At 38.0% G+C, this 72089-nt stretch overlaps 2 protein-coding genes, 1 long non-coding RNA gene, 1 other non-coding gene and 1 pseudogene across 5 annotated transcripts; 3 read left to right on the forward strand and 2 right to left on the reverse strand.

The window, feature by feature from the left end:
• Positions 1-1486: 1486 nt before the first annotated feature.
• Positions 1487-1647, reverse strand: LOC113314711. Its single transcript, XR_003342589.1, has one exon. It is a non-coding gene; the product is annotated as a U1 spliceosomal RNA (small nuclear RNA).
• Positions 1648-24646: 22999 nt separating this feature from the next.
• On the forward strand, positions 24647-27603 carry LOC113309258. Of its 2 annotated transcripts, none has more exons than XR_003340468.1 (4): positions 24647-24821; positions 24926-24984; positions 26213-26621; positions 27046-27603. It is a non-coding gene; the product is annotated as an uncharacterized LOC113309258 (long non-coding RNA). The 2 variants fall into 2 exon arrangements; XR_003340467.1 differs by having other exon boundaries at positions 24647-24801.
• Positions 27604-29675: 2072 nt separating this feature from the next.
• LOC113310388 (arogenate dehydratase/prephenate dehydratase 2, chloroplastic-like) lies at positions 29676-33780 on the forward strand. Its single transcript, XM_026559051.1, has 12 exons — positions 29676-30025; positions 30119-30183; positions 30262-30354; positions 31822-32022; positions 32107-32187; positions 32305-32400; positions 32479-32556; positions 32724-32813; positions 32927-32994; positions 33140-33221; positions 33299-33369; positions 33496-33780. The coding sequence occupies exons 1-11, from the start codon at positions 29752-29754 to the stop codon at positions 33356-33358; spliced, it is 1188 nt and encodes a 395-aa protein (XP_026414836.1). The 5' UTR covers positions 29676-29751; the 3' UTR covers positions 33359-33369; positions 33496-33780.
• Positions 33781-33981: 201 nt separating this feature from the next.
• LOC113311662 lies at positions 33982-38771 on the reverse strand. The gene is made up of 4 exons (XM_026560469.1): positions 38657-38771; positions 37246-38550; positions 34678-37157; positions 33982-34368 (listed from the first exon to the last, which is right to left on the reverse strand). The coding sequence occupies exons 1-3, from the start codon at positions 38769-38771 to the stop codon at positions 34714-34716; spliced, it is 3864 nt and encodes a 1287-aa protein (XP_026416254.1). The 3' UTR covers positions 33982-34368; positions 34678-34713.
• A 24633-nt stretch (positions 38772-63404) lies between these two features.
• On the forward strand, positions 63405-65084 carry LOC113311663 (annotated as a pseudogene).
• Positions 65085-72089: the final 7005 nt, after the last annotated feature.

Genomic DNA, 72089 nt, shown 5'->3' on the forward strand with positions numbered 1-72089 from the left:
AAGTATAAATGTAAAGCACATGAAGTTCAACGCTGAATGCAAAGTGCTGAAATGAAAATAAGACAAAGACTTGTGTGGTTCGGCACTAAGGCCTACATCCACGGGGCTGATGTTTCACTATGTATTGAATGATTACAAAGATAGTCGAATGACTTTAGAGTATACATAGGTCTGCGGAAGTAGGGGGATTACTTACTCTTCCTATTTCTCTCTCCTATATTCTCCTATAATTGCTCTGGATTGGTCGACCCCTTCTCTCTTAGTGGAGAGGGGTATTTATAGGGTTGAAACGTGGGTCCTACTTCTGAGATGCCGTTGCAACCTTATCTTCTTGTGCTTTGTGCCCATTACGCAGAGGTCTTTGGCATATGCTGCGGTCTAAGCTTGAATACGAAGAGCTATCCTCGCTTATCCCACGAGCTGATTGACACGTGTATATCTCTTGGTATTTAATGCGGGCAGTTGGACGTCTGCTCGTGTCAGACAAGTGTCTCTTAGTCTGGTCACATCCGCGTCAGTCAAACTCTCTCTCAGCCGTTGATCTTGGATCTTCCTCGGGATAGGATGTACTAACACCCAAGGGGTATTATTTGGTGCTCCTCTTTGCCATCATACCTCTGTGATCCTCAGTCCCTGACCGTCAGATCTGCTGACCGGTGATATTTTCTGATGAGATGCTTTCCTAGGTTATGACTGCTTGTTATCATGTTTTGATGTCTCGCTTTGCATGCTTTTCACGTGTCTCTTCCTGTACACGTGGTGGATGGTGAAACGTGTACATACATAACTGGAACTGGATACAGGCTCCAGACAATAGTGGAGAGTCAATTCTATTACAGTATTCACCCCTTACAGACAATAGTGTTAACATAACTGAAATTCGTGTTCTTTGGTTTGTCGTCGTTATACTCTTGCCATCTCTAGCTGTACTTTTCCACATAATCCGGCGCAAGAATGATCAGGATTTTAAGCAGCACCGCAAGGATGCTGCAACTATAAGAAGTCTAAAATGTAGTCACTGTATTTGCCAAGGCAAGAAACTTTTAGTTTTGCATAACCTTACACTCGTTAACTTACCATGTTTGTAGTAATTATTCTTTTGTTATCTATCTATTTTTCTTCATTTTCAGATGGAGCTATTTCTTTAAAAGGCTACGGATGATGCATCGATGGAAGGAGACTGAAATGAATCAACGCAGGGAAGATACTTCTACAAGTCCATCATACGCAAAGTATACACAGTTTAGTTTATATTCCTCGTATGCTTCTGTAGAAACTGCAGAAAGCAAAGCCAGCGAGTGGGTATCTTCTTTTCTTAAATGTTAAATTTCTGATGGAGAATTGCGTGAGCACTGAGCGATCGTTCCTATGCAGCTCATAACAATCCCCTTAAGAAATGTGTTGCCAGTCACACAAATGCACCCACATTCACTTGATAAACAAGCAAAGTACTGCACCATCGCAAAATTTTGGTTTAATAAATTTGGCAGGGACAGCGCGGACGCACACCCCCTAGGAAACAAATTATGACGTAGACTCTACCATGAGAATAGATCTTAGGCGAGCGCCCTTCCAAAGTGCAATGGAAGTCGCAAACCTAGGCCATGACCCTTCATGATCAGCCATAGATCCAATCTAGGTAAGTATACTTGCTAGATTCAGTTCAAGGTTATCTTATAGGCTTGTTTTCTATATCTTTTCTTCAGTCCAACCGGTGTGGTACTATTAGTTCATTACCTTTCATTTTGTAACTTGAAGTTCTTTCTTTCATTGGGAGAGGTTGGGCTACGTCGGCCTATAATCTTATAGCCAACACTGAACCCAAAGGCATTGTTTTTGCCTTTTTGGCCATATCTGTGGGCAAAAAATCAGAATCTGTGATTGAGATGATTTCTCTATTAACTAGTCAAATTGAATAAGTTGTTGTATGAATGGCGCAACGTTAACAATCGCACAGTACAGTATTTTGGTGTTTGATGTCAAGCCTGGAATGACATGGTCTAACATTGTTTGCTGATATATGTAGAAGAAAAGTTGAATTTCAGAGGTCATCAAGTGCAGGTGGATTCCTCCATCTATTAAACAATTGCTATCAAAATACTAATTAAACAAGTCTGTTGTCGAAGCAAAAACCAAGTTAGTGCAACCATACACACTCGTTAGATTTCATGAGATCTTTTGAAAGTTGTGGATGTTGCGAGTACTGAGGCAATGGTTAATGCCACGGAGAAATATATCGAGGGCTACTTATGAATTTGAGTTAACCTACTGGATGGATCACTTTGTGCCGTGTATCAACAATCCGGTTTTCTATAATGGGGCATTCTGCTGCTTAGATTACAATGGAATTTTAGGAATTCTCGATATGAAAGATGGTTTCAGTTGGAAAGTACTTCCGAAGTCCTTGCAACAATTTAATGGTATCTATCCAAGTTTTTTGGTGGAATGCGATGAACAGCTTTTATTAGTGCATTTGGAACACAGTGGCAAATTGATTGAGATTTATAGATTGGATGATTCGGAGATGGTGTGGACCAAACATCAAAGTTTGGGGAAGCACGCGTTGTTTATCAGTTATACATCCAGTTTCTCAGCAGTCGCTCCACGTAGTTGCATGGAGAACAAAATCTACTTCTCCAGATTATATGGTGAAAGCATTTTATACTATTCTCTTGATACATGTAGGTATCATTCAGTTGGGAGTAATCAACATTCTTCGCTAGATTTCTATGATACAAAGGAAAGATTAAGCTGCAGTTGGATCGAACCTAACTGGTCTCTGACAAGTCCTAGTCAAGAGCCTAATGGTATAAGCGTATAAGCGCCAGTACAACTTGTCTCTCCTGAACTTGTTGTCGAGCAATCTCGAGCTATGTACTTTTTTTAGTTAGAGCCTAATGGTATTAGCGTAGTGTCTGGAGTTGGTCGAGCAATCTCGAGCTATGTACTTTTTTGAGTTAGAATTCCATCTCCAGCTTCCACCACCTTTATTTTTGCAATCTCTCTTTCTCTTTGTTGGTATTAACTTACATTTTTCTCTGATGCAGTTTTAGATTATAAAAATCAACACCTGTTTTGATTGAATTGGAGTTACTTCAAAAATGGAGAGTATATATACATGTAATACCCGGACGATACGAATTGCGTATATGATCTTGTGAAATGAGTCAAATGACCAAGCAAAGGCGGTCAGTAGACATTGACTTCAATGAAAGAACGGAAAAATATCTTGTCGTCTGAAAATGCTGCTCAAGGTATTAATGGATACATCTACACTTTCTAATGATAATGATGATCGCTTCATTTTCACAAAAGCTAATTTTGGAGAAGTGAAAAATATATTACTCCCAAATTACATGAAGGTTTTCATAATTCACAAAATTGGTTAAAAAGATCAAAATCAATAATTCTTGGGTGAAAAAGACTTGTACATTTTGATACTGTTTAAATGGACAAAAATTAAAAAGATACTGTTCAAATGGACAAAAATATAAAAATAGCCAGGATGTAACCAGTTTCATCCTACCCATTTTCAAATATTTTTTCTTATTTTTAATTTATATCAGGATGCATCCAATTCCATCCTTGCTATTTTTTAAGTTTAAGCCGCGATGAATCCAGTTTCATCATTGTTATTTTTTTTTGTCCTTTTCACCCATACTAATTTTTACTCGTCCATTTGAACCATGTTTTAAATTTTTTGGACAAATGACCCATTTTCCGTTCATATTTCTCCCCAAACCTTCCTGATTTGTCCATGCTTTGGAATCATATATAAACATAAAATATATTTAAGCTCAATTTCCCAAATGAAATTTTTAAATAATCCACTAGATTCCAAATCCACACTAAAATCTAGGAATTAAAATCTAAAAATTTAAATATTTTAGGAGATATTAATAAGGGTAGATTTGGAAAATATATAATCTCTTTCTTTTTTCTTAATATGTGTCAAAACACCTTCCCCTTCATCTAAAATAGGACGGAGGAAGTATATATCTTATCTAAGTTTTGAGAAATAACATGAAAAATGGTTAACCTTCAAAAACCAGCAGTTTACTTTGGTTCTAAGATGCATCCAAAACATGAAAAAATCATGGCAAAATTTTTAAAGATTCATTTGATGACAAAAAAGGATAAATATCTAGGGACTCCGCTCTTCTTTGACAAGAACATGAAGAAATTTTTTGAGTCACTGCTTCAAAAATATTATTCGACTCTCCAAGGATGGAAGTCAAAACTCATATCTCAAGCAGGTAGAACAGTCCTCAATCTATTCTGCAATCGTTTCCAACATATCAGATGCAGGTTCTATCCCTACCTGAAAAAACGCTTGATCGAATTCAACGTGATTTTTGGTGGAAAAAAGATGGTCCCAAACGAAAAGGAGGATACAAAAGAGCGTGGAGAATAATGTGAAAACCAAAGTCTCAAGGAGGTTTAGGAATAAAAAGAAAAAAAAAACCTTATCAATTTAACATAGCTCTATTAACAAAGCTAACCAGTAGATTAATCTCGGAACATGATCAATTATGGGCCAGACTCCTTAAATGCAAATACTTTCCCAATATCCACCCATTGGAATACTCGAGATCATATGAACTCTCTTGGATTTGGACAAGCATAAAAAAAGATCTAGACCTAATCAAGTGTAATTTTATTTGGCAAGTAAAAGATAGAGCTAAGGCAGAAATTTGAGAAGGCAATTGGGTTCCCAATTCTAATATAATTCCTAAAACCTCTGGGATATAGAAGAACCCCTCCCTCAGAGGGTGCAAGAGTTGATAAACAATGATGGAGATTGGGATAAATCAAAGCTTGATGTTCTCTTTTTAGTGGAAACGAAACAAAAATTCCTAGCTTTACCTCCTAATCGTAATGCTTCAGATAAAATCGGATGGAAATACCATCCATCACGATTATTTTCAGCAAAAAACATTTACAATTTTTTGATAAGCCAAAATCCCGAAGATGAAGACAACAAGGATTTCCCATGGAAAAAATTATGGAAGTTGCAAGTAATTCCAAGGATTAAACTATTCATATGGAAATTAACCCAAAAAGCTCTTCCTACTACAAGCAGATTAGCGGCTCACAATCCATAAATATCGCCAGATTGCCCAATGTGCAACTCTCAATCCCAAGAAACAAAACATCACCTCTTCATACAATATCCCTTTGCAAGATCCATTTGGTTCGGGTTATCTTTAGATGGGGTTAGCTCACAGATCTTAATGGACTCGATAAGCACATGGATTGAAAATTTGATTTCCGACCCAAAGCTTACGCATTTCTTGGAGAAAATTGCTACTATACTTTGGTTCATCTGGAAATAGATGCTCAGTTACTTTTGAAAAAATAGAACCAGATCCAACAAACCTGATTGAGCAGATAAAGAGATGTTTACAATTGAGTTACTCAGTACACAACTCGTCAGGTAAACAGTATCAAGGAAGAATAAATCAACGTTCATGGGCTTCCATTCACTCAGATTGGATAATCTTTATAGATGCCTCCTTCAAAAAAGAAGATTATTCAGTTGGATATGTGTTTATTCTTTATTCTGTGGATCAAGAGGAATTTATGCACATTTTGGTAGGATCAGATTGAGCTTGTTCGGCTCTTCATGCGGAAGCTAAAACATTGCTAAAAGCAGGAAAATGGTTAGAAGAAAACATTCCATCTAGCGTCTTTATTGTCACAAATTGCAAAACGTTAGAAGAAACAATTAAAAATAAAGGAGCAAACATATCTTGGACAACGGAAAACACTATCAAAAAAGTTATTTCAGTTTTGGAGAAATTACCCCAATCTCATGTAGATATATTAGCATAAATCACAACACAACAGCAGATGCATTGGCAAAAGAAACCAGGATCAGAAAATCTCCAGCATATGTCAAAAAATTTGAACCAACGAGTTCAAAAATCAAGCATTTTAACTAATATTTTTGACAAAAATGAAATTGTAAATCTATTGTACTACATTGATTAGTTAATATACGTCACATTTTACATCAGAAAAAAAAAACCCCTTTTTATGATCAAACTAAATCAAAATTACCTCTGATTTAAGAAATGGATACTATCATTTTTTTTTCTTCAGTTTAGCCTATTTTTAAACTGAAATGAAAAAGTGAAAGTATTTTTTTCCCAAAAACAAGGAGGGAGCAGTTTTTAGCTATCTTGACACGTGACTGTTGATGCTTGACGTCTTAGTACAATTATTTTGTAGCAATTTGAATCTGTCATTTATTTTTTTTTACCTGAAAATCTAGTTGACTGGTGTCTTTCTGGCATGAATCTGACAGAAAAAATCTATCACTACTAAATTGATTAAACCTCAACATTTTATTTAGTTTTCAATTGATGTGTCGTCAACAAGGGAAATGTGAAAAATTGAGTCTTTTAATGTTTGATAAATATTGGTCTTGTCTGAAACATTTTCTGTGAGCAAAAGAAATGGCACCTTTGGTCTCACATTGGGTAAAACTAAAGAGAAACTTCGGTGTATGTATATAGCTAAACTCTTATTGATATGCTATATCGGTGGGCAAATGACACATGCCTTTGACCATGGGCTTATGGGCTTGTGTGCATATGTGCGTATAGACCAATATCTATTTTTGATAAAATTGTTTGGAATATTTTAAAAAATACTTTCTCTTAGTATTTTATTTATGGGAGAATCGCTTTTCCGATTTAACTTAATTTGTTTTCCAAGAAACTAAAAACTTGTTTTTCAAGAAATCGAAACCCTAGTGATCTGTTTTCTCCCATAAATAAGAACTCAAGCTTTAGTGAATAATTGCGTCCAGAAGCGTCTACTATCCTGTCTTCTTTTCGCATCTTCTTGCTTTGGTTTGCGCTTTTCTAGTGGGTAGCTTGTGTCATGCTAACACGAGCAATATTGGATATCTTATCCTGGACACATCTTTGATATCAGGGGTTTAGCATTCCTCATTCTTGACTATACCCGCACACTAATGTTTTAAGGATAACTTGTTAAGCATGTGATTCTTCCATCGTCAAGTTGTTTGTGTTAGAGTTATTTTTCATTCACTCTTTTACATGTTATCTCATACATCTAACGTGTTGTTAATTATTACAAGAATCCAACGGGAAAAAGCATCATCCGGTAGGCGAAGACAATCTGTAATCCAGAAGGTAGGCTCTTCAACTGAAGGGTCAGGAGCTTCTGAGAGAATTGATCTCACTGCTTGTCTTCGTAAGGTGATTCTCACTGTCTTTTCCTCCTTAAACATGTAAGTTTGACAAGTGGTGACATACGACTCATATAATACTTATATCTCTTCAGAGAGATAAATTGGAGAAACTTATCTTCTGTGGAGGCGAAGGCTCAACACTTGTTTTGTATCTTTGAAGGCCTTGTCATTCACTAGTGGAAAAAAGCCGTTTTAAGATAGTTGGAAAGTGTCTTATTAGAGCGATATACGACACTATAAAGTTGCCGCTGAAAGTGATGTAGATTTAATTTTTTTTTGTGGAACGACACTTTCAAGTTGACTCAGATTTACGATGCTTTCAGATTGTCGCTAGGTACGATACCTGAACTACGTCGTAGATTTAATTTTATAATATTAAAAAAAATAAAAATTCAGCTGAATTCCGAAGTTGGTTCAGCTGAATGATCTGGCTAACAGACTGGGATGCAATAAACTCAAATTACCCTGAGATAAATAAAACTTGGAGTTTGTAAATTCAAAAGGCCATTTAAATAAAAATCATTGTATTGGCTGCACAATTCATAACTGAATTCAGTTTACACTTGGGATCAAAATCACAAAAGAAATTAAATAATCAAGTTATGACTAAATAATCAAGTCTAGAATTCATACAAGTCATATATCTAAGTCGTAACGTTCATAAATACAACTCAAACCAGCAAAATGATATCTTGTCGGATGATGATGAACCGAGCCAACAATTACTGAACAACACATACCTACAACAATCAAAAGGTGTCAACATCACTGAAGTATAAAATAAATATGAAAAAATCTCTGAAAAGTGAATATACTTTTCCACGGACCTGTATGGATGTACAACAATCAGAAAAACAGCATCATACAAGCACCATTTACTACAAGCTATAGATGAATAATTGACGTATCAAGAATCAAGGATGATATCATAAAAAGATATGGATCACCGGTATTTAGGCCCTTCACATAATTTCAAATTTTAATATTCATTTCTAACATTTACCACTAGTAAAAGAAAGCCCTAGCACTTGTTCTTGTTCAAAAATCCAGATGTATGCAATTCTAACTTTGAAATTACAAACCCTAACTTTACCTGTAGAAAAATTAAGATCAAAACTGAAATGGTTGCACAACAAAAGAAACTGGGTGTCTTTCAAACAGGAAATTGGTTGAACAAAATCATATTTCTCTTCAAGGTTTAATAGAGGTGGGTTTTAGAGATTGTTTTTTTTTTTTTTAAATTTCAGATAAAATGGTTTGATGGTGGTGGATTTTCCGTGAAAAAGGTTTTGATGATGGCGGATTTCAGAGAAAATAGTTCATGGTGTGATTTTTTTTTCTGCTGTGGTGTTTGTGAGAGCTGCAGTGAGAGGGTAAGATGAGTGAAGTGAGAGATGAATGAAGATAAAGATGAAGGAAATAGAAAAAAAATATATTACTCAATAATAACGAAGTAACTCTCGTTTCATCTCAACCATTCCAACAAACAAGTTGATCCTAACCCCAAAAATCTGCCAGCGAAATGATGTTACCCTATGTGTCGTTGTAGAAGTCAATTAAAGTCCAACTACTACGACAATTTGACTTTAGTCAGCAACAAACATTAACGTGTCATTGTATAAGTCAACCAAAGTCCAACCACAATGACAACTTGACCTTAGTCAACGACACACTTGATATGAGGCGGTTTTTGGACATCCAGTTTGTGTCGTTTCATTATGTCTCAGATAGCCTTTTTTCCACTAGTGATTGCTTCATGTGGTGCTTTGAAGATGATATACCAGCAAGTATGCAACGACTGATTATTCCCATTTGAAACAACCATTTTTCATAATAAGGGAGATGCAAATTTGGTTCATTCGCAACAATGCTAGAAGAGCCTTCTCCAAAGGAATTAGAATCCATTTATAGATGGTGAAATTTGGACAATGGACAAAAGTGTCATTTTAAGATCATAAGACAAAGTTCAACTCTCACGGGAGGGACTAAGCCCTTGGTCCTCAAAGCACACATAGCCACGATTTCTAGTATACGTCCCGCGAGACACTGGTGGTCATGATGCCGCGATTCCTAGTATATATCCTCGACGAGATACTGCTGGTCATGTAAGCTCTGTAGATGCGTAAAACGTCCCCGGAAGACTTATGACCCAGAGCGGAGACATAGATGTCTCCTGTAAGCACGACTCATCCTACTGATTCCTAGTACATCATCGTGAGATGCACTGGTTATGTCTACTAGTAGGATCTGACTCGACTTAATGAGGTTTTTGAATAATTCCTAGAATATCCCCGCAAGATACGCTGGTTATTCTGCCTCTGGGACCTTTCAACAGACTCTTAAAACATCCTTCCGAGATACATTGGTCACGTTGTCCCCATAAATACAGACACAATTGATTCCTAGCAAATTCTCTTCCAGATACGCTGGTCATATACAAGTGAGCCAAAGTCTCGAAGAGATATTATTAGGTGTGCAAGCCTTCTTTTCTCTCCCAAACATGTCCCAGCTGACTTCGGAGAGATTTCATCGTGTTGGCCAAGTCTTGAACAGACTCAAACCCGTCAACTAAATATATCATACGGTCTCAAACCCGTAAGCTAAATATCATTCGGTCTCAAACCCGTCAGCCAAATATCATACGGCTCCAGACGCGTGAGCCAAATCTCAGATAGATCCAGACGCGTCTGCCAAATCTCAGACAGCCGCAGTTGCGTCGTCTAAATCTCAGGTGGCCTCATCCAAGCTGAGTTATCTCATCTAAAGAGTCTTATGCAAGTACAAGACTTAGGCACAAGCCTCATCTAGGTCTTAGGCCTCTTTCTCAACGTCTCAAAAACACTCACAACTAGTAAATTGGGCATGAACTGTACACAATTATCCAAAAACGTGGATAAATTCTCTTGAGATCCACATGCTCAATAAAGGGACCCACAAGCAATTATACGGTCTCTACGTGACATATGTGACCGGCCATGGAGAGAGGGAGCTCAACCTCAGCTCCTTTGACACTCTACACACGATTTCTGAGGCATTTCATGCCTTTTCACGTGACTCATCCTAGTCATTCTCACAAATCGAAGAATATCTCTCTATCTTGGCCAACTCGGATAAAAGAGCATATTTATGTCTCTCAACACATCATTACAAAGGCTGACTCAGCTTCACACAAATGGGGGGATATCAATTAGGGTATGGGTCTGGCGTTCAACATCACGTGTGAGAAATACCCGACCTATTTCTCACCACAAAAGAGATTAAAGGCGGTAAAATAATGAGATAAACTCAACCTAGTTTATCTCTATTTATTCCTGAAGAGACGGGAGAATTGCTCCACACGGCACGGAAAGCAATTCTTATCTTTATCAACCTGAGATTAGAGAATTCAACTATAAATAGGTCCTCTATTTCTCCAAGCTATCATCATCTTTCTCATAACCTCTCAGAGAAATTCTTCTTCAAACTCTAGAATTCTATGATCTCTCTCTTCATCTGCTTCCCTCCCTAAGACTAGCCCTAACCTCTCATGTGACCGAAGTAACCTTTGAACGGCCATTGTGCGTGGTTTAAGCGAAGACTGTTCGTGCCCAACCTCTCGTAACTCATTTTCAGAAACACTAGAATCCCACTTTAGTCTCTCACCGCCGACGAAGTCGTGCTTTTCTCCCAAACCCTAGTTTGACCAGCTCCACCAAGCGATGTTTATGCGGTAAATATGTATTTACTCTAGCTTGGTCATTTTAGTATACAAATTTGTCAGCATCTCGTTCCTACCCACAATAGTGTAACCATTATGTGCTATGCAGGGGACTTAATGTTGATGGTGGATTTTCATTTAAGGCTAAAATTGTAAAAAGCCAAAAAATTATGCGATGAAATCCTGTAAAGGATAGAGCCACTGATAAGTGATGAATACTTCTCCATTTTACTAATTCATCCAGGTTGGAGCATGTAGCAACAATCTCTTATACCCTGTGAATTTATAGCGTTATCAATTAATACATGACTAGCCTTGTATTTCCTGTTCCGCTGAACTCTCATTATTAGTGCGGCATGGCGACTGAGTGTTGCTCTCAGCAGAGTAACATGAATTTCAAAACGTTGATAATGAGGTATGCACGAAATACTCAAACAGGCTACATTTCTCGGTGTGTTATACTAGCCCGATTAAACATATTTGAATCTGGACTGTCCATATCAGTATCAGAAACAATCACGGCCATACAAGTCGGCCGCATGATTTAACCAGCCTAAACGATCCTCAGCAGGAGCAGGCTACCACCTTAATGACCACCAGCGGGCCCACTTACGCCCTGGTCGGTCGAATATCTACCATGCCACCCAAACTACCACCGAATACCAGCCTGAAGTTGGATGTCCACGCTGGTATGGAGCGGCTTGGAGGAGACGTGCGAACAAGGCCGCCTATGACAGTCTCAAAATCATCACTTCCGTCCAACATCACCAGCATGGTTGGACGGCATAGATCGTCCCATGACCGGATGGACAAGCGTATCCTTCACGCCGGCGGGCCCCCTTCACGCCTGCATAATCGATCCTCCCCTGACCTAGCCACAGAACCATGTACGGTTGCCTGAAGTTGGGCCGGCGTGAAAACTTAAAGGGTCGCAGGAAATTCCACTAAAGGTCCCAAATTGATCACGACCATCCAACTTCACCGACATGATTGGATGGCTTAGATTGGACCCATAGCCACCAGGCAGGTATTGGCGTGTTCACCACCGGCCCAACGTGGGCCCCACATGGTCGGCCTCCCTAAAAGAGAAGCGTGGCTTGCCAATTCGTCCATCCAAAGCAGCGTGGACGTGAAACCCTAATTAGGGTTTCCGGCACATCACATGTGTCGCAAATCAGTCTCAACCATCCATCTTCGCAGGCATAGATGAAGGATGTATATGTAGATTCAAAGAGCCCAGAACATGTCAACACAATCACCGTGGGCCCGCTTACATACATGAGTGATCGTACAACCCGACCATGGTTGGTCGTCTCGAAACGCGCGCCCGAAGTAGGCACGACGTGCGGTCTTCAATTCCTTTGCGACATGGGATTTCTATCGCAAATCAATCTCAGTCGCTCCTCTTTGCCAGACAAATTGAGTGGCTTAGATCGCATCTCCATGGGACAGTGAGGTACAGACACCTACACCAGCATGCCGTCTACACGCATGCCCAATCGTCCTTGCCAAAAACGTGTCCCATGCCTGGATTCGACCAAGCTAAAGGTTGGTGTTCGAGCACCTCCTAAACCCTAATCCGACGGTCACAGATATGGGTCGCAAGCCATCTCATCGTCCAACTTCACCAGCCTGGACGGGCAGCCTAAGACAGGAGTTAGGCGACCCGTGAGGTATCACCACAATCACCGTCCACCACTCTTCCACACAAAGTGATCGGTCAAGTGAGGGCTTACCTATACAGCCTCCAAACGATCACTCGAAGATGGTTGGACGTGATGCTATGCTTAATCCGCGACTTACTCCGTTAAGCCTTAAAACAGCGATGCTTCATACACGCTGAATATATTCGATGCGTTACATGCATAGAATGCACACGATATTTCATAAATATCGACTTCCTAAATAACTTAGTTATTTAACCTAGCATCACATGCTTTTTGTGGGTCCCACGATCCACACACTCGAGACATTAATCATGTCACAAAATGGGGGATACATAATGGGGTATTGGTCTGGCGGTTTACAGCGTGCAGCGCACCGCCATCACAAGAACGTGTCAGGAAGACATGGACGGTTAGTGATGATGGGAGAAGTGGGCAAGACTGATCGTGTGACACTAACACACCCAACTCCACTACTCCATCACTCCACTTTCTTCACTTCCCACGAGAGACGTGGGTAAGGCTCAATGACTTGTATAAATAGGTTCTCCTCCCTATTTCCATAATAAGACAACAAAAACCAAATGTTGATACAATCGTATCCAAACACCAGAAATGATAGCTTACATTCTGCAAGCCAGTTCATCTTTCTGATACAAGTCATACACAGCCAACACCTTCACAATCTCAACACCTTCTTCGCTTTCCTCCCTAAGATCAACCCCATCTCCTTCACTTTGTGACCGAAGCAAGTCTGGAACGACCATTTCTTGGTTTAGGCCAGAATTGTACAGATTGATTTCTCGAATCACAAGCACTCCTGTGGAGTGCATATGTTTAGGGTTTAGATTCATTTCTCATTCACACACCCTAAATTACCAAAACCGGCAGAAATAGTTTTCATCCATAAACAATTGGCGACCACAGTGGGAGGTTAATCTCTCGGTTGTAAAGTCAATTTCTTCAATACCATTCGATCGGTTTCAAGATGGTTGGTCTTAGGACCGTCTCAACGGCCTCAAATCCTGGCGATTCCTCCAACGGAGATACCCCTACTTCCAATGTTGAGTGAACTAGCGCGGGTACAAGAGATTCATATGAAAAACATGGATCTAATCAAGGAAGAGTAAAATTACATACTTGATATCCTCGTCAAGATCACATCAGAGATGAGCGTTCCAGAGACTCTACACCGGGAACTGGTCCCTCTAAAATCAACAACTTTACTACGAACTAGAGACCAGTGGATCAGGAAGCGGCATCTCTAGTGGAAAGTTTGTGTGAACTTTTACACCTCTCGAAAAATCAGCGGGCGGAGACGTTTGCTGCAATTAACCAGATAGCCCCGGATGTACACCTGGCTCCTTCACGTCCAGAAGTACTAAACGCATCAGAAACATCTGTAAATAATGTCACATTTACAGAGGACGACATGATGGCGGAGGAAGGTCACAATCGGGCCCTGCATGTTACCGCACGCATCAAGGGTTCAGAGTTCAGGAGGGCCCTCATCGACACAGGAGCATCTTCGAATGTGATTACTCTCAAGACTCTCAGGGCAGCCAAGGTTCACCCATGCAAGATCGTACGGCAGCCTACCACAATGACATACTTTGAAGGAAACCAGACCAGCACATACGGGTATGTCAATCTGAATTTATCAGTAGGGCCCGTTCAGTCAAAAGTGAAATTTGAAGTCATAGAGAAGGAGTCGGACTATCATATGATACTAGGGAGACCGTGGCTTCATGACAATAAGGTCTTCCCTTCAACGTATCACCAGTGCCTGAAGACCATGTTGAATAAGGAAGTCATTTGTATTCCTGCATCATTGTCTCCTTACGCACCAATATGCGGAGTGGAACTGTTCGAGCCAAGGGAAAATCCGCGTAAAGGATCATACAAAGTCATGTGCACCCCACTCTCCACGTGGGCGTCAATCCAGGAGGAGGACCGACTTGCATCATTGAGGGCTATCCACCACGACGCACCCTTGATGACCAGGAACTCTTCTTTATCCGGTGAAACCGCAACCCACGTCCACACCAAGAGGGAACGAGCTTTCGAGGCAAGCCTGATCAGAAGGGGAAAACGATACACCGACGCCGCTGTTAGCAATTAGCAGGGGAGACTGGTACCCAGTCTCTCCGCCCAGTTGAGTGCTTCAAGAACAACGAGCCACAAGAGGAGGTATTGGACGCTCCGCGACAGCTACAAGATGGCATCAACTCCACAACTGAAGAGCTCGAGATTGTTAACATCGGGTATGAAGAATCTCCCAGACCTGACTCTATCAGTTCGACTTTGTCCACGGACGAACGCGCGAATCTTGTCCAACTTCTCAAGGAGTATCAAGATGTATTTGCCTGGACATATGAGGAAATGCCTGGTCTGGATGAAAAATTGGTCACCCATCATCTACATGTCGTACCTGGATCCAAGACGATCAAACAGCCTCAGAGTCAATTTAGACACGAAGTGGAAGAGCAAATCAAAACCGAAATTCAGAAGTTGCTAGCTGCCAGCTTCATCAAACCTATTCATCATCCGACCTGGTTAGCTAATGTGGTTCCGGTAAAGAAGAAAAACGGACAGATCCGGTGCTGCGTAGATTTCAGAGACTTGAACAAGTGCTGCCCCAAGGACGATTTTTCTCTGCCCAACATCGACATGTTAGTGGACGCCACCAGTGGACACGGCATGTTCTCCTTCATGGATGGTTATAGTGGCTACAATCAGATAAGGATGTATGCGCACGATGCAAGTAAGACATCCTTTCGAACCCCTCTTGGAAATTTCTACTATACCGTTATGCCATTCGGTTTAAAGAACGCTGGTGCAACGTATCAACGCGCTATGACGGCAATCTTCCACGACATGATGCATAAACAAGTAGAAGACTACGTGGATGATATTGTGGTCAAGTCAAGAGCTCGAGCAGACCACATAGGAGTCTTACGACAAGTGTTCGAGAGGTGCCGTGAATACAAATTGAAGATGAATCCTCTGAAATGCGCTTTCGTTGTCTCTTCAGGCAAATTTTTGGGATTCCAAGTGACTGCAGAAGGGATCAAGGTGGACCCGTCCAAGATTCAAGACATCCTCACGATGCCGCCACCACGAACTGTGAAGGAACTCCAAATCTTAATGGTAAAGGTGAACTACATTCGACGTTTTATACCTGGTCTGGCCCAGCTTGTTGCCTCATTCACCCCCTTGCTGAAGAAGGGAGCAAGCTTCGTTCGGACCGCAACTCAACTGGAAGCGTTCCGAAAGATTCAATGAATATTGTCATATCCAGCAATCATGAAGTCTCCCGTCCAAGGGAAGCCTCTTTGTCTCTACACCGCCTTCAGTGACACCACCGTCGGGGCCTTGCTTTCTCAAGAAGACGATGAGGGAATCGAACGTCCCATATACTACTTCAGTCGAATATTAAAAGATGTTGAACTCAGATATCCCAAGGCGGAGAAAGCATATTTAGCTCTAATCCATTCCATTCAGAAGTTCATACATTACCTGTTGTCCAACAAGGTGGTACTCATATCTAAATCTGACCCTGCGAAGTTCTTACTTTCAAAACCGGTCCTGATGGGAAGGACGGCCAAGTGGCTTCTCCAAATGTCAGAGTTAGACATAACGTGTGCATCACCGAGAGCTATCAAGGGGCAAGCAGTCACAGACTTACTAGCAGCATTCCCCGGGGAAGGCACTACGGGACTACACGAGGATCTTCCTGGAGAATTTCCAGACATCTCCGTTGTCGAGGAAGAAGTGTGGCTATTGTATTTTGACGGCTCCGCCACTCCTAGCAGTAACACCGGAGGGTCAGGAGTAGTCTTAGTATCTCCAACTGGGGACGTATTCTCGCACTCCTTCAAGGTGAACTTCCAATGTACCAACAATTCAGCAGAGTATGAAGCCTTCCTCATAGGGTTGTCAATAGCCAAGCAAGCAGGAGTCACGCGCCTGGAGATAAGAGGTGACTCCAAGCTACTGGTAAATCAGATAAATGGAGTATATGCATTGAAGGAAGTGACACTAGCTCCATACCGATCGGAAGAACAAAGGTTACTAAACTACTTTGCTGATGCAACCATAACCGATGTTGGTCGCAGCAACAACAAACACGCCGATTGTCTAGAAACGCTGGCGTCTAAATTGAAGTTCGAAGGATTAGAAGAAACCCTGACAGTAAAGAGGAGAACCGTAGAATCAACATGACTGTCACAATAGAAAGACACCGAGATTTGCGATTGGTGAACTCCGATCATTCAGGAGCTCAGCAGCTCACTTTCCCAAGGAAAGGTCAGTCTCAAAACCCTACAAAACTTCTTCATGCTTCATGGTATGATATATCATCGAAACCTGGACGGTTCCCTATGAAGATGTCTGGGGGATGATGAAGCACAGCTGCAGCTTAACCGCGTTCACAATGAAATTTGTGGAAAATCACTGGTGGTAACACTTTATCGACGACTTCAGCGCCTGGGCTATTACTGGCCAGAGATGGAGACTCAATCCCGACTAATTCAGAAGTCCTGCTCGAATTGTCAAGCGCCACCACACCAATTGGAGGTTTTTAGTATGAGCCACACAGGGGACTGGAGAGAGCCGTACGTTAGTTATCTCCGCGACGGGGCAACTCCTGCTAGCCAAAAGGATGCCGTCAAGATGAAGAAAAAGGACAAACGGTTCGTGTTTCACGAAGGGATCCTGTATCGCAAGATCTTCGGAGGTGATCTGTTGCGGTGCCTGGCTGGGGTAGAAATCCCGGTTATGCTGAAGGAAATGCACGAAGGGGAACATCAAAGGAAGAGGAAATTGTTTCTCCAAATACACGAGAAATACTATTGGCCGACCATGGAGGATGACGCAACCACTTTTGTTCAAAGCTTCCACAGATGTCAAATCCATGGGAACCTTGTTCACGCGCCTTCCACCCCTTTACACTCGATAAGCAGTCCATGGCCATTTTACAGTTGGGGACTGGACATTATTGGGAAAATCAATCCTCCATCATCGAAGCAGCACGAATATATCATAACCGCAACATAATACTTTACTAAATGGGTGGAGGCCATTCCTCCGCGAGGAACTACAAGAGCAACAATTGCGGCTTTCATTAAAGAGTATATCATTTGCCGTTTTAGTGTGCCTAAGCATATTATCACTGATAATGGCACTCCCTTCGTCAACAAATAGGTACGAGAGTTACTTGAAGAATATGAAATTAAGCAGGTCTTCTCCACTGTCTACTACCCTCAAGGAAATGGACAAGCTGAGAGTACCAACAAGACATTGATCCGGATTATCAGTCGAACAGTACATGACAATCCTAGAGAATGGCACGACCAGTTACCAATGGCGCTATGGGCATACCGGACGTCACCCAGAAGCTCCATTGGAGTTTCTCCATACTCACTTGTTTACGGTGCGGACGCAATTCTCCCAGCAGAGATCAAAATCCCATCAGCCAGGATTGCAGCAGCAACCGGGGTCCATTGGAATGAGGCTGAAACATCTAAATCCAGAGTAGCTTAGTTAGACACTCTGGATTTCAGAAGAAGCAAAGCAGAGGAACACATTCAGGTGTACAAGAATAGAATTTCTCGGGCGTATAACAAAACTATGAAACCACGTGTTTTCAAATTGAGAGATTTGGTCTTGAAGACGGCCAAGCACATCCAGCAAGACATGTCTGCACCAAAATTCTCACCGAAATGGGAAGGTCCTTATACAATCACTAAGGCTTACAGTACCGGCTACTACAAGATCATCAAGGTGGACGGGGACAAGTTAGAAGCAGTCACCAACGGAAAATGGCTCAAGGCATATCATGCTTGATCATTGTCCGCTTCTGTCTCATGACACAACAATACAAGCATTTATTTTCATTACACGTTCGAATTATCAATTTTGCATTAATGAAAAAACCCATTTTCACTAATCAAAAACCAATGCAATTTATTCCACAAAGATGTTCAGAAATCTTCTTGACATCAATGTCATTAACAATAAGAGAATACAGCTGAATGCGGCTTAGAAGAAGCCATCCAGCAGGTTATAGTTCTTTGAGAGCATCATCTTCAACCTAGCTTGATATCTCTCTGTCCTATTCTTCAAGTTCTGTACTGCCTGCTCCACCTTCTCAGATTCAGCGGCCAGAGCCTTTTCTTCTTCCAAGATAGCCTTCGCAGCAGGAACTACGTTCGCAAGGATGCCGGCTTGATCAACCTTGATGATGTCAAGACGTTTCCGTAGCTAACCCACATTGAATCCCATCGATTCACAGGTAGACACCATGTTCTCCCACTATTCAAATTTTGATTCGGCAACGTTACGGATGGAGATACCTTCCATCTCGACAATCATGAGAAGAAGGCAGTTTACCGTAGTAACCAAAGCAGATGCACAGTGTTGAACTACATTCCTGGTTGCAATATGACCATACCTCTTCCATACTTTTGTGTATAAAGGCACAAACTCCTTCCGCACCAAGAATCCGCCGATGGTTCGATAGCTGGAAGACAGACATGTCATGTGAATATCGAATGGAATACATGCGTTGGGATATTCGTAAGACGAGATACCTAAATCTGCATCATCGAGGTCAGCAGGGGTGGTTGTGTTTGAATTTGAAGGAAGATGACTAGTCAAATCATCATCATCGACCATTGTCACACATGGGCGTCTCTGCAAAAAGGGGGGAGAACGAACTGGTACAACCTTCCGGCGAGCACGAACAGGAGAGTCATCGCAAAGCTTTTCATCTTGAACCTCAGATGGGCGTGCGCGTTTAACAGAAGATCCTGGGTGATACGAAGAAGATGATCTGTTGTTGTTCGACATGTTGAAGAGATAGAGTTTCTGCAAGAAAAGCCTATCAATGAATGGCGGTTTTAAACCCTGCATACATGTTAAAGAAAACCCTAAGAAAGACCGAATCAGCTACACCAGAGCTTATCCTGAGGTCTCAACGCCGACTAAGTCGTGATTTTCTCCCAAACCCTAGTTTGACCAGCTCCACCTGACGATGTTTATGCGGTAAATATGTAATTACTCTAGCTTGGTCATTTTAGTATACAAATTTGTCACCATCTCGTGCCTACCCCACAATAGTGTAACCATTATGTGCTATGCAGGGGACTTAATGTTGATGGTGGATTTTCATTTAAGGCTAAAATTGTAAAAAGCCAAAAAATTATGCGCTGACATCCTGCAAAGGATAGAGCCACTGATAAGTGATGAATACTTCTACACTTTACTAATTCATCCAGGTTGGAGCATGTAGCAACAATCTTTTATACCCTGTGAATTTATAGCGTTATCAATTAATACATGACTATCCTTGTATTTCCTGTTCCGATGAACTCTCATTATTAGTGCGGCATGACGACTGAGTGTTGCTCTCAGCAGAGTAACATGAATCTCAAAACGTTGATAATGAGGTATGCACGAAATACTCGTACAGGCTACATCTCTTGGTGTGTTATACTAGCCCGATCAAACATATTTGAATCTGGACTGTCCATATCAGTATCAGAAACAATCACGGCCACACAAGTCGGCCGCATGATTTAACCAGCCTAAACGATCCTCAGCAGGAGCAGGCTACCACCTTAATGACCACCAGCGGGCCCACTTACGCCCTGGTCGGTCGAATATCTACCATGCCACCCAAACAACCACCGAACACCAGCATAATCGATCCTGGAGGAGACGTGCGAACAAGGCCGCCTATGGCAGTCTCAAAATCATCACTTCCGTCCAACATCACCAGCATGGTTGGACGGCATAGATCGTCCCATGACCGGATGGACAAGCGTGTCCTGCACACCGGCGGGCCCCCTTCACGCCTGCATAATCGATCCTCCCCTGACCTAGCCACAGAACCATGTACGGTTGCCTGAAGTTGGGCCGACGTGAAAGCTTAAAGGGTCGCAGGAAATTCCACTAAAGGTTCCAAATTGATCACGACCATCCAACTTCACCGGCATGATTGGATGGCTTAGATCGGACCCATAACCACCAGGCAGGTATTGGCGTGTTCACCACCGGCCCAACGTGGGCCCCACAAGGTCGGCCTCCCCAAAACAGAGCGTGGCTTGCCAATTCGTCTAGCCAAAGCAGCGTGGACGTGAAACCCTAATTAGGGTTTGCGAATCAGTCTCAACCATCCATCTTCGCAGACATAGATGGAGGGTGTAGATGTAGATTCAAAGGGCCCAGAGCATGTCAACACAATCACCGTGGGCACGCTTACATACATGACTGATCGGCCAAGACCGACCATGGTTGGTCGTCTCGAAACGCGCGCCCAAAGTAGGCACGACGTGCGGTCTTCAATTCCTTTGCGGCATGGGATTTCTGTCGCAAATCAATCTCAGCCGCTCCTCTTTGCCAGACAAATTGAGTGGCTTAGATCGCATCTCCATGGGACAGTGAGGTACAGACACCTACACCAGCATGCTGTCTACACGCATGCCCAATCGGTCTTGCCAAAAACGTGTCCCATGCCTGGATTCGACCAAGCTAAAGGTTGGTGTTCGAGCACCTCCTAAACCCTAATCCGACGGTCGCAGATATGGGTCGCAAGCCATCTCGTCCGTCCAACTTCACCAGCCTGGACAGACAACCTAAGATAGGAGTTAGGCGACCCGTGAGGTATCGCCACAATCACCATCCACCACTCATCCACACAGAGTGATCGGTCAAGTGAGGGCTTACTTATACAGCCTCCAAACGATCACTCGAAGATGGTTGGACGTGATGTTATGCTTAATCCGCGACTTACTCCGTTAATCCTTAAAACAGCGATGCTTCATAAACGCTGAATATATTCGATGTGTTACATGCATAGAACGCACACAATATTTCATAAATGTTGACTTCCTAAATAACTTAGTTATTTAACCAAGCATCACATGCTTTCTGTGGGTCCCACGATCCACACACTCGAGACATTAATCATGTCACAAACTTGGGGATACATAATGGGGTATTGGTCTGACGGTTTACAGCGTGCAGCGCACAACGCGCCATCATAAGAACGTGTCAGGAAGACATGGACAGTTAGTGATGATGGGAGAAGTGGGCAAGACTGATCGTGTGACACTAACACACGCAACTCCACTACTCCATCACTCCACTTTCTCCACTTCCCACGAGAGACGTGGGTAAGGCTCAATGACTTGTATAAATAGGTTCTCCTCCCTATTTCCATAACAAGACAACAGAAACCAAGTGTTGATACAATCGTACCCAAACACCAGAACTGATAGCTTACATTCTGCAAGCTAGTTCAGCTTTCTGATACAACTCATACACAACCAACACCTTCACAATCTCAACACCTTCTTCGCTTCCCTCCCTAAGATAAACCCTATCTCCTTCACTTTGTGACCGAAGCAAGTCTGGAACGACCATTTCTTGGTTTAGGCCAGAATTGTACAGATTGGTTTCTCGAATCACAAGCACTCCCGTGCAGTGCATTTGTTTAGGGTATAGATTCATTTCTCATTCACACACCCCAAATTACCAAAACCGGCAGAAATAGTTTTCACCCATAAACAGGTAGATATGCCAAACTTGATTAAAAACATATATTTAATTGTGTTGGATGGGACCCTAATGAATAAAAAATATATTTGTGTTTGTGATTTGTGGTATTTATAAAAGTTTTAGTATTATAATATATTCAGTGGGACACTTTAAATATAAAAGTATATTAGAATAATGAAAAAGTAGGAGAGAATGAGAATATATATATATATATATATAATTACTCGGAGATAAAGAGAAGCTGGAGATAAAGAGAATATTGCCAGCGATAAAATCTCTATCGCTTAGCAAAGCGATAGAATCTCTATCGCTCGCTGGAAACTCTGTCGTGTATGCCTATATGTTATTCCTGACATATAGGCATATGAGTTTGGCAGCTTGGCATACCCATAGTGGGTGCATATATGACAAAACTTGATGTTTTCCATATGCATAGGAATAGGCCTAATGATGCCTTAAATAGGGATATCATAATGGTCCAGTGATGTCTTTTATAAAGACAATTTCTGTTAACATTCATCCATTCACATAAGTGTATATTAAATCTGGATGCAGAAATAAATTCAGAAGTGCATTATTAAGAGCTCAATCAATGTTAAAAATTAAGCACATAAATTAGCTGAATTCAAAAATCAATCACTCGCACAAATCTAAGTTTTTAATTTTTTTCTTAAGAGATCTTAAAATTTAATTGTTCATAAAGTGCAACTATGGACATAATTTTGCTTAAGCGACAAATGAACAACTATTGTTTCTGAATTTCGTAATTCACGTGTGGATACTCAAGGTTCATGTGTTTTGTACTTTTGTTCCTTTTGTATTCATATTGTGCTTTAATGCTGCGAAGTTAAGACGATGAATTTCAGCAGTATAGAGACAAAACTAAATCTCTAGAACTCTCAGTCATAAATATTCAAACTCAATTATGGAACTAATGTTAAGGGATTCTTTCTTTATAAAATCCGCATATCCAACAATATTGAAGTCTGAAAACCCAGTCAACTCTAATTGGGTTGAGTAACTAATTGTAAGACATAAATCAAGATAAGTATTCTTGATAGCTTTCGCATAATTTGTTCTTCGATTCCATTGGTATATGCTAACATATCAACAACTCGTTATATGTTCCGTTTCAGAGACGTATTGAAGATAAAATTTATATCTTCATTCTGATATGAACATTTTTGTGTATGTTATTATCTCAAAAATTCTTCGAATATTCGATATATATTTTATATGAGAGCTTTCGTAATCCACATGATATGTGACTATCACATGGTAAGCTTCATTTATATCCTTTATTTCGAAAAATTTAGAGATAGCTAGGCATAAACTCAAGATCACCACTCGTAGGTAGTAATTCTGATACAATGAGTATGAACTTCTCCCACTGATCTTAAGGTATATGCACATGGATCTACAATAATTTGACTCAAAACCAAATAATATTAGTGGTCTTGTTGAATTTTAGATATGCAATATTCAGGAAGCTTGCTTAATTTCATACATTGATTTCTTAAGTTTGCAGGCTACGTGTTTTTGTTTTTATAAGGAAAAACCTTCTTACTAACACGCGTAAGTTTTCTTTATAATTTATCATTAATAAAGGTTATTTTCACATTTTGTTAATGCAACTTTTAGGTACTGAGCTACAAATAACACAATGATAATTCTGAATAAGTTTATCTTTGATGCGAGAGAAAAAATTATTTATAATTAATGCATCATTTCAGAATGAAATCTTTGGATAAATGTCTAGCTTTATATCGTTTAACATTGCATTATAGTCGTGCTAGCCCTGAAAGACCCACTTACACACAACTGATTTATGTCTTTCGAGCAATTAAACAATATCCCAGACTTGATCTCGAACCATTGATTTTAGCTCTCATAGCATCAATCCATTAATCAAAATTATTACATATAATATCTTTTTAACCGAAAACCGAATCTTTACCATCCCATATCAAAATCAAATTCTTGTAAGCAAATTACTGAAACAACATGAACAACCCACTTTCAATTTCTTTGAGACCTTCTTAATGATGATTCATGTGGTTATCAATAATTTATTTATTGGTAGCAGTTTTATTATGGAATATATGATCAATAATTTGTGGTCTTTCATTATCTAACAGTTCGACAATGAGAAGATTCACAATATCTGTAAAAGTCTTAGATAAAGGGATAATTATCCTTACTTCTCAAACATATATATCCATGTACTCCCACATATTAATGCCATCACTAATGAATTTACATTTTCGGTTTCAATAAATCTCATTGGGCCGACCGAGCGAAGCGAGCGAGGACCTTATATGGTCACTTTTTTATAAAATCTAAGTCATCAATTGACACAAAAGATTGAAAATGGTTAGCGCTGAAAAACCAATAATACCCTTTTGAAAAAAAGAAAACATGTGAAAGTGACATAAAGGTTGCAGGATCGAATCCGGCTACCTCAATTTTTAGTTTTTCTTTTTTTTCCCTTCTTCTTCCTTCTCCGTCGATTTTTTCCAACTGCTCCCATCTTCTTCTCGCAAGTTTCAGTCCACCACCATCATCTCCACCACCATCAACATCCACATCGGTGCCAGATTCTCCACCATCATCATCACGTCCATCGTATTTACCTTCATCAGAAGATTTAGGTTTTTTATTCCTCTTTCAAGTTAATTTCTCCCCAAATTCCATCAATTCGATCGCAAATCTTTCGTGGCTCTTTTTCATATTTCGACTGATTTTTAATGTCAATTCTGTTTTTTTTTCTTTCAGTTGTAGTTCATCTCAGGGCAACTGGTGATGCTCCAATACTTAAACAAGCCAAGTTCAAGGTATATCATCTTTATCACTTTCTGTATAATGGGTTCGTTTGAGAACCCTATGTTTGATTCAATTTGATATAATTTGGAGTAGAACTGATCTAGCATACATTATGTTTGGGGCAATTGCCCCCAAATCCCTATGGTACAAGAGTTCATTGTATTAGTTCTTGGGTTCTTTTAAAAACCCTAAGTTTGATTCAAATTTTGATATAATTTGGAGCTCAGTTGATCCAGGTTAGGTTATGGGAGGCAATTGTCCTCAATCCTGTTAGTTGGATTAGATTATCACTTGGGTTCTTTTCTAAAACCTGGATTTGAGTCATCTGATTCAATATTTGATATAAGTTGGAGTCAAATTGATCCAGTTTAGGATATGGGGGCAATTGCCCTCACTACCCCAAGGTCAACGTAATGGTATTACTTGGATTAGATTATACTAGGATAAAAATGGGTTCGATCCAGCATGCTAGCTGAGATTGTGATACTATGCGCGTAAATTAAAGCCAATGCGCAATAAGCTGAGTAAGCCTATGAACGCTGTGCACGGCATTATCCTTCTTTTCTGGTTGGCTTGTATCAGTAGTTGTACTAGGGGAAGTTTTCCGTGGTTAAACTAACATGGTTGAAGTATATATATTGTTTAGATGTGGTCGAATATCAGAATTAGATCGTTATGAGTCTAGACCACCAACATCTAGGATAAACTGTGACGATCATATATGTCATGGTTGATAAGATTTTTTATTTTTGTATGGTGTTCCCGGATGAACTTGCTATGAACATATTCTTCCTTTACTATCAATTCAACTGCCTTGAAAGAAAAATGATAACCATATCCCTTTGATGACTAGATCCCTGCTATTGACAATTGTACATTGTTGTACTATACTGTTGTATATTTGTACATGTTACCGGCCATGCATAATGACGTTTCTGCTGCTCTTTTCATGAAAGTCTAGTCTAAGATTGGCTCACTATGTGGCCCGCTTCCAGTGTGTGACTTGTCATGTCAATCATTGTGAACTTAGATGAATTGGTATTCCAAGTTTGCTACGGAAGTGTTTGTCAATCTAGTCTGGTTTCTATTTCTTGAGAGTTTTGAATGTGGACGGATTCCGAATTCTTGGACCCAATCAAACTCGTACTGACTCCCATATGGTGGAGTGATTCTTAATTTCTCTGAACGTTCATCTTTGAATTTATTTGCTTACTAGTTGTTTGTTCACAATTTATGCAGGATTCTCTCTTTTCCTCGCATGGATGACAGATTGCCTGCACCATTATATCAGGGAACTCCGCCTGTTAAGGAAAAGCATGGAGGCTGTGAAGAAACAAAGAAGAGGTTTTGATGACGCCAAGAATGGAGCTTCAGAGGAAGCAAAAGCCATGGAGGAAGAGCTCACCAGTTTGAAGGCGAAAGTTAAGAAGTTGGAATCCGAGTGCGAGACAAAGAAAAAGGATGTTAAAGCAGCAGAAGCAAACGCAGAGGCTTTGAGGAAGCAATCGGAAGGGTTCCTTCTCGAGTATGACAGGTTGTTGGAAGACAATTAAAACCTCAGGGAGCAATTACAATCACTGGATCGTGGTTTGTCACATTCTAATTTCAAGAAGAACCCATAGTGAACCCACTATTTTCTACAGAACGGGTAATTACTTTTACTTAAATGTTTTTAGGTGTTGGCTTGGATTTTGAGGGTTAAAGATAATGATGGTGTACATGAGTCAGTTTGGTAAAAAATGCATATCAATGAATTGTTATGACACATAGTAGAAATTAAATGTTTCAAGTGATTAACTCATCTTGGGATCATCTTTGGATTCATGACTTGGTCTGTGTGGATTAGTATCCGCTTATAATCCACCTGTGGAACAAGTAACCTGTATGTTCTAAGACTCAATTATTGTCTATTTGTAGGCTGCTTAATCTACATGTTTTTGTGTTTGTTCATGAGTTTCTGATTTGACTGTTGGACCCTTTTGCTTCTCCGCTAGATTTCCCGACCAGAGATTAGGCAGTAGTTGCTTATGTGAAATTTTATTAGAATTTCGATTGCATGTGTTGACTTACAGGAAATTTCGGACACACATGATAACAAGCTCAAGGGGATGGAGTTGGTGGTACTGCAACGGTCTTGGATGTGTTGGTGTTTCCATGAAGATGTTACTGCAACAAGCTACAGGGTATTAGTGAGCTGCAAATCGAGTTGAAGTAATTGCAGTGTTTGGTGCAGTTGAAATGGCTTGAGGCAAAGTTGGTGTTGTTGTTGCAGGTATAAGTGAAACTACAGTAAGGAGATGGTGGTGCTGATAAAGTTAGATATCGTGATGGAGTTGCAATACAACTGAAGATGGGTGAAGGCAGAGTTGTTGCTGGTGTTGTGTGTTCTTGGATGGAGAAACAGAGGAAAATCTGTCCGGGTTTCTACTCCGGCGAGTTAACTCGCTGATCCGATCCAGCTCCTACCTCAGCTGAATAATACATTTGACTCGGCTAACTCATTCTTTACCTTGACCAGTTGACTAACGGTTTGACTAAATTGATTGTTAGCTATGACAGTATTATGATGGAATATTCTGTCAACAGATTAGAAGATTCCAGTAATCAGCAGCAGTTGTTTTGTTTGAACATCTCTATGCTTTACGATTTCTCTAATAAGTATTTCGGTCGGCCCTTCCACCGTGGCAACGTTTATACTAGTCATACTATGGATAAAACATTAAAATATACCTTTTGGATTATTTAGGAAAAATAATAAACCATTAACAGTTTTCAAATCCAAGTTTATTATTTGGGAATGTAAACCCTCGCCTCCAACTGATCAACTGTAACTTAAAGGTGGTTTAAACTAGGTTTCCAGCATTTTTACAGTCCAAAGTGTGTTTTGGAAACTGCTATTCGGAAATCTATTTAAACCACACAGTTGTAGAATAATATACACTCACAAATATATGACCTTTATGCATGACTCATCATGCCTCTAATCATTTTCATAATAGTGTAATTTAGCCTTTTGACATATACCATTATGCCAAAGATAAATTGGCCTTGTGTATTGAGTAAAAATTTCAAACTTTTGGAGATACTACACAAAAGATTCAGAATATTATTCTGTTTTGTCACACCTTTCACAATATTCACCACCTTTATCAGACTTTATGATTTTCATTTTCTCTATACGTAGTTGCCTCTAAATTTCAATAATGAATGTTCAAGAAAACGTTCAAAGACTGAGATTCATGATGTAACTGATAGATATACACAGTGACTTGAAAAATCATCAGATGATAAAACAACTTATCCACCAAAATTGGACCATAAAAAGTCTACAAAATAATCATAATCAACAATTAATAAGAACAAAAGCTGGAATTTATAATAAAGATAAATCACAATTAAGCTTGCAATAGTTTTATACATTCTATAAGATTCTCCTGTGGGTAAAACCTTAGCAAGGAACAATGTGAGACATGAAGAAAATAAAAACGTTTCTAGATATTTTTACTTTCTCATACACACAACATTATGTTTGTTTAATATGACAACTAGAATCACCTGTAGGCGAATCTTGTCCTAAAATGTATTAACAAAATTCAAATTCAACTTAATACATCAGAATTGTAGTCACCTGTGCATGGCTATTATTTCACATGTGTATGAAACATTTAGATAACCTTATGTTTATTTAAACGTTTGAACCAAAACTACGTGCGAGCGTCATTGTTCTCATCATCAAACTAAAAGGACTCAAAATGTACAACATTTTGTATCACTGTAATTCCCGAACATCGCTGTGTTGGAAAAAATTAGGTTTCACAAAGGATGAATGAATCAGAGAAGAAAGTGTTGCACTCCAAAACTTTCAAGGCTTGTATAAATTTCTTTTAGACAAATATTTCTACCCTCCCAATAACAATTGGCGATTACAACAGGTATGCGAAATATTGCCTTCAGGATACAATGAAAGCCCTGCAACGAAAACTGAATTCAAGGTTTGTACCCCTTGATTCAATCAAGAACACACAAAGAGATTTCTGATTTCTGATGATGCTTTTTGAAACAGAGAAAACAGATTGATTTTTCTTATATGTTTAAACGAAACTGGGAGAAGCTATTTATAAAGGGTTTTGCACCTGTTGGGAATAGGTTTTTATTCGCCAACAGGTTTCTATTCACGAAACGTCGGGTTCCTTCATCAACAGACATCAATGGTGTCTTTTGGATTCGAAATTTTCGAACAGGCTTTTATCGGCCAAATAAAACCGTCAGTTCAAAAAATTCTTCCGGGGGCGTTGCCCCCTTGAAACCCCCACCAGGGCGGTCTCCCCTGGACCACAGCCTGGGGGGCGATGCCCCCCAGGACCCCCCTTTGGTAAGCGGTGTTGAAAATATTCCAACACGCTGTTCTCATCGCTTATCGTTTTACATTTTTTAAGAACGGTTAACCATTGCCGGTTTTGGCCAAACACCAGGAAAGGTTAGCAGGAAGTGGGGCTTTAGCAACGATATTTTGCTTTGAGAAGAACTTGGGCATCTCCGTAAGACCCCCCCGTCTTAGCCTTGCAACGTTTGGTTGACACAGCTTCGTTTCCAAACGTGGTGACGAAGTAGGTCCCACATTGAAGACCGAAAAATAAGAAAACGGAAGTTTTTACTGTGTATTTATATTTTTTCTCACTAGACCCTGTCACTTTTCTCTTTATAAACCTCAGAGTCTCAGACTCAAAGACTGCTTTTCTCTCTATAGTTAGTCCTTCAGATCTTTAGACTGTAAAAAAATGGCGACGACAACAACGACGACAGTGTATAGACCTTCACTTTCTGAAAAACCCATTTCCAAAATCTCATGTTTCAATCAAATAACTAGAAGAACAAGAAACTTATTCATGAATCCTTCTTCATTGAAGAAATCTGATTTGGGTTCTGTTAAAGCTTCAATTCAAGATGATAATGATAAGAAGAGTAGTAGTAATAACTTAGGTGGTGAGGCTAAGAAAAAGGCTCAAGCTTTAGAGTTACAGAGGATTTTTGAAGATTCTCAATCTCTCCCAAGTAAGATTTTGCTTCAAATTTTTTTTTTTAAATAACCCATTTTTTTTGTTTGATTTGATTTTGATTAAAATATGTTCATTGGGTTTGTTTCAGAGCCGTTATCTATTAACGATTTGAGTCCATCTGCTAATGGGGCTCGTTTAAGGGTTGCTTATCAGGTTTGGGTGATTTCAAATTTTTTTTATTGTTATTTGTGCTCTTGGAAAGATTGGTTATTTTGGGGTTTTGTTTTACAGGGAGTTCCTGGGGCATATAGTGAATTGGCTGCAGGAAAGGCGTATCCAAATTGCGAAGCGGTTCCTTGTGAACAATTTGATGTTGCTTTCAATGTAAAATTATTATCCTATTGCTTTGTTGATACTTCATTTTTGGTCTTTCAACTAATGCATGTTAGGCTGTAAGTAGCTATAACATGGAGATTGTGAAATTGCGCCTTTTTGATCAGTCGATTCATTTCGGCATTGAACCTAAAGCGGAAACTTGTGGTTGTAAATCTAGAATTTTGAATGACACTAGAAGATTGGGATGCATGCATATGCACAAGTACCAGTATTAGGATTAACATTGTGGGTTGGATGTGGATGAGACTAAGATACACATATAGTGGTAGAGTAACTCAGTTTCTAATCAGATCGATATCATGGAGAGTGACTATTTCACTATTGGCAGTATGATTAGGTTGAACCAACTTGCTTGACAAACTAAAATTTCTTAGAACACTTATTATGTTCATTTCTGCATGTATTTTTTCACTATCTTTCTGCGCCCTGTGACAACGTACGACAAAAATCTAACTCTCTTTTTTCTAGTTTCGGAGAATATTGATTGTAGCTGTTATTTTATTTACTCCATATCTGGTTTTGACACCACGTGTGCGACAATGTCTAGTTGATTTATTATCTATAATAACTTAAGATGTAAACCGTTAGGCGTTTAAATCATTGCCATAATCACTTATATCTGGTAAATCTATGGTTCCGGCAAAGTTGCGAAAGATTTGGACTTATTGTCTGAGTTTTCATCCTCAGTGAACATATTAAAACACGTAGCAAGTGTACCCTGCAGATAAAAGGACATTTCAAGGGCGGTTAAACCGAAGTAAAAGGCACTTATATATAGAAGTCCATGTTTTATATGGGAAAATATCTTTTAAGGATGTTAGAATATATCGCAAGTGCTATAAAAGTTAAAGCAGCTTTAAATGCATCTTCAGGGGTTCGACTAAGCGGCTCTGCATAACAAAGCAGGGACAAATATTTACATGATTAAAATTACTTTACGAGTTGAAAACGAGAACATAAATGTGCCATGGCCAAGTAATCTTTCTCTTGTCATGGAAGTTAAGATGTTAATTCTCACAACCTCTTTATTGTTGCACCAAATTATTACCTATCTATGGCAGAAGGAGATCTTTCAAGAGTTTGTGATTTGTCCAAATTGCTTAAAACAGTATAATCTTTGTGCACTATATCCAATTTTCATTAACATTTTCTGCTTGAGTTATTCATGATTCGAACACATATCGTGTTCCTACGTTTGACCAAATTTTCGAAAGATCTTTCACTTGTTGAGCTGAACAATACACTATATAACACAGACCTGATTTTTGCCCGAACAGCTAATTTACTAGATACAGATCACTGAGATCAGACGTTGAATCGTCTCCAAATTCATCAATATTCTAGTATTTATAAACTTATATCCGTTTTCATGCATCTGGATATGAAGAACTCTTCCAGCTGAATCTTGTTGTTGGTCTTCTTCAAGTTAATCATAGTAAATGTTTCTTCTTGCAGGCAGTTGAGAGGTGGATTGTTGATAGGGCAGTTTTGCCAATAGAGAATTCTCTAGGGGGGAGTATCCATCGGAATTATGATCTCTTACTTCGACACAACTTACACATTGTTGGGGAAGTTAGACTTTCAATAAGGCATTGTTTACTGGCTAATTATGGCGTTGAAATAGGAAATCTGAGCAGAGTTCTTAGCCATCCACAAGTAGGCCTACGTTCCAATATCTTTTGTTAGTATATAGTGATATGATACATGTTCATGGTCTCCAAATTCTCACTGATATTTCAGGCTCTTGCTCAATGTGAGAACACACTAACAAAGTTGGGAGTGGCCAGGGAAGCTGTGGATGATACTGCTGGTGCTGCACAAGTAGGTTTAAATTGTGATACTGTGCCCCTATCTGGTTCAGTGTCTTGGATGCGAATCACACGTGGAACACCATCCATGTTTGTTTGGACCTTACTGATTGTTATTTTTCGTTTTTAGTTTGTTGCTGCTAATAAATTTCGGGATGTGGGCGCAGTCGCTAGTGAAGGCGCTGCAAAAATATACGGTCTAAATATCCTTAGGGAGAATATTCAGGTAATTTCTTTTTATTCTTTGCGTGCTGTTGATAGTTTCGTCAAGTTATTGACCCATTCTGCTACAATCTCCATGTAGGATGATACAGATAATATTACTAGGTTTCTGATGCTGGCGAGAGAACCTATTATACCTGGTACTGATAGGCCTTTCAAGGTAAGCTATCTACAGACTGACTGACCAACACCAAAAATTTATCGATTAAATTTTTCTCAATTTGCATCATCTATCTAGGTTCGGTACGTTGTTTCTGCATCTGAGACCCTATAGTCTAGCATATTCATCAACTCTGTTGACACTATATCTTATTTTTATTTCCTCAGACTAGTATTGTTTTCTCTCTAGAGGAAGGTCCTGGCATGCTTTTCAAAGCACTTGCTGTTTTTGCAATGCGTCAAATCAACCTTACAAAGGTACACAGAATCAACTGTGCTTTCCTAATCTGGTTTGACTTTACAAATGTGGCCTAAGATGTGTATCTTTGTTTTCTTTTATTATACATTTTAATATGTTTTGGCCTTTCCAGATTGAAAGCCGTCCGCAGCGTAAACGGCCCATGCGCACTTCTGATGACAACAGTAACGGATCCCAAAAGTAATTCCAAAGTTCCCATTTTGTAATGTACAGTTACTGGATGGATGGAATTTTTCTTGCCATAGACACGAACACAGAACAGACAATTTGTCTATAAATGCGCTCCTTTGTTCAACCATTGTTTTCTTACTCCATTCTTGTACAGGTACTTTGACTATCTTTTCTACGTGGATTTTGAAGCATCAATGGCCGATCCCAACTCTCAAAACGCCCTTGGGCATCTAAAGGTATTGTTTCCTCATCAATAACTTAGGTTTTGGCGGGAGAGTTTGCTGGAACATTGATGTAAGATTTTCATTTGTAGGAGTTTGCAACATTTCTGAGAGTGCTAGGAAGCTACCCGACAGACACCGGTACACTCTGAATGAGTATGAGGTATGTGATGTTCAACCAGTGTGTACAATAGTTTTGTTTTTTTATTCTTCCTATTTCCTTTATTTGTAGAATTATTCGTTAGATGTTTGAGGGTTGTTGTTTTTTGACATTTCTTCTTGATTGCAGAGATAGGCATAATGGAGTAGAAGGAACATCTACTAGAGCGCGACGGAAGTCTGCTGAAATTTTGAGGCGTAGAAGGTATATATAACATATATGGGTACGAAGATTAAGCATACAAGGGGTTCCAATACCAGAGTAAAGATCATGGGGAAGTTTGTAGTAATTTGAAGGATTTTGGCACAATAAGTTTGTTTTACCTTTTTTCCTTTGAGAATATCGATTTAGAATCTTGGATCAGTCAAATTTATTTTAGCAAAAAATGAATAAAAATGTGCTTTGTTTGGATCACATGAACAGTTGTTGCCCCAGATGGACTATAGAGCTAAGTCTCATGGAAAATTTCTGAGAAGTGTCTCGCTTCTCTTTTCCATTAACCGCTTTTGGACTAAATCCCAGTTTTCTTCCTAAAGAGAGAAATGAAATCTCTCCCAAGTCCATTTCCTTCCCCCACACAAGACTTGCGCATTTTCCCAAAACTGACCGAGATTGTACAAGGAACTTTGTATTTGGATACAGGACTAACTGTTGATTAGAGTTGACAGCCAATACCTTCTCAGAAAGAGCAAATGACATTTTAGAAACCCATCCTAAGAAATTACAAAATTCAACCCTGAACCATAATAATTTGGAAAAACCTGATTTATTACTACAAAAACTAAATATGTTACAGAGCAAAAATGGTCTTTCTCAACTCAATTTACCCCTTGTCTCATAGAACTTGTACATGACTTGCAAGAAATGGTTCCGAGTCCACCTACTTCTGGAACTGAGAACCTACCAGAGAAGTGAACTCGAACATCTCGTGGTAAGGGAAGTCGGTTCTCAAACATCTTATGGAACGGGAAGACCGACAATTTCTCTGCAACGGACTCTAACCTGCATGTCAGAAAGCAGCATTATTAGATGAAATTCGAATACCCATTTCAAGTAAAAAAATAAAATGTAATCACTGCATCTGGGGTGTGACCAAAGAGATCCACAATGGTTAATCAAAATGAATTTAACTAGCCAAGATAACAACAAACTGAACATCATCGTATTAAATGATAACCATGGAATATTATCTCTTCCATGTGAGCCATGAACACACACTACGTTGACATGGGCAGCAGAGAATACTAATTTACTCGAAATAAAAGCAAGTTACAGATTTAGAATAGAAAGAAAAGTGAAAAACAAGAGTACCTAAATATTCCGTACGGGTATATAAAACTTGAGCTATCAAGTCGTGTTCCCTTCCAACAACTCTACATCATGACTGCCTTGCATCGTGTCACACAGAGGTGCTTCTTCCAATACGTCATGACTACTTTGCATTGCATCAAAGAAAGGTGCTTCTTCCAATACGCCATGACTACTTTGTGTTGCGTCACAGAAAGTTGCTTCTTCCAATACGTCATGACTACTTTGTGTTGCGTCACAAAAAGGTGCTTCTTCCAACACTTTAACGTTATCACTACCTGGTGTCGTGTCACAAAGAGATGCTTCTTCCAACAATTTTATGTTATCACCACCTTGTGTTGTGTCACAAAGAGATGCTTCTTCCAGTAATGTCAGAAAATCACTACCTTTTGTTGAGTCACAAACAGGTACTTTAGATGGGGGCAGCGGAAAGCAACTTAGCTCGTAGCTGACAACTGCTGGTCCAAAAATGCTAAATTTCCCAGCACTACTAAGAGCTACTTCCGCATCATTGTACGCCTTGAAAACCACTATGGCACTGTTGGAGTCCTTCACTACTTGTGTTTCCGATTCCTTCAGAGGCCCAAAACGACGAAATGTCTTATTCAGATTTGTCGCTGAAGGGACAGAATATGGTTCAGTAAATTTCAGAAGCAATGCGGTTGGTCCTTTCTTTTCCTGGACATCACTCAGCTGATTGGCATTGTTGTCCGTTAGAGCCAAAGGTGGTTCCTTTTTCTTCCGAGACCCGCGTGACGACGGTTTCTTGGTTGATGGACCAGACTCACTACTACGAATAGGGTTTTCCTGATCGTTATTTCCTTTCCTCTTCCTATTCTTGCGCGTTGATGGAGTCGGTTCTTTTTTTCCAGCAGCATGTAGCTCTTTAGGTACGGCCAGCTGACAGGAATTTCCGGGTGCCTGAGAAACATTATCCTTCTGTGTTGGGTTAGCTTCAAGATCAGTTTCTTCTTTCCCTTCGGTATTCTTCCCTGCTGCCTGTTCATCTGAGGTATTTTGGACTATCCTGTCAGTCCAATAAGAATCATTTGTATCTTCGAAGTCGAATGTCTCAGCGGAACCAACCATTTGTTCAGATTTCTTCCGTTGTTTCACTGAACCAGCAGAACTCAAGCTAATAAAATTCCGAAACTCAGAAAAGAAGCCACCGATAACAGTCAAAACACTGTGACCCTTCTTGTGATCTCGTGCAGCCAAACGGAGTTTTGATAACATATCTGGGCAAGAGTATTCCTTCAAAAACGTAACTCCTTTTTCTTGGAGATTTTCACTACCACCTTTGAGGATTGGAGGGCCACCGGTAAGCTGGCTCGAGATTCTACGTATGCATTCTCCAACCTTAAAAGATTGTGGAGCAGCCGAATCAACATCAGCATGATTACGGTCGTTAGTATCAGGCTTCGTCGTGGTCATCAAATCTGACAAGCTTTTCTCTTTTCTGTTATTAGGATGTGCACCATTTTCTGGGTTGTGTTTGCGTTTACGAGTTTGTGATTGCCTTGTCCTCTGCTCAACCTTGACCAATTTTTCAGCTCTCTCTTTCTCCTCTGAGATTACGTCAAAATCATCACATTCTAATAAACCATCTTCAAACACATGAAATTCAGGCAGTCGACAGATTCCCTTAGTGCGATAGAAAGCCAGTAACTGAGCCCGAGCAATTACAAGCTCAAGTCTATCACCGCCACCACATGGGTTCAGTGCTAATTCTTTAACATAACGGACAAGGTGAACCGGTTGAAAAGAGATACCACTCAGATTTTTGTCCAACCCATCTCTTGTCCTAGCTTCTTCCCGTATTCCAGGATTTTTTATACTCTGATATTTTACCTCGCTACAGATATCTTCTGGCGTGGAGGAGCATGCCATCCCAAATTCTACCCTTCTATGAATCTCATCCAAGGCACTATTAACTGCAATTCGAAATGCTTCCGTACTGTTCTGTCTCTCCATCTGCGAGAAGTGTGTACAGAAGGACTTCATTGCTGATGCCTCATTCCAAGCAAATGATTGATCCCCGAAATATGCTACCAAAAAGCTGTCTTTCTTATGATACTTCATAGCCTGTTCCGACGCATCAGAAGGATCAAATATTTGCCCAGGCCACCAAGGATGACTCCTCACTTTACCCCATACTAAGTCAGAAATAGAGAATTCGCCTTCTTTCTCTGCTGGTATCAGTTTGTACCTCGCAGTAGGTTCAGGCTTTAAGGCCTCTGGTTTTACAAGTTGTTGCCTCATGCTCTTTCTCTGTTCAAGGCCTGCAAAATTATCTCCAATCTCGTTATTGTTGCCTTCGAAGTTGTCAACATCCATGTTATCATTAGTTATTTCTTCATCTAAAACCAACACAGAGAAATCCATATCATCATGCATCTCATTAATTTCAGCTCCATTTTCTTGAGACACGTCTGGCAGCATTTCATCTCTCAAAACATGGTTTTCAATAACGCACCCCGAATCTGTATGCAAGCCCAACTAAGTATCAACAGATAAATTTAAATATTTTATCTCAGGATGATACTAACTATTAAAAGAGAATACACGCACCTGTGTGTTTAGACTCGTCAGGAAGTGAGCTTGGATCTCCGGTAGCATGAACCCCAGCATCGACAGGATATGAGTCCATATTTGCCACCCCATCTACCTGATGAGAAACCGGCTCGTCTACTAGGGCAACAATATCTTGTTTCCCATCCTGCGTGGAAGTTTCATCCTCATGACAACGATTTGTACTTGCAGTACTGTGAAGTGCGACATCTTTATCCCCAGCAACAACTTGGGTCTCCGGAATTTGACGTTCAGTTTGCACCGTTGAAACCCCTCCTTCCACAATCTCAATTCCAGTATTCTGCGCCTCAACAGAACCATTTTCTTCAGTCTTGAAAGCATCTGAAGCCAGATCCTCATCTGCCACCGCCACATCATTCTGAGATTCTATGCCACCAACTGCCTGAGCTTCAACACTTTGATAATTCGCCAATGAAGATGGATTTCCAGCGAAAAGCTCCTCACAGTCCATCATTGCAACTTCACCTCCCTCAACAACTTGAACTTGCTCAACCACTGTTTCAGTAATTGTTACACTAGAATTTATTGTAACACGAACCCCCTCATCAAGATTCTCTATTATAGTGTGTGAATCAATTCTCTCAGTTTCACTTACCTGGGCAATATTCTCTGGCATATCAGCTTCCAAGTTTGCGCAACTGAGATTCCCATTTACCTGCACACCTTTCTGCTCTTCATCTTCTACAGAATTAACCACTGTTACCTGAACCTCCGGTTTCAAATTCCCATCTAACAAATGACCCACGGACTCAGTTACTCCAGTAGAATCTGGCTCAACCTCTACTGCAACACTAGCCCCATCATTTTGATTCTCTTGGATAGAACTCGATACCATTTCCTCGTTCTCGCCTTTTACCAAACCACCACTTTCCTTGTCACCATTTCCCCCATCTAAAACAGCTCCAGAGTTTCCACCCACTGTTTCAACTACTTGCTCAACCCCCTCCTGCTCTAGTTTCTCCATACCCACAGCTTGTTCAACCAATATCTCCTTAATCATCGACGACAACTTCGTCTTCCTTACTTCGATTCCAATTTTCCTTCCTTTATCTTTACACTGAACTAACTGTTCATTAAAATTCTCTTCCACAACACGATGAGAAGATGTACTTCTCTCAACAGTATTATCTAATTCCCCTACAGAATCCTGAACTTGATCGGATTGGGTTTCAACTACAGAAACACTAACCCTAACTGAAGATTCAGTAGAAACAGCCTCATTTTCTACAGTTTCTAGGTTTTCAGATGGGATAAGATTTGTAGACATGACATGAAACAAAAACCCTTCAATTCAATCGAAAAAACACAAAAAGATAGGATCGTTACTACAAAAATAAGATGAACCCTAATTTTATTAGCAACTGAGAGAGAGAGAGAGTTCAGACCTTACCAGAGAGAAACCCCTTCGTTTCTTTCTTCAGTTCTCTTTTCAGATCGTGTGCTAAATGAACATAGAGTGTCAATAGAATCAGCCCTAGGGCGCAATAATACTTCAGCTTACTCATCTTGAAATATGGGCCTTTAGATATTCCTAGGGAACTACTATTAATTGATGATGATTCTTGAATTTTAGGACTTGGATATTTTTTTGTTGTTTTGGAAAGTTTGGACTGACTATTGAGACACTCTCTCGTCTCCCAATTTCTTTTTCCCTGCCCCTTGACTTGAGTAATCGATCCCCTGTGTTGATTCCTTTAGCTTGATGGGGTTTAGTGAGGAGGGGGAACTATGATTCAGATCAGTTAACATTAGCTGGATTCGTGTTTTATTCGGAAGGATTAAGAGGAAATCAGGAACTTTTCTTATCCATTTTTCTCTCTTTTGATTTCATTATGTTCTTTTGACTTCACTTGACTATAGCCGGCAAACAGGCGGGCCGGGTTGGTTTGTTACGGGTTAACACGAGTTCAAGTTTGCGGGTCGTTATTCTTCACGGATGATCATTTGTTCAACCCTAACTTGTACCGGGTAATATTTGCGGGTTAGCTTGTATAATGAATATTGAAATTTAAAGCTTAATTAAGTTAATTTGTGACAAATTATAAGGATCAAAATCGTAAAATAATGTGAATTAATAATAATTTTGTTACAGAGCTTATGGCCCATGGATGTGCGGTCCAACCACTTACCATTTTATATGTATATACTCTAACTATGTAATCTATGTAATAGGATTTACTAATCTCTCTAATACAATGGTTTTTCTCTTGTCTCTACATCTCCTTCCTTCACCCTTGATTCTCCTCAATCACGTTATAGGGCACGAGCTCTAACCTTGGCGTAAAATAGAACTTTTTGTTACTTATCATCGATTTCTTTTTCATCTGTTAAAGGCTTGTTCTTCTTTGTGATTGGCGTGAGGGTATGTGTGATTGTACTATGGACTAATCTGTCTCATATACATCATATAATCAATTGAGTGGAAATCCTTGGAAGAAATTATGTCCGTTTGCATTCGCTTGTATGAAAAGAGAAAAAAAGGGTTCGTATGGATTCAATTTGATTTGATTCGTCTTATTAAATCTGTGTACTAATTTGTCCAATTTGATTTGATTCATCATATTAAATCTCTGTACTAATTTGTCCTATTAAATATCTGCCCATTTCTTCTGTTCGGTGGGAGGCGTTCCTGGATGAGAAAGATAATCAAAGGATGAGAAAGAGAATCAAATCCCCTCTCCATTTTCATCCGTCACTGTCTGTTGTAGGGAAGGAGTAGAAAGAGCGTCCGCTCCATCCAATCCGGGGAGAACGAAGGGTTTCCGTAAACCCTGTCTGAACGCGGAGAAAGTGAAATTCCCCGATCCAACCCGGTCCCAATCCAGATCCCGATCCAACTCGGTGCCGATTCCGATCCAACTCGGTTTACTGGTTTCTGTCTGTCCTGTTCCAGCCTGATTTCTGCTTGTTCACGGTCAAGGTTATTCTGGTTTTGTGTATATGAAATGGGAACCGAAGTTTAAGGTATGTAACTATAACGCGGGCTTTTACGTCGAATGCTTGCTAGGCTAATTTATTTCTTTTCAGAGTATGCATAGTTTTGTTTACTTTTTCTTAAGATAAGTCCACATTATATAAACGGTCAACTCTGTTGATCTTGACCATTAAGAATTTTGGTTTTATTGTTATTTTGTTCTCTTGAATATGATATTGGCTATAGTAGAATGATGTTTATTTTATTTTTTTTGTTTAATTGGTTGTACCAACTCGATTCCAATGTATTCATTTTGGGTTTAGAAGTACTTGAACACCATTGGATACTTGATATTTTTTTCCCCAAATTTGAATGTTCGGTGGGATGTAATCCACTTGCTGGCATAGTGAAATATGTGCAGAGGGACATATGTGTCATGAGACAAAGATGTACTTTTGTCTTCGGTAGTAATAACACCAACACACAAATATCAACCAAATATGGGATCAACTAAAATGTAATTCTAGCTCCCATCATAAATAAAAGAGTTAGAAATGCACCTGGTCATAGGTGTTGGTATATATAATGAAATGTGTGTATCATAGTAACAACCAATTTTCACATCAACCTTAATGGCAGCAAGAACTTTCCCTGGCCAATTGACTATCTTATTCAATTGAACTATATCCAATGTCTGCACTTATGGAATAAAAACACGAGACATAAATTCTCTAAAGCACTTGAGATATATTGGGTGAAACGTAATATATATCACTCTAAAGTACTTGAGTTGAATCCTACTTTTGAAAGTAATCAGGGGGAGATGCCGACATCAGGGGGAGGATCCAAGGATATGATGTCGACATATTTTATTTTGAAATTGAATTTGTGTTGTACTCTTTTTTCCTTCGATCGAGAATAGTTTTTCCCAAAGGGTTTTTTTACTCGACAAGGTTTTTAGTGAGACAACACTAAAAACATCAAGTATGTTGAACGTTGAAGACATAAATATCACGTTGATATTACTGAAAATATATGAGTCAAAGAAATGAACGAGATATTCTATTAAGAAACGTAACTTCCAGAATCAACAATAGTGTCTTATAAATATTCAAGTCACCAAAGTAAAGTGTGATAAACTCCTTTTGACTGCATTAGACTAATGAAAATTGTCTGACATCAGGGGGAGCATATAATGGTGTGTTGAACTCTTTTCCTTCACCGAGTTTACTTTTTCTCACAGGGTTTTGTGGCTCGGCAAGGTTTTTAATGAGACAACAACAAACACCGTGAATGTAATTTCCCAACTAAGGCTATTGTCTTTCCCACGGGGATTTTCTTCCTTAAGAGTTGTGAAGCAACTAGTCAACTTCAACGGAGCAAAGTGATCATCTGCAACGGATCACCTTTACTTGCATCTGTCACGTTGTACTCTTTTCCCTCCGTCAAGGTTTTATCCCACTGGGTTTTCCTTGTCAAGGTTTTAGTGAGGCAACATATTCAAGTACAATTATGTTCCAAGTTTGCTTAATATTTCTTTAGTTCAGGTTTTGTCCCTCTGGGTTTTCCTGGCGAAGTTTTAACGAGGAAATTAACTTAGACTAGTCGGTACTTGAAGATCGTATTGCATGTGATGAACTACATGTAAAGTACGAGATAACATGTGAAGTAATACATGTGAAGAGTTGTACCAAGGTTTTAACCCACTGGGTTTTTACTTGTCAAAGTTTTAATGAGGCGATTGATTTCGGCACAAGCCGTCAAGGAGAGGACATCATTTGAAGAAATACATTTAAAGCACTATATGTGAAGCACTATGTATAAAGTTTTGTTATTGAACCGCACAAGGGGGAGTGTTACAGGGCCTATGGTCCATGGATGTGCGGTCCAACCACTTACCCTTTTATATGTATATACTGTAACTATGTACCTATGTAATAGGATTTACTAATCTCTCTAATACAATGATTTTTCTCTTGTCTCTACATCTCTCTAATACAATGGTTTTTCTCTTGTCTCTAGATCTCACTATGTATAAAGTTTTGTTATTGAACCGCACAAGGGGGAGTGTTACAGGGCCTATGGCCCATGGATGTGCGGTCCAACCACTTACCCTTTTATATGTATATACTGTAACTATGTAACCTATGTAATAGGATTTACTAATCTCTCTAATACAATGATTTTTCTCTTGTCTCTACATCTCCTTCCTTCACCCTTGATTCTCCTCAATCAAATTTTACATTATAGAAGGAAAACTAGTCATTAATACTTTATCAATTCATGATCATCTTCAACAAAGAAAAATAACCCTCACCGTGAGGGGACATGCGGCGTAATGAGGAAATTGAATAGTTATAGAGGCGGGTTAACGGGTTGAGCAACAGGTTTTACGGGCCAATCCGGACCAACCCGTTTTCCAGCAAGCCATCATTTTTCCAATTCTAATCCGACTAGTTTAGACAACCATCCAAGCCGGTCCAAGTTTTTACGATCCGGATATGGGCCAACCCCCAGGTTTTGAGCTTCGTTGTCAGCTCTACACTTGACGATCTTTATCTTTTCAACATCCCTCTGATTTAAAGAATTTCCTTTGGTTTCATTACCCGTGATTAAAAAAGAAATCATTTCTACTTCGTTTCAAATATGTGAAATAGTATGTTATTCAGAAATCAGAACTATCCCTTTTTCTTTTCTATTGTGCATAATCCTTCAGACAATTAGATTTAGAATAACTCCACAGCCCGTGCTTCTTTATTTTATTTCATGAATGATGACCATTTCCGCCTCCTTTCAATTCTTAGCTCTATGGTATATACATTCCTGGTTTTTGTACTCGTGTTCTGTGTCTGTTATTCTGATCAGTCCCGAGTGATCTTAATTGCTTTGCTTTACAATTGGATTTTTTCTATGTTAGCTTCCTACTTTCGTAATAGTCGATAGTCTTAGTTCTTAGATTACTTAGGACAAATCCTCCGACTTCTTTGTAGGATATCTTATCTCTGGTCTAGGTCTGTTAAACTTTTCATCCTCTTTATTTATGTTCCTAATCGGTAGAATATCCTGTGAACCAATTTATCACAAAGACTAATCGAATATTCTCAAGTAAAAAATTGAAATTAACACATTCTTAGTAACAACACCATAACTTAAACATTAACACAAAGGAGGCTTTTCAGTTCTAAAACTTAAACACAAAGAGTAACAACAACATAGTTACCAGTCTAATTCATCTAATCTAAGTAGAGAGATTGACATGCAAACATAAAAAGAAACAATAGATAAGTAGTTAGACATGTTAAAACCATAGTACCGACTTCACCCTTTCAGTTACTTACTCTTTATCTCCTTCCTCTTCTTCAAAATGCCTATTTCATCTCTTTCGTAGATACCTAGTCTGCTTCATAGTAACATATTAATAGTCCATACCAAGGGTATCTATCTCAGGAATATTGCAGCATCGATGGGATGAGCGCTTTCAAGTTTTGCACGAATACTGGCCTTAGAACCTGTCCCCAACTGAGCTTTATCTTCTTCACTCATATATTACAAAAAATCAATATCTTAGCATGTTCAGGATGTAGGAATCTCACTAAAAAACAACACATAATATTGAATGTGATGCAATTGCCCCTCCCGGAATCGCATGACCTTAGTTGATGAAACAACAACATCAATTGGTACTCTAGTATGATCACAAGCCATAACGCCCTCTAGAATGCTCTTACTAAATTTTTTACCCTTTCAGTTTCCTGTAATACCTTTCTATTTCTTATACTTTTATAGACAGTAAAAATCAACCTAAATCTCCATACATTAATTTCCTCATATTATCTCTTCACCTATCCTTTGAAATTTTCCATACACGACATGTCTCTTCTCTCTCCCGAATTCAGATAACTTAGGGTTAGTGGCATTTAGATTTAAGCTCTTGATCTTTTCTCCGGATAAAACTCATTTACTGCGTAGGGGTAGGAAAGTCTCTATTTTTGACGGGTATACTTGCGAGTCAAACAATTTTTATGTGTGCTATGTTACAGACCCTTGTTAGGTCTATCTCATGTCTGCAATTCTTAGCTGGAAAGATTGACCCTAGCAAGTTACAATCCCCGAAAGCTAGTATTGTCAAAACCCTCATCTCCCCGATTTATTTTTTTGTAAGTCAAACAATAGTACACTAATCCTAGAATGCTCTTTGTTGTCTTTTGATTGGTCTCCTGTATAGCTTCTGGATTTGGATTTGCTTTATCATTCACGGGTGTTCATGTACCTTTCGACTTAGATTAAAATAAAATCCTCTATTGATTCAAAACCTTTCATCTCTAAAGCACTCAGTATAGGAGCTCTTGCGAATTGGGTTTCACCCGTAATTTTGCGGACGGATACGGATGAAATCCGCAGTTTCGGTTTTTTTGCACAACCCTACTTACAATTAAAAATTCATCAGTATAAGAGCCCACATACAGAACTACAAACCGAAGCCAGTGAAGCCCAAGTAATTTTACCCGATACCAGCCCGTCCCAACTTTGAACCCTAAAGTTTTCAACAGACTATATCGCAGTTTCCCGGCCACATCACTGCCGCCACTGCTTCCAGACTCTATCCAGCTAATATATTCTTGTATGGGAATGAAATATTGGAAACACAAATTTTATTGAATTTTGTAAGTAATTATTCATGACACTTTATTTTTAAAATATTATATGGACGAATACACTAAAACTAGAAAATCTAAAATTAACCGGATTGACTGTGATCAATGTTATCTTCTTCTCTTCCTACTGGTGCTGAGACTCTAGATATTTTAGGCCTTATTTGAACTCCCAAAACACCGAGTCCATGTGGATCATGTCTTGAACATTGAAAATAATGTTAGTGACTATATTTCAAATTTTGCTATTTCCCGAGCGTGATCCAAATTTGTTTATAGCGCATTTGGATGCACACTCAGAAGTTACTTTTTGATTTTTGGAAGTCAAAAAGTCAGAAATCAGTTTGACAGTAATATTTCACAATGACTTTTAGAAACAGAAAAGTCAGCTTTTTGTGAAGCAAAATAGTTTTGCTTCTGACTTCTACTTCTAGGTAATGTAGGTCTTCTTCCAACTCCACCCAAATTCATCAGAGACTTTGGCATTAAAAAAAAATAGTATCCTAGTTAGAGTTTTTTCTACTGAATTATATAAACCATGGGTAGTTATAGGAGCTCTCGGTCATTTACGGGGACCTAATATAGGTTTTCAGATTAGAGAAGTTGATTCAAACTTGTTTATCCTTTCTTTTCGCTCTTCTGATGATCTTGGTCCGTGGTACCTGTTTGGTAGTGCTCTCTTTGAAACAAGTACATATCCTGATATGAACATCTCTACAGATGTTGTCAAGGAAATCCATAGTATTTTAAACGTTGATCATGAACGTATAGGTCGTGAGATGTTAGGACTAATTGCAAGCAAATTAGGACAGGTTAGTCAAGTATGTATTGGTAGTGAAGTGTCTGCTCCAGATTATTTTCCTAGAGTCTTTGTTTGAGTGAATATTGAGAAACTCCTTATTGAAAAGTTGCTAGTCAAAGTAGGAAAGTACCCCATAACTGAAATATTCTTCAACTATCATAATATACCCTCACAGTTCTGCTTCCATTGCTATAGATTTGCCCATAACGAGAGTACATGTGCTATCATTCAAGGAAGACCTCTAGAAGACATTTATGACATATCAGTGGACTCACCATTCTCGGAGATGATCTTTTCTGGCTCAATGATGTGCAAGTTCAAATATGGAATCCAAAGGATAATACGGATTACCATGGTAACACAGTTTCAGTGGAATAATATATGGGTTTTTCTGTGGTTCTAAAGACATTTCATGATCTTTTTATGGATCATTCACATGTTGTTATTCCTCCATCATTTATAGTAGGCGAGGCTGCTTATGAGGTACTTGGTCATGTGTTCATTGATGAATGCATGCCTCATGTGTTAGAGCATTGCTCGGTCGAACTCACAAGTGTTGCTATCTCAAGCTTGTTGTCAAATTTAGTTGTCAAAACTATATCTTGATTTCTAGTCTACAATTAGTTAAGTCTCGGTCTAGGATAAAGGTAGTTAAGAAATGAACCAGTCATCATTTGTGTTCTACCATTTGAAAGCGAAGATCAACCGAAGCTTTTGGAGAACATCATCATCAAAAGGTAAGTGAAGACTGAACCACCTATTTCTCAAGTTATATCCACTTTTCTATCTCTGAGACGATGTCGCATAACTAATTAGACTATCATGCATAGACAAGAATTTCGAGTCGAGAACTAATTATCAAGTTAAGGAACTTCTCGAAATATAGACTAAGCTTAATGAAAGCAATTTGTGAAAGATTTGCTCGTATATCTTCAACTCATTCGATATAACTCATAACTAAGTTGCTTACGATCAAAAAAGGTAATTCTACTATTGCTGCCTATACAAATGAGATCAAGACCATCACAGATTAACTTGCTGCTTGTGGATTTGTCATCTCTGATGATGAAATTGTTGTTCTTACTCTACCTGGTCTAGGTCCTGAATATGGTTCTTTCTGTACTTCTATTCGTATTCGAAATCCTCTAGTCACAAGTATTGAAATTCATAATCTTTTGCTGGGTGTAGAATTAGTTATTCAACACAATCTTGCTGTTAATACTCTTGAATCCACAAATAGAGCTTTTTTTACATCTGTTAGAGGTTTTGGTAGAGGATCTAGAGTCTCTAATCAATCTTTTCACAGAGGAGGTCGTTTTTCTGGTAGGGATTCTGGTAGATCTTCTGGTATTTTACCTACACCAACACACACATCTTCTCATCCTACTTCCATTTCAAGACGTGCTTCTTTTGTCACCGAAGAAAGACTTACCTGCCAGATATGTCATAAGTATAGTCATGATGTTGATGAATGCTGGAACCGCATGAATTTTGCATATCAAGGAAAAGAAACACCTAGAAATATACAAGCAATGCTTGCTACAACAAATTTCTTTGGTCACAACCCTTGGTTTGTTGACTCTGGAGCTACACGTCATCTTACTTATGATGTTTCCAATATTGCCTCAACTTCTTCTTACAATGGTGGAAAGTCCATTAATATTGCTAATGGACAAGGTATGCCTATTATGAACTGTGGTTCTACTAGTATTTCAATTTCTCATCAACAATTTGAATTACAAAATATTCTACATGTTCCACTAGCTGCACAAAATTTAATTTCTGTTACAAGGGACAATAATTTTTCACTTACTTTTACTACATATGATTTCACTATCAAGGATATTCAGCCTCAGAGGATACTATTTTAAGGGCTCAGTAAAAATCGACTATATCCTTTGACATGTGACATTTTACCTTCTACAACAACAACCATACCACCTACTGCCCGACATTGTGCTAAAGCTTCTTCAACAACTTGGCATAGAAGGCTAGCATCCTTCTTTTCAGACTTTCTCCAGGCTTTCCAAAATCATAAATGTATCTGATTTTAGTAATAAAACCCTTCATTATACTGAATGTCAGTTAGGGAGATGTCATAAGCAACCTTTCAGCATGTCCATGTTTGTCTCTCAATTTCGAATTCAACTTTTACATATGGATGTGTGGGGTCCTGCACCAACAACTTCTGTAAATGGATTTAACTACTATGTGAATATCATATATGATTTTACCAAATTATGTTGGGTCTATCCATTTGTTAGAGCATTTCTCGGTCGAACTCGCAACCGTTGTTATCTCAATCTTGTTTGTTAAGTTTAGTTGATCAAAACTATAGTCTTGATTTCTAGTCTACTTATAGTTATGTCTCTGATTAGGATAGAATGTGTAGTTGAGCTTTAGACTTCACGGCGTTCATCGATTGAAGATGATGATCCACTGAGGAGAGTTTGGAGGAACTTCATCAACAAAAGGTATGTGGATACTAAAACTTATCTATCACTCAGAAGTCTATTCTATTATATCTCCTAATGAGACCAAGTCGTGTAGCTGTATAGAATTTTACATCATACACATTTGATATTTCGAGCTGAGTTTATCTCGGTTATCTATTTCTCGAAATATGTGTTGGAAGCTTTTTGCTTTAACTATATTCATCATTATTCTTGACAAGTTTAGTTGAAAACAATTTATTTGAAACATATTACATGATTTGTGTGAGACAATCATTTTATGTCGACTTCAAAAGTTTCGTATTGATCATTCGGTCACTTAAAAATTACTTGAAGCTAATAGTTTATGTGAGACAACTATTATCGTCTTCTAAGGATGTTTGAATGATTTAAATGGGAGTTTAAAACAGTTAACCATGTCTGGATACAACACGGTATGCATACCTAGTATTCGAACTGTTTTGTAGTGATTCGGGTCTGGGAACTTTCTTTGCGTACCTAGTATGCGAACGGTTCTACCTGAGTTGGGTCCGGGACTGCTGGTCGTGTACTTAGTATGCAAACGGCTGGACAAGGCCAAGGTCTGAAGCTGTTGTTTGCGTACCTGGTTAGCGGATACAGTGGTTTAGTTCTAAAATTGGTTAAGTATGTTTTTCATACTCAATAAAAAAATACATTTATGAATTAAGGAATGCAATCTTCGCAAACCGTGGCTTAATGTTCATGAATTGATTCTTGTATAAGTACTTTGTACAATTACGAATCAATCCCATTTTGTTTCAGTTGTTTCATATATATTTCTATGAGATAGTGAACAATTAAACAACTCTATTTGAAACACAATTAGATTCATATGATTATCTCTCATGATTGATTAATCATCATATTTGATCTAAAAGTGTTAGATGAATATGATTAAGACAAAAGTGTTCATATTGCTAACTTCGGTTAACTGTTATTGAGCCAACTCAATATACACGTTTAGGTACGGTTACCCATATATAAATGAAGGTATATTTCATTTGTGTGTAACAAGCTAAGACCATCTAATGGTGGAGATTGATTGCTTTATTTTTAAGCAGACTTAGTTTTAATCTTAAATCAGGATTTCATCTAACGATGAATATTGAATGCTTTGTTACTAAGCTATCTTAGCTTTGATTGAAAGCAAAACCTGATTTAAAAAACTATATAAGGGAGAACTCTAGCAACTGGAAAACCTAATCCCGACACTTTCCTGTGTCCTAGTTGCAAACTAGAGTCGATTATCCTTTAACCTAGGTTTTTCCGAAACCCTATTAGGTTAAAGACTTGAAGACTTTATTTGGGATTCGTGAAGCCAGACCCAACTATTTTCTCTATAGTCGTGTGTTCTGATCTTATTTGTTCAATCGTATTGAGTACTATGTTCTCTAAGATTTGCTCGAGATTTATCTCTAATAGGTAAGATATAAAAAGCAATCACAAAGTTCTTCGTCTCAGACCTTGTGGTTCCCCAATAACTTCTTCTACTACCATATAATTAAGTTATTGTGAGGTGATTGATATTTCTAGGCTGCTCTTCTGGAGTATAAGACCAGATTATTAATTGGTTCTTGTTCACCTTGATTTATCAAAAGACGGGACAAAACTACATAGGTACTTCTGAGGGAGACAAATTTATCTATCAGAATAAAATTATTTGTGGGAGACAAATTTATTTATAAGTCTTCGAATTTGGGTCGTTGCAACTCTTAGTTGTGGGTGAGATCAGCTAAGGGAATCAAGTGCACAAAATCCGGTGTGGTTCTAGAGGCGTAAGGAACGTGATTGTACCTTAATCGGTGTGAGACTTGGTTAGGTCTCAACCACATTCCAGTCCGAAGTTAACTTGTATTAGGATAGCGTTTGTAGCGGCTTAATACAATGTGGTATTCAATCTGGACTAGGTCCCATGGTTTTTCTGCATTTGCGGTTTCCTCGTTAACAAAATTTTTGGTGTCTTTGTTATTTCTTTTCCGTATTATATTTGTTTATATAATTGAAATATCACAGGTTGTGTGTAGTTCAATCAATTGGTAAATCCGACCTTTTCTTGTTGGATATAAATTGATTGACACTTGGGCATTGGTCTTTGGTACCATACAAGTTATTTCTCATATCAATCAGGCTCACACATTTCTATTTGTTCGATTGTAGATTGTATTGAGAAATTGAGATTAATCTCTTTGATATATCTCTTGATTGAGCTCGATTTTAAGTTGGTGCTCTCGGAATTCTATTGGAGTTAATCCATACAGATTGCCGAACTAATTATTGGGTGTGGTTGTTATACCCCCGCCTTTTCACCATTAACTTTGAAATCAGATTTTAAGACTATCTTAGTTCAGTTTAAGAACAATGTTGAGACTTCTTTGAACTTAAATATCAAAATTATAAGAACAGATGGTGGTGGTGAGTTTGTTAACAATAACCTGAAAGAAATCTCAGTAGATACTGGTATTCTCATGAGATTACTTGTCCACATACACCTGAACAATATGGTGTTGCAAAATCTAAACACAAGCACTTTCTTGAGATTACGAGGACTTTCTTAATTCAGTCTGGGTTATCTTTTGAGTTTTGGTATGATGTTTTATCCACTGCTAATTATGTCATTAACAGACTGCCAACAAGATCTCTCTCCTTCAATGTTCCATTTACAAGTTTATTCAATAAAGCACCAGATTATTTCTTTCTAAAAGCTTTTGAATGTTTGTGTTTTCCATGGCTTAAACCTTATACTTCTAACAAACTAAAACCAAGAAGTGTTAAATGTATTTTCCTGGGTTATAGCTCTCAAAATAAAGGATATAAATGTCTAGATCCAACCACTAGTAAGGTTTTTGTATCAAGACATGTGGTTTTTCATGAAGACATATTTCCTTATCCTACAATGAAGAATATTTCTACTTCAGATACTGTTTTTCTTGACTTTCCTATGACATCAGCTATGATTGATGTTATTTCAACTACTTCTACTGCTATCTCTAATACATAATTATCTTTATCTACTTCTTATAGTCATAATACTTCCTCTACTGAATCAGTTATACCTTCTACAACTGATAATTATTCTACTTCTAATCACTCAATGCAGATTAGAGCAAAAAGTGGGGTTTTCAAACCAAAGGTATATCTAGCAACAAAGTATGCTTTATCTTCTACTCACACTTCTCATCTAGTTGTTCAGACTCCAACATGTTACCCTCAAGCAGCTAAAGTGGAAGTCTGGAAAAAGGCCATGAAAAATGAACATATACTGCTTTGAAGAATGCAAATACTTGGACATATGTTCCACCTCATCCTTCTCAGAATTTAATTGGTTGTAAATGGGTATTCAAAATCAAATACAATCCAGATGGTACTATTGAAATACATAAAGCAAGGCTTGTTGCAAAAGGTTTTCATCAGTTAGAGGGTTTGGATTATGCTGACACCTTTAGTCCTGTTGTTAAACCTGCAACAATAAGCTTAGTACTCTCTCTTGCAGTTAATTTTGATTGGCAAATCAAGCAACTTGACATTAGTAATGCTTTTCTTCATGGAAATTTAAAAGAGGGGGTATATATGACACAGCCTCCTGGATTTCAAGATAAAGAGCATCCAAATTATGTGTGTAAACTCAACAAGTCTTTATATGGGTTAAAGCAAGCTCCAAGGGCTTGGTATGACAAATTATCTGATGCTATTATTTCCCTAAACTTCATACCATCTCTTGCATACTCTTCTCTTTTTTTCATAAGATTGGTCCTCAACTAACCATTATCTTGGTTTATGTGGATGACATTATCATCACTGGCAATAATTCTTCTCATTGTGCGTCAGTTATCTCTCACTTATCTACTCAATTTCCTGTTAAAGACTTAGGTAATATACATTATTTCTTAGGCCTGGAAGTCAAAAGAAACAAAGATGGTTTGTTTCTTTCACAAACTAAATATGCTTTGGACTTGCTCAATAAGACAAACTTAACAAGAGTGAATCCTTGTTCTACACCATGTCCTTCTTCTTTCAAGTTGAGTGCTAATGAAGGTGAACTGTTATCTAATCCAACATAATATAAACCCATTGTTGGTTCTTTGCAGTATCTCACATGGACAAGGCCTGAGATTTGCGTTGTAGTTAATCAAGTGTGTCAGTTCATGCATTCTCCTACAACATCTCATTTAACTGCAGCTAAGAGAATTTTGAGGTATATTAAGGCTACACTTGATCATGGTCTTTTATTTACAAAACGTCTAACTGCTTTATAAAGGTGGTCTGATGCTGATTGGGCTGGCAACCCTGATGACAGAAGGTCTACAAGTGGGTACTGTGTATTTTTTGGTTCAAATCTTGTCAGCTGAGGGCCAAGAAACAAGCAACAGTTGCCAGATCAAGCACTGATACTGAATATAGAGCCTTAGGTTCCACAGCTGCTGAAGTTGTTTGGCTTTGTCAACTTATTAAAGATCTTCATGTTTTTCTGCCAACATCACCAACTATTTCTTGTGACAATAAGAGATCCATTGCCCTTTCTTCAAATCCAGTGTTTCATAGTAGAATGAAACACTTGGCTCTAGATTTCCAATTTGTCAGAGAGCTTGTTCAATCTAAATCCTTGCAGGTTATCTATATATCTACTTTGGAACAAGAAGCAGACATATTCACAAAAGGAATTTCAGCTCCTCGATTTAGTTTCTTAAAAACAAACTGAAGATTCTTACCCCTCTTCAGTTTGAGGGGTGCTAGTAACACAGTAAGTGTAGGAATATTTTCTTACAGCCGTTCACAGGATGTCCTGACAGTTTCTGTTAGTTTTCTGTTATACCTAGGATCGCAACACGTGTTGCTCATCTATTCTTCTTTGTACAGAACTCTGTAATAAATACCTTGTACAATTTCTTTCCCTGTAAGCTTTTTACTATGTTCAATAATTGAAGATTATTTCTTTTACTAAAGTGTAACTAGTTTCTTGTTATCGACATTCATTTCTATTCACTTAATGAAAAAATAAAATAATTATTTAGGGAATCATACATGGATTGTTATTTTTTTTCAAGTCTGAATCAAGAAGTAAAGGTGAAACGACAACTGAAAACCTAAATATATCAAAACAACTGAAATGACCAATGTTTATTCAAATTATGAGTATAATAACCCCTTCAATTAAGAGAAACCAGAAGATAAACTAAAACCCTGAGTAAAAAATAAAACACTTATGTTAGTGCCACTTCTTGGACTTCGGTAGTAAAGCTCTACGTCCGATGTTCTTCAAGGTTATGACCATCCATATCATCATCGATAACCAAATAGTGTAAACTGCAACTTGAAAATAAACCAGTCCTGGATAATAAAACTCGTTTCCTAGCTCCATTGCTCTCTGATTAATTTTCGAACTTGTAAGTTGTATGAAATAGTGAAATCTTAATTCTTCAGATGTCCTTTTATCTTAGAATATGAATGAACAGTTGATGAAGTCTACCATCATACCAACTTCTTGCTGAAGCGTGTCCCAATAAAGTAGATATACAACTATAGAAGTTTCCTTTTTTTCTTAATAGCAAGCAATGGAGTTGCACGTACAACACGTATGGCATATCCAAAGACTAGTTTTCCACTACAAAAACCAAAAGAAGTTCTCGCTTTCCAGACCGAACCCTTTCTTGCAAATCCTACAAAAATGGTTAAAACAAACTTGATTATTTTCAACTACTTTGAGAACATTTACACTACATATAATAACACAAGATTAAAGAGTTAATTTGAGATAGTAAATTAAGCAAGAAATTGGTGTTCTTAAAATATACCACAGATAGGAAAGTAGCCTAGTGAATATGTATATAACATCTCTTGTTTAAGAACCGACTTTATTTGTTTCATTTGCAATTTGAAGGACTATGATAACTTGGTAAAAGTCGCATGCAATGCCTAGGATTTTCCAAGAACCCACAGCGGATACAAAAATGCTATAAGCGGGACAAACCCAAAGGAAAAAGCATCAAACAAATTTAACCCGGAGGCGCCTAATGAAGTTCTGGTCATTAAAATGTCGACACTGCACTAAGTACACTATTACTCAAGTAACATCAAAATTTTACCCTTTGTATTTATACGTTTTAGTTTGTGAGTTAATATTTGTGTCTGAAACTTGTGTTTTGTATGCTGCGGCTACGAGGACGAGCTTTTTTATTTTCCTCTTGCCATGAACATACTTCCTGGCCCCCAAAAAGTGCTTTTATAATATGTGGGTTAGTACAATATAACCTCTATATAAGAATATTCTAGGGACCACAAGAATAATTGGAGGTTATTTTTATATGGAGGTCTTCCTTGAAACGGTCAGTAATTATATATGTACATAGGAGAAAACATAATTATGCACAACAAACATCACAATGTATCTAGGAAATACAAATACTAGTTAAATTTTGTTTTGTTTCAAATGTATGATACGTATGGTAAACACAAGAAGTTTTCTATGCAATACAATGTATCTAGGAAATACGTAGGAAAACATAAGTTTTGTTTAGTTTCACATGTGAAATTTGTTTAGTTTCACGCGTATTAGTTAAATACATGAAGTTTGATATCTAACACAATTCACACATTCGCATGTGCAAGACCCAGTTTACATGTGGATTTAATTTCATTTTGATGTTTTTTTTTTGATTTTTTTTTTTTGATAAAAAGAACTCTTTTGCATTTCATTGATATTTCAAAGTTAAGGTTACAAAAAGTTTCAAGACATCAAGATATAAGAGCAATAAAATAACATTGTACAAAACCAAGTATTCTAGTAAGAGAAGAGAAACAACACCGGAAAAACACTAGAAATATTTCCATTTTGGTATTTAGAACTAACAATCGGTATTCAGAGAGATGGTTATGCTCATGATAGTCATTATATGAGCATAGATCTATCTTTTGGTCGTCAATTTTCTTTTAGGTATAAATATATGTGATCTATTTGTACAAAGATCGACAAGTATATGCAAATATCAATAAAGCATTTTGATTTGACAATGACGTATATGTTGATCTACAGGTAATAGATATATACCAACCGCCTTTGTTATTAGTTGTATCCATAGTGTCACAATTGACACTGTGGACTCTTGTATTTGTTGATCAGATACCGATTAGCGAGTAAAAGGTTTCCCTTATTTTTATTTATAGTTGCCGAAGGGGTTGTACAACCCGGCATATCTAACAAAAAGTTTAATTTCAACTATAATATTTCCAAATCAGAAATTAAAAGTTAATTTGAAAACACAATTTCAGAATGACTGCAAGAAGCAAAAAAATTCAGCTTTTTGTAAAGCAATTTGTTTTTACTTATGACTTCTGAGATTAATTTGTACTTCTGGTGTCCAAATATGCCATTCATATTTATACAGCTCTATTACCCTATTATCGCGTATAGACTACTGACAATTTATCCAAAATAATTGTAGCTGTGAAGAAATGTGTTGGATGTACAGTGGTATTTTTTTTTGCTTTGTTGGAGTAGGAAAGAATAATTGATCTTAGTTTTACTGTTAATTTTTACGACAAGCATATGTAACTCGGTAATAATTAATGTGGTCGATAAACTTTCTAGTCTCATCTAAATTTTGCTAATTAAAGTTTGACGAGAGTATATTAGTGTATCTTTTCTATGGCGCTCGGGTTCGCCATTAAATCTGTAAAACATGACAATCTCCATGAGGCAATAGTTTTATCATCTTGATTTACAATGGCGATTAAATGATTATGGGATCATTGGGTATTTTAGCAGTGACTAAGTGCAGTTTTGCTATTTGTAGGGCCAAATAATCCCATATTACACACTAAGACGTTGTTCTATACATACTATTTTGTGATTTCCCTCTTTTTCATTTAATATCATTTTTTTGATATGAATCATGCATTTTTTCAGCTTACACTTGAGTTAATATTTTGACATTTTAGCTTTTGTGAGTTAAGGTTTGTGTCTCAAACTTGTGTTTTGTATGCTGCGGCGCTTATTTATTTTCCCTTGCCATGACATACTTGTTGGCCCCCAAACCGAAGCAAACTACAGTAGTAGTAAACACATTTATCTCTGAGATAAAAAAACGTCTCTATGAGCAGATTTGACAGGAAATATAAGTTGAACAAATGACATCTTCTCAGAACGCATCAGATCCATGCTCGGAAATCTGTCTATAAACTCCATTTTCCATCACTTCAGATCTGACGGAAAAGAAAAGAAAAGTTCCTCTCTCTGTTTTTCTCGTTTAATAACACATAATAATGTTGCACTTGGTTTGCATCAATTTTATGTGATGCCAGATCACTATTGGCTCTAGTGTAGGTTAGCAAATAGCAGTTATGAGGTTGTCATGTGTACATTATGTTGGAGGAAAATGAGTTTTATTGTTTTGGTTTTAGAGTCTTGGTGGGAATGGAATTTAGGACCTTTGAGTCTCTAAGAGCACTTGCTCATTTTCTTATGAGTGAATAAAATATAACCTTTAGTCCCACATAGGGTATAACTAAAGAGGAGCTCCACTATTTAACCGTTCCATTATGTATAGCTAGACAAACAATGTGAGTGGAACGAGTGGGGCAAAATATACTTGTTTTCACTAAGGCTTGGGCTTAGGGCTCGGGCTCGGTTTTGCACCCTGGACAAACGTCAACCGAGGCTTATCTTTTTGGGAAAAAATACTTTTGGATTATTTCCTAAACGAGTTTAAAATCAAAAATAATTTTGTCATAATGTTGTTGTTAGATCATTGCTCGGTCGAACTCGCATGTGTTGCTATCTCAAGCATGTTTGTCAATATTAGTGATCAAAACTATATGTCTTGATTTCTAGTATACTTATGACTAAGTCTCGGTCTAGGATAGTTAGGAATAGTTGAGCTCCAGACTCCATGACGATTATCTTGCAAAGACGAAGAACTACTCAAGGAACCAGTGGAACTTCATCCGACCAAAAGGTATGTGGAGACTTGAACTCATCTTGTCAATCAAAAGTCTATCTACTCTATCTCCTACTCTTGAGACAAAAGTCGTATAAGTATGATAGTTTTTATACATACACATTTGTTATTTCGAGCAGAATTTACTCGCATATCTTTTTCTCGAAATACGTGTTGGTAAGCTTTTGCGTTAACCATTTTCATCTTTACCCGTGATGAAAGTCATGATGACGTTTCAATCTTGAAAATAGCTTTGATGACGATACTCGATTCTTTATGTCTAACGACTGTTATAACATATAGAAGAATGTTTCAATGATTGAAATGTAGAGTTGAGAATATGTAACCACCTATAGATGTAAGCATATAGTGTGTTCTCACATTAGTGTATAAATCCATGTGACGGAAACAAAGTGTGTGCATATGTGTGCATGCGGTATTGGTGAAGGAGACAGGTTGGGTATGCGTACCCGTACGCGTACTGGCGGAAATTCACGTCCGTGAAATTCTGTTGAGTTTGAAGTTTACGAACTCAAAAACCAGTCACCTTACGTACGCGTACCCGTACGCGTACTGACGGAACTATTTCACCCAAAAAAGTCTGTTGAGTTTGGAAACTAAAACCAACTCAAAATCCGGTAGATAAGGTACGCATACCCATACGCGTACCCAAGCTAGTTATTTCTCAAATCGGTAGTTCATGGACTTAAAACAATAAATTATAAGGAATGCAATCTTTGAAAACTGTGGATATATTATTCATGAATTGATTCAAATGAATCAAACCGATTTTGTTTCAATTGTGTCTATGTATAAAGACCTAAGCAATTGAACAACTCTTGAACTAGTTCTTATGAGTCATTTGAATTATTTATGAGAAAGATGAATACGGTTAATATGAAAGCACTCATATGGCTAACCATTGGTCAACCATTTGTGAATCAACCAATGTACACGTTTAGGTATGGTTACTCAAACCTAAATGAATACATTTCATTTGTGTGTGACAAGCTAAGTTTCAGTCTAACGGTTGAAAGATATTAGCTTGGATAAATCAGGTTTTTCATCTAAAGGTGATTATTGAATGTTTTGTTACCAAGGTAACCTAGATTGCAAACCCTGATTTGAAAACTATATAAGAAGACGTCTAGCAACTGTGCAAAACTAATCCCCAAACCTCCTGTGTGATACTAGTTGGTTTGTTAGAGTCGATTCTCCTTTAACCGTAGGTTTCTTCTCGAGACCCTGTCGATTAACGACTGAAAGACTTCATTGGGATTGTGAAGCCAGACGAAACTACTTCTCTTGTAGTTGAGCGATCTGATCTTGCCATTTTCTATCGTACGAGTTCAATTGAATAATTGACTTGAGATTATATCTCCGATAGGGCAAGATAAAAAGAAATCACAAACATCTTCGTCTCATCGTTTGTGATTCCGCAATATCTAGTTTCGCTACCATACGATTTAGATCATTGTGAGGTGATTGATAATACTAGGCTGTTCTTCGGGAATATAAGTCCGGTTTATCAATTAGTTTTTGTTCACCTTGATTTTTATCAAAAGACAGAACAAAACTTTTAGGTTTATCTGTGGGAAACAGATTTATCCATCTTATAGACTTTTTTATGTAATACAGATTTGTTTATACAAGTCTTCGACTTTGGGTCGTAACAACTCTTGGTTGTGGGTGAGATCAGCTAAGGGAGTCAAGTGCGTAGTATCCTGCTGGGATCAGAGACGTAAGGAGCGCAACTGTACCTTGAATCAGTGTGAGATTTATTAGGGTTCAACTACAGTCCAGACCGAAGTTAGTTTTTAGTAGGCTAGTGTCCGTAGCGACTTAATACAGTGTGGCGTTCAATCTGGACTAGGTACCGGGGTTTTTCTGCATTTGCGGTTTCCTCGTTAACAAAATTTCTGGTGTCTGTGTTATTTCTATTCTGCATTATATTTGATTATATAATTGAAATATCACAGGCTGTGTGTTGTATCGATCAATAGTGAAATCCAACCTTTGGTTGTTGATTGGAAATTGATTGATCCTTGGATATGGTCTTTGGTACCATCCAAGTTTATCTCTCTTGTATTTAATCGAGACTCGCAGTTTGCTTGAGTAAGATTTAAATCAAGAGATAGAGATATTAACTCCTTGATATATTTTTTATTAAGATTGAGTCTGACTGTCTAGTTGATTCTCTTAAAAGTATATTGGAGTTAGTCCATACATATTGCTAATCAAAATATTGGGTGAGGTTGTTAGACCCCCGCTTTTTCAATTGGTATTAGAGAAGGAAAACACGTTAAAGACCTTATAAGTCTGTGTTTGTAGCGATCTGATTATGGACGAGTCTATCTCTAATAATGTACCAGTTCAGAAATTACCAGATGATTCTAAAAGCTTGGATTCACCTGAGAGGACTGTCACATCTAAGTCAATATCTAAACATTCTCTTGGTGTAAAAACTGTTGATTGGGAAACTCTCCTAGAAGAACAGCTGGATGAACTTTCTGACGAAGGTGATTCAGATATTGATAGAGATGTTGATGAGGAAGTCTTAGAGTATGTTAAGTTTTTGGATTCGTGGAATATGAAGAAGATTACAACTTCTCATGTCTCACCTCTTCTGACTCCTCTCTGTCGAGAAAACAAAAAATTGAGAAGATGTTACGCAGGTGTTTATTTTTCGAATCGTTCTAACGAATTGATCCTCAATGATTCTGAGGAAAACCTACGTATGAACTCACTTGAATTTCATAATCTTTATCAAAAGTACTTTTTGTTGGAAGAGAAACTTGCAGAATCTGAAACAAGGTTTAACTCTCAACAAATTAGTTTTGATGACAAAGAAAGTGCTTGTCTCGTTTGAAAAAAGCCTTGAGGCTGATTTAACTGCTGCTCTTGGTAAAATCAAGATGTTGGAAGATGACTTGAAAAAGTTCAATACTAGTTCAAGCAAATCAACCACTATGCTAGGAGCAAGTAAAAATCATCGTGATACACGAGGATTGGGCTATAATGGAATAGATGCTCCAAATATTAACAAAGAGGTAAAATTTGTCAAGGCTAGTGATTCTTTTCTACAAAAGGTTTCCACTGATGGCAAAAGTGAAATACCTTCACCAACAGTTAAGGTTCGAAAGAGCAAAGTATATCAACCTCCAAAGGTCAGCACATACGGATCGAGGTAAGAACATTCCTTATGTGTGCCAGTATTGCGGAAACAAAGGTCACCTGGAAAGGAGATGTCGTTTTCGTATAAGGAATGAAAAAATTCATGATATTGTTGTTTGGGTGTCAAAAGAAGTGATTAAACTGGGATCATATGTTAAGGCTAACACTCTCAACATTACGGGTTGTAAATGTCCAACCTTTAGGCAAAGGAATCAGTGTTGTGATAATCCTAGATTTGCCTATAAACGTCACACGAAGTATTTTCACAATCGTAATAGTTATCAAAAGGATAACTTCGTAAAGACTAAGACAAGATCCGATGCTTCCAATTGGAGAAAGACTAACTTGCAAAAGAATAGTCAATCCAATTCTCTTCCGAGAAATCTTGAAGAGAGTAACGGGAAGAAGGTTCCGGTTGCTCCTAAATGCACTCAGAAGTGGGTACCAAAGAAATCCAAGGATGCTTTGAGTGTGAAAATGAATGATCTTCCAGAAAATTCCATGACTATGGAGAAGGCAGTATCCATGATGTTGGAACTTAACAAGTTTTTTGGAAAAATGGAATTGGATGTGAAAGGTTCTAAAAGCGATCTCTTTCATGATAATCCAACGGTCACTTGTGGTGAGCAATACATTGTTCACCCCAACGCAACTTGATTGTGTTGTAAGTGCATCCTCACCAAGGAATGCCCTGCTATGTATACGGTGAGGGAAGCACGAGAATGGGGAACACATATTATGTTCGGTTAGGCTGTAGAATTTGACCGGATTCTTCTAAAAAGGTACGTTTATAAACCTGAGCAAGATTTATGTTTTTATTTGATTAGAGTACATATAATGATCCATGTACCTTTCTTATTGTTCATTTCTACCTAACTTGATTTGTGTTTAAGGTTCTTAAAAGTTTAGGTTTGAAAATAATAGTTCGGGATGTTTGGACTACATGGTACACATACCAGGTATGCATAACATCATTTAAAATATTCGTTTGCAAACCCGTATGCATACTTGACGTCGATATTCTTTTAAATTTGTTTTGGCCGTAACTTCTTCGTCCGAACTCGGAATGACCTCATTATTTTTGCATTCTCTTACTCTTTGAATTCTCTTCAAAATAAAGATGAGAATTCCTGAATTTGGATGAGTTAAGAATGGTCCTTGTCCTGTCTCTTGTTTTTGATTGTTTTACTCCGTTTCGTTGCACTTGTTCCATTTCTATTGGACTTGGGCACTTGGATTCTTGGAGTACCTCTCTTCTAAGCTCTTTTGTAGCTTTACAAGAATGATGTTGGTGAATCACAAAGAAGGAAGTTCAAGAATGGGCAGTAGTACGCATTGCTATGGGATTCTTGAATGTTCACAATCATCTTATGTGAACTATGATGCATGGTCTTTAATGACTTTGTATGTTCTTCTTTGTAAAAATCTTTTTATACGCCTTTGGTAACCACTCTTGGTGTAAATCCGTGCGAAAAAGATTGATTCTACCTTCCATGGGAAAAGATTATTTTTGCAATATTAATCTTTATGATTTATATATTGCAATATGTTATGGGATATGTGTTTGCGTCCGTGAACTATTATTGTCTCATTTGATGTCAAAAGTTAAGTCCTTTATATGTCGATATGCATGTGTTGATAAAAGAAGGAATGAACTTTTGACAAACAAAAGATAATCCTATTATGTCAATTGTTGATGGAAGATAGGTTAAAATCTTTTGTGGACAAATATTATGTCTATTATAAGTCGTTATGCAAATAGTGACGAAGATATAATGAATCTTTGTATATGCCGCAGTATTGATCATTCCCTGATCCATATTTTATATGTATACTGCAATGCTCCATGAGTTTTTCTTGTGTTGATCATAAGACGATTGAGTTAATCATTCTTTTATGGTGAACTTAGTCGTAGCTCCGTAAGTTCTCTTATGCCGAGCATTTCCAACTAGATTAATCATAGATTCGTTTATGGTTATTTTGGTTGTGTATTCCGACTAAATTGATCATGGGTTCTCTTGTGGTTAGTTTAATTGAGTTTTTGGATATAGAAAATCATTCCTTATGGTTTTTGATGTCCAATAAAATCCTTATTTTCTTGTAAAAGTAAGGTCGCTCTTGTTGTTCTCTTGGGAATGACATCAAATGGGGGAGAGTTCTTTTGAACTTGCGCTTAATTTCCATATATTTGTGGGGAGTGCGGCTGTGGAATTATTTAGGGGTTATCTTGTATCTTTATAAACTCCTTGATGAATGCATTTAGCTTCGGCTTTATGATTGCATATAAACAAGTTGATATGTACTTTTATTTGGTCTTGAAGCGTCTTCGTGGAAATTTCATTAGAATCTCGTTTTCGTACCTTTGCCAATTTTATTGACAAAAAGGGGGAGAATTAATGTGTAGTTCACACTACAAATACATATGATTTACGTGCTTTACGGGTCATTATGTAAGGGGGAGTGGTTTTCATGTTGAGACGAAAGTATAGACTAAGGGGGAGTGACCCATATCACCATAGTATTGTTGTCGAAGTTGTGATATAAGAACTTTGATGTTGTGTAATAATACTATGACACTGTATAACAATGATCGAGAGATTTTGTTTTCTCATTGTTATGGATACGGAACTTCAACAACTATGATGTTGAATTGAACATCTATGGAATCATGGGAGTACTTGGAAAAGACGAAGTTTTCAAGTAACGTTGAAGCACCAAGGAGATCAAGCATGTGGACGAGAAGCTACAAAGTTTTATTAGGCCGACCGAGCGAAGCGAGGGAGGACTCTATATACGGTGACTTTGTGTCAAATGGGACATGACTTTTTTTTTCCAATTTAACAAAAAACATTGGATTTGGTGTAACCAAAAATGACGTAGGTGTAATTTTTTAATACACAAATGAGTTAGAGTTCCTGGGTTCGAATCCCAAGACCAGCAACACCGCCAAAAAATCATTAATTTTTTAATTTTTTTCCCTTTCTTTCTTTCTTTCTTTCTTCTTCTTCTTCTCGATTTCTTCTCAGAAAAATCAATTAGTTATAAGCAAATCAATGAGTTCTGCTGACGAATTAAAAAGAAGTGAAGGAGAATTAAAGGGCTTTATTTGAATCTGAGAAAGGAAGAATGAAGAAAAGCAGTTGTTGTTGTTGTTGAATCTGAATCGAGAGAAGAAGGGGTTGTTGTGATGGTATGGGTGCTGATTTGAAAGAAGCATATGAAGATGATATTGTTAATTGTCGATTTAAGACGAAGAAGAGACTCAGTGGAGATTGGCGCTGCAATTTAATTGAAGATTTGATGAAATTGAATTCACATAGAGGAGTTGATGGTTCGATTTGTGATGGGTTATGTTGATTTGTTGAAGATGAACTCGAGAATGAATATGTGATAGAGAAAGAAATTAGGGTTTGGAGCTGTTGATGTTGTTAAAGCAACAAATCTGGATTTCAGAGAAGGTTTGATGGTGGTAGTGATTGGTTGAGATGATTCTTTGGTGGATTGAGTTGTCGATCAAGAAAAAGAGATGTTGAACTGAAATGGGTTTTGTGGTGTTGGGTTTTAATGAATTTGATTGTTTGTTTTCTTCCTAGGTTATGACTGAGATGGATTTGTTGATGGCAATGGTGACTGCAAGCTGAACTGAACTGAACTGCAGGTAATGGATTAAGATGCATATGGAACTGGGTTATAGATGCTCCTGGTGGTGATTCTGTGCTTGTTGTCAAGGGTTTGTGTTCATGTTTGGAAGCAGGAACTGAGATGGTGCTGTTCCAGGAGGATTTGAAACTTAATTTGTGTTGTTGTTGAACTGGCAAAGAATATAATGAATGATTGAGTACCAGCTGTGAATGCATTACAAGGAAGTTTGAGTGGTTGCTAGCAATTGCAGTTTGTTGGAGATGTTGTGTAGAAGTTGGTAATGAGCCAAAAATGGTGGTGTGCAGTGAGCTGGTTGATTTACAATGGCTTACTACTGTTAGAATCTGCTATTTAGATTGATAGAGATAAGGGTTTTTGGCTGGTGAAGTTGGTGTTGATATTGGATTGTTGTGGATTTACAGGACTGAACTTTGTCGATTTGGTGGTGCAATGATTTACCCTGACTGAGGTATTAGATTTATCAGGGGTGATTCCCAGGTAAAGTATTTATGTATGATGTATTACATTAGTTGATATTTGTTGAAACTGGATTGTCAAGTTTTTTCCTGTAATGGTCCATTTGAGTGATGAGTTTGTTATGGTTTTGTTGCTTGCTAGGTGTTCCTTTTTGTTAACTCAAAATGTAAGAGGTATTTCCAAAACAAGTTGAATCCCTCAAAGCTTACATGGACAGTCATGTACATGAAGCAACACAAGAAGGTAATTATGTATGGTTCTTCTTTCGTTCTATAAATTTTCTTCCATGGACATGAACGATCGTGGAAGCTTACAATACGATCAAGTAATTTCCAAGTTACTAATTTTTTTTATGTGACGCACGGTGTGTGTTTTTGTGACTGATATCCTTTTTGTTATTTCTTGTAGGACATCGTTGCAGAGGCATTAAAGAAGAGGTCGTATAACAAAGATTCCCTACTCTAGGTCAATTGTTGGTTCTAATCTGGAGGTGATCCAAAAGAGAAGGGCCGAGAAACCCGAAGTCAGAGATGCAGCTCGTGAATCCACTCTTCGGTATGTTTTTGTTGCTTTCACTTTTCTTAATCAAACTGCATAATCCCTGACACTAAAACTTAATGTTTGTTGATGTGGTTCTGTTTTACTAATTTTTTATTCTATGACTTTTTCAGTGAAGTCAAGGAAAGAGTTAAGAAGTCCAAGTATGAGAAGAAAGATAGAAACTGAAAAGCAGAAGTAATGTCCAAAACATAGAAGACTCAGGGTAAGGTGGCCAAGGGTGCCCAGCCTAAGGGAGCAAATCTTGATGGTGGTGGTGGAAAGCGTTAAGCAACGTTGTTCTGCTTTAAGAGACTAGGAATTTTGTTATTATTATTTTTAGACAAACCTTTATATGTTATCTTGCATAATTTTGAATACAAAGGGTCCAACTAGCCTACATTTTATATCAATCCTGTTTGTTTCAAGTTTTCGCATGGAAATGCTATATCAAACTGATAAACCAAGTGTGTTGACATTGTTGGGATTCGATAAGTTTCTCTATTTCATAGTTTTTTTGTTCTGATTTATGCTTGGTGGGGTTATATTTATGTTGTACTTAGGAAGTTCCAACTTTCGCCATGAAATCTTGGTGATTGTTTGCAGTTTAGATGGCTTGAGCTAGAATGGTGGTGTGCAGTGATCTGGATGAATTGGAAAGATTGTAGTTGAAGCAACAAAATGAATGGATAGTGGCTCAGGTTGTGGTGCTGCAAGGAATGCATGTATGCGTATGCATGGAAGGATTGCAAGATTCTGCACCATTGTGGTGCAACACTGACTTGGTGCAAGGCAGGATGGATGACGCATATGCAAGATGACTTTGAACATCTCTTTGCTTTAACATTTACAATTCCGTTTTACAAATTTACAAGTTCGACTCCGTGCCATTATAACGAAACTAAATTGCAGGTACAAAATTTAGTTTTACGTCAATTTTTTTCGGTCGGCCCTCCCACTGTGGCAGCGGTCATCTAGTTTATTTTGTAATCCATATGTATTGATAGTTTTGTCACTAAAATTGACAAAGGGGGAGATTGTTAGAGCATTGCTCGGTCGAACTCGCATACGTTGCTATCTCAAGCATTTTTATCAATATTAGTGATCAAAACTATATGTCTTGATTTCTAGTATACTTATGACTAAGTCTCGGTCTAGGATAGTTAGGAATAATTGAGCTCCAGACTCCATGGCGATTATCTTGCAAAGACGAAGAACTACTCAAGGAACAAGTGGAACTTCATCCGACCAAAAGGTATGTGGAGACTTGAACTCATCTTGTCACTCAAAAGTTTATCTACCCTATCTCCTACTCTTGAGACAAAAGTCGTATAAGTATGATAATTTTCATACATACACATTTGTTATTTCGAGTCGAGTTTACTCGCCTATCGTTTTCTCGAAATACGTGTTGGTAAGCTTTTGCGTTAAACATTTTCATCTTTACCCGTGACGAAATTCATGATGACATTTCAATCTTGAAAATAGCTTTGATGACAATAGTCGATTCTTTATGTCTAACGACTGTTATGACATTATAAAAGAATGTTTAAATGATTCAAATATAGAGTTGAGAATATGTAACCACCTATGGATGTAAGCATATAGTGTGTTCGCACATTAGTGTATAAATCCATGTGCCGGGAACCAAGTGCGTGCATATGTGTGCATGCGATATTGGTGAAGGAGACAGGTTGGGTACGCGAACCCGTACGCGTACTGGCGGAAATTCACGTCCGTGAAATTCTGCTGAGTTTGAAGTTTACGAACTCAAAAACCAGTCACCTTACGTACGCGTACCCGTACGCGTACTGACGGAACTATTTCACCCAAAAAAGTCTGTTGAGTTTGGAAACTAAAACCAACTCAAAATCCGGTAGATAAGGTACGCATACCCATACGCGTACCCAAGCTAGTTATTTCTCAAATCGGTAGTTCATGGACTTAAAACAATAAATTATAAGGAATGCAATCTTTGAAAACTGTGGATATATTATTCATGAATTGATTCAAATGAATCAAACCGATTTTGTTTCAATTGTGTCTATGTATAAAGACCTAAGCAATTGAACAACTCTTGAACTAGTTCTTATGAGTTATTTGAACTAGTTATGAGAAAGATGAATACGGTTAATATGAAAGTACTCATATGGCTAACTATTGGTCAACCATTTGTGAATCAACCAATGTACACGTTTAGGTACGGTTACTCAAACCTAAATGAATACATTTCATTTGTGTGTGACAAGCTAAGTTTCGATCTAACGGTTGAAGGATATTAGCTTGGATAAATCAGGTTTTTCATCTAACGGTGATTATTGAATGCTTTGTTACCAAGGTAACCTAGATTGCAAACCCTGATTTGAAAACTATATAAGGAGACGTCTAGCAACTGTGCAAAACTAATACTCACACCTCCTGTGTGATACTAGTTGGTTTGCTAGAGTCGATTCTCCTTTAATCGTATGTTTCTTCTCGAGACCTTGTCGATTATCGACTGAAAGACTTCATTGGGATTGTGAATCCAGACGAAACTACTTCTCTTGTAGTTGAGCGATCTGATATTGCCATTTTCTATCGTACGAGTTCAATTGAATAATTGACTTGAGATTACATCTCCGATAGGTCAAGATAAAAAGAAATCACAAAGATCTTCGTCTCATCGTTTGTGATTCTGCAATATCTAGTTTCGCTACCATACGATTTAGACTATTGTGAGGTGATTGATAATACTAGGCTGTTCTTCGGGAATATAAGTCTGGTTTATCAATTAATTCTTTTTCACCTTGATTTCTATCAAAAGACAGAACAAAACTTTTAGGTTTATCTGTGGGAGACAGATTTATCCATCCTATAGACTTTTCTGTCTGATACAGATTTGTTTATACAAGTCTTCGACTTTGGGTCGTAGCAACTCTTGGTTGTGGGTGAGATCAGCTAAGGGAATCAAGTGCGTAGTATCCTGCTGGGATCAGAGACGTAAGGAGCGCAACTGTACCTTGAATCAGTGTGAGATTGATTAGGGTTCAACTACAGTCCAGACAGAAGTTAGTTTGTAGTAGGCTAGTGTCTGTAGCAGCTTAATACTGTGTGGTGTTCAATCTGGACTAGGTCCCGGGGTTTTTCTGCATTTGCAGCTTCCTCGTTAACAAATTTTCTGGAGTCTGTGTTATTTCAATTCCGCATTATATTTGGTTATATAATTGAAATATCACAGGTTGTGCGTTGTATCGATCAATAGTGAAATCCAACCTTTGGTTGTTGATTGGAAATTGATTGATCCTTGGATATTGGTCTTTGGTACTATCCAAGTTTATCTTTCTTGTATTTAATCGAGACTCGCAGTTTGCTTGAGTAAGATTTAAATCAAGAGATAGAGATATTAACTCATTGATATGCTTTTTATTAAGATTGAGTCTGGATTTCTAGTTGATTCTCTTAAAAGTATATTGGAGTTAGTCCATACAGATTGCTAGTAGAAATATTGGGTGAGGTTGTTAGACCCCCTCTTTTTCAGTTGTGCATGTTTTGGGGGCGTCTGACCCATGCAACATTATTTTGTTACCAAGTTTAAATTATGATGACATATTTTCGACATTGATTTATTTTCAAAAAACAAAATATATTGGCATAATTTCGAGTTAATGCCATAGCTATTTTCTGTCAGTTTTATTCTTTATAGCCTTGCATGGCTCAAGGTATTGATTCTCCATCAATTGCATTTATCGCACCTCTCCCATTTCTGCTATAAAAGAAGCTACTATCCTTCTTCTTTTCGTCTCTCTCCCTCTGTGTGGTTTTTATTTTTGTGCCATTGATGTTGAGTTCGTAAGAGTGGGCAAGTATTGTAGTGCTAACAGTATTTGCAACGGGCAGTTTTTTTCTGGAAACGACTTCACCACAGGGTAGAGGCATCATTCATTCTTGAGGCGTACCGGTGAACTATCGTGTTAAGGACAACTTGATGATAAAGTGACTCTGTCCTCTGTTTGCTGATTCCTTTGAGTGTTTATTTAAGCTTTACAGAAATTTATTTCTAACATTTTCTTTCAGTATTTTATTGTTACAGTTGCAACAATATTAACACGATGGTTCTTTTGTATCTGTAGCAATGGGTAAGAACGATGTTTAAAGGCCAGCAAAATTTTCTGGGAAAGACTTTAAGAGGTGGCAGTCAAAAATTTTATTTTTTTTGAGTTACATGTGTTGGATTCTTATGTTCTGAAAACTTTTGATGAATCTTTGAATGATGATGGTCGTGAGTCTGAACTAGAAGAATGGAAGAGGGAAAACTACATGGCTAAAAATCATATTTTGAATTGTTTAGAGGATGTTTTGTATGATTTTTACAATGCTAGGGACAATTTTTCTACATTTGATTTATGGGCTGCTTTAGAGGCAAAATACCAAGCTGAAACCGTTAGAAGTAAGAAATTCTTGGTAGTTGGGTTCTTGGAATATAAAATGTCGAATGACAAATCTGTGGTTGATTAAATCCTTGAACTCCAACAAATTATCAATGAAATTCTTGCGGAAGGTATGGTGATTGATGAAACTTTTCAAGTGTGCTATCATTGAGAAATTGCCTTCTTCCTGGTCTGAGTACAAGAAGAAACTGAGGCATGAAACTGATGAAGTCACTATGGTTGATTTGGGTAAGAATATTCAAGTAGAATAATTATTGTGCTCCAAAGACAAATCTGTATCTTCTGCTAGGGACATGTCTAACAAAGCTCATGTGATTGAACACAAAGTTTCCAATGCTGAAAAAGGTGATAAGAACCGAAACAACTCCAAGAATCCTCATGGAAAGAAAGTTATGTTTCAGAAACCTAAATCTAGCATTAATAAAATTAAGGGTGCTTGTTATGCTTGTGGAGTTACTGGCCATATGGCGGTTCACTGTAGAAACCGTAAGGACCTTAAAAAGAAAAGAACAAGGATGAGTTTTATGGTACGGTGTCTGAAGTAAATTTGGTAACCAATGTGAGAGACTGGTGGGTAGACTCTGGGGATACCAAACATGTCTGTGGAAGCAGAGATATGTTCACCTCCTATAATAAAGTAGGGGAAGGCGAGAAACTCTATATGGGTAACTCATCTGCAGCTGCAGTTATAGGAAAAGGCCAAGTTCGGCTCAAACTCACTTCTGGAAAGACTCTCAGATTGAATGAAGTTCTTCATATTCCGAACATCTGTAAAAAAACTTGTTTCTTGTGGTGTTTTAGATGATAAGGATTTTAAAATTGTAATAGAATCTGGGAAATGTGTTGTAACTAAGGGTAAGGATTATGTAGGTCAGGGTTATAAGACTGAGGGTATGTATAAGCTTAATGTAAACTCTGCTGCAATGAATAAGATTGATTCTTCAGATTATGTTTGTGTATCTTTAAATATTTGGCATGGTAGACTTGGACATGTAAAATATAAGTCAATGCATAAACTGGCTAATGTAGGCTGCATACCCAAATTTAGTTTGGAAAAGGAACACAAATGTGAAATATGCATAGAATCAAAGTTTGCTAGAAAAATTTATATAAAAAATGTTCATAGAAATTCTAAACCCTTAGAATTAATTCACTCAGACCTAGTTGACATGAAATCGGTTCAAACTAGAGGTTGTAAAAAATGGTTTGTTACTTTTATAGACGACTGTGCGAGGTATCATATATATTTGCTTAGAGGTAAGGATGATTCCTTAGAAGCCTTTAAGATGTATAAACTAGAAGTTGAAAACCAATTGAATACTACCATTAAAACAGTTAGGTATGACCGTGGTGGTGAGTACAAAATTCCGATATGAGATTTTTGTATAGAACATGGCATAATACACGAGGTTACCCTCCTTATTAACCTCAGTCTAGTGGTGTAGTTGAACGTAAGAACTGTACCCTTAAGGAAATGATGAATGCCATGTTAATTAGTTCAGGATTACCTTCGAACTTGTGGGGGGAAGCTGTCCTCTCAGCTTGCTATATCCCGAATAGAGTGCCCTTTAAAGAATCAGATAAAACTCCATATGAACTGTGGAAAGTTAGACAACCCTCTTTTGCATACTTCAAAGTATGGGGGTGTTTGGCTAAGGTTGTCATACCTCCTCCTAAAACAACCAAGATAGGACCCAAAACTATTGACTGTGTATTCATAGGGTGTCCTGAGCATACTACTGCATACAGATTTATGGTTGTGAGTTATGAAATTGGTGTGAATACTATTATGGAGTCTAGGGATGTTGTGTTCTTTGAAAATGTTTTTACGTTGAAATATGACTCTCGTAAGAGAGGTGTTGATCCCCTAGATGTCCATTCAACCAGTCATACGTTACCTTTAGAGGAAGATGAAGTAGATCTTGAGCCTAGGAGAAGTAAAAGAGCTAGAAATAAAACCTCCTTTGGACCTGACTTCGTAACACTCCTAGCCGAAACTGATCCTCTGACTTGTAGAGAAGCCATGAATTCTTCTGAAACTCCATGGTGGAAGATTCTACTATCAGTGAAATGGAATCCATCAAAGAGAATGATATGTGGGAGATAGTAGATTTACCTCCAGGGTGTAAGGCCATAGGATGTAAATGGATCTTCAAGAGGAAACGTAACATAGATAGAACTGTTGAAAAATACAAGTCTAGGTTAGTAGATGAAGGCTATAAACAAAAGAAAGGTGTAGATTTCTTTGATACTTACTCACCTGTTACAAGAATTACTTTCATTAGGATGTTAATAACCTAGAGATACATCAAATGGATGTAAATAAAACTTTTCTAAATGGTGATTTAGATGAAGAAATTTACATGGAACAACCTGAGGGCTTTGTAGTGAAAGGTTGTGAAAAGAAAGTTTGTAAACTGAAAAAATCTTTGTATGAATTGAAACAAGCACCTAAACAATGGCATGAAAAATTTGATCATGTGATGTTTTCTAGTGGTTTTAAAATCAATGAATCTGACAAGTGTGTCTGCACTAAACTTGTGAATGATGCATGTGTGATTGTATGCTTGTATGTTGATGATATGCTTATACTCGGTACAAACATGGATGTTAATTCCACTAAGAGCATGCTAAATGAGAACTTTGACATGAAAGACTTAGGCCCCGCAGATGTAATCTTAGGAATGAAAATTAGAAGAAATTCTAACGGTTATAGTCTTAGTCAATCTCATTATGTTAAATCTGTACTTAGAAAATTCAATCGTTTTGATTGTAAACCAGCTCATACTCCGTA

The sequence above is a fragment of the Papaver somniferum genome, chromosome 9 (assembly GCF_003573695.1).
Source record: "Papaver somniferum cultivar HN1 chromosome 9, ASM357369v1, whole genome shotgun sequence".
In the NCBI taxonomy this organism is placed as follows: domain Eukaryota; kingdom Viridiplantae; phylum Streptophyta; class Magnoliopsida; order Ranunculales; family Papaveraceae; genus Papaver; species Papaver somniferum.

What these genes read in the sequence shown, in the direction of transcription:
- LOC113310388 (XM_026559051.1), top strand. Translation starts at nt 29,752, where the DNA reads ATGGCGACGACAACAACGACGACAGTGTATAGACCTTCACTTTCTGAA. An exon ending in GAGTTCTTAGCCATCCACAA is followed by an intron (nt 32,023 to 32,106) that starts GTAGGCCTACGT and finishes CTGATATTTCAG; the next exon opens with GCTCTTGCTCAATGTGAGAA. An exon ending in ACGCCCTTGGGCATCTAAAG is followed by an intron (nt 33,222 to 33,298) that starts GTATTGTTTCCT and finishes TTTCATTTGTAG; the next exon opens with GAGTTTGCAACATTTCTGAG.
- LOC113311662 (XM_026560469.1), bottom strand. Translation starts at nt 38,771, where the DNA reads ATGAGTAAGCTGAAGTATTATTGCGCCCTAGGGCTGATTCTATTGACA. An exon ending in AACGAAGGGGTTTCTCTCTG is followed by an intron (nt 38,551 to 38,656) that starts GTAAGGTCTGAA and finishes ATTGAATTGAAG; the next exon opens with GGTTTTTGTTTCATGTCATG. An exon ending in TGACGAGTCTAAACACACAG is followed by an intron (nt 37,158 to 37,245) that starts GTGCGTGTATTC and finishes GCTTGCATACAG; the next exon opens with ATTCGGGGTGCGTTATTGAA.